The sequence below is a fragment of the Gossypium hirsutum genome, chromosome A05 (assembly GCF_007990345.1).
Source record: "Gossypium hirsutum isolate 1008001.06 chromosome A05, Gossypium_hirsutum_v2.1, whole genome shotgun sequence".
NCBI lineage: Eukaryota > Viridiplantae > Streptophyta > Magnoliopsida > Malvales > Malvaceae > Gossypium > Gossypium hirsutum.
The window spans coordinates 99,436,712-99,502,570 of record NC_053428.1 but is presented as its reverse complement, the minus strand read 5'-3'; the positions used below and the strand labels follow the sequence as shown (position 1 = coordinate 99,502,570).

At 31.9% G+C, this 65,859-nt stretch overlaps 3 protein-coding genes across 11 annotated transcripts; 1 reads left to right on the top strand and 2 right to left on the bottom strand.

Annotated features, from left to right (window-relative positions):
• Window positions 1-28,703: 28,703 nt before the first annotated feature.
• LOC107961466 (transcription factor WER-like) lies at window positions 28,704-29,578 on the top strand. Its single transcript, NM_001327711.1, is given in 2 exon segments — window positions 28,704-28,833; window positions 28,912-29,578. Coding segments are annotated over 2 exon segments (660 nt in total). The 3' UTR covers window positions 29,442-29,578.
• A 492-nt stretch (window positions 29,579-30,070) lies between these two features.
• On the bottom strand, window positions 30,071-33,042 carry LOC107959851 (carbonic anhydrase, chloroplastic). Of its 3 annotated transcripts, none has more exons than XM_016896015.2 (8): window positions 32,720-33,042; window positions 31,830-31,891; window positions 31,555-31,686; window positions 31,413-31,461; window positions 31,216-31,332; window positions 30,984-31,123; window positions 30,774-30,879; window positions 30,071-30,583 (listed from the first exon to the last, which is right to left on the bottom strand). In XM_016896015.2, exons 1-8 carry the CDS (start codon window positions 32,915-32,917, stop codon window positions 30,419-30,421), a joined length of 969 nt encoding a protein of 322 aa, XP_016751504.2. In that variant the 5' UTR covers window positions 32,918-33,042; the 3' UTR covers window positions 30,071-30,418. The 3 variants fall into 3 exon arrangements, with proteins under 3 accessions (XP_016751504.2, XP_016751502.1, XP_016751503.1); XM_016896013.2 differs by lacking the exon at window positions 32,720-33,042 and adding an exon at window positions 32,180-32,325; XM_016896014.2 differs by lacking the exon at window positions 32,720-33,042 and adding an exon at window positions 31,992-32,125.
• A 1,908-nt stretch (window positions 33,043-34,950) lies between these two features.
• Window positions 34,951-42,314, bottom strand: LOC107959850 (probable phospholipid-transporting ATPase 8). Of its 7 annotated transcripts, none has more exons than XM_041114247.1 (13): window positions 42,180-42,286; window positions 41,543-41,796; window positions 41,311-41,432; window positions 38,877-40,210; window positions 38,619-38,729; window positions 38,231-38,507; window positions 37,902-37,990; window positions 37,717-37,825; window positions 37,395-37,641; window positions 37,201-37,337; window positions 36,450-36,548; window positions 35,988-36,179; window positions 34,951-35,864 (listed from the first exon to the last, which is right to left on the bottom strand). In XM_041114247.1, the coding sequence occupies exons 2-13, from the start codon at window positions 41,619-41,621 to the stop codon at window positions 35,229-35,231; spliced, it is 3,432 nt and encodes a 1,143-aa protein (XP_040970181.1). In that variant the 5' UTR covers window positions 41,622-41,796; window positions 42,180-42,286; the 3' UTR covers window positions 34,951-35,228. The 7 variants fall into 7 exon arrangements, with proteins under 7 accessions (XP_040970181.1, XP_040970183.1, XP_040970179.1 ...); XM_041114249.1 differs by having other exon boundaries at window positions 37,201-37,326; window positions 37,438-37,641; XM_041114245.1 differs by having other exon boundaries at window positions 41,311-41,796; window positions 42,180-42,314.
• Between the last annotated feature and the right edge of the window lie 23,545 nt (window positions 42,315-65,859).

Sequence of the window (65,859 nt, the reverse complement as noted above, 5' to 3'; positions counted from 1 at the left end):
AATTACCAAATGACTAAAATGCCCTTAAGGTGGTCTTTCTTTCAAAATTTTCCTATGCATGCCTATTTTTGTCCAAAATTTTAAAAATTGGTCAAATTGCTAATTAGAACTTTTTATTTATAATCTAAAGCAATTTCATGCTAAAATCTTCTAGAACACAAGTTTTTCATCTTATTCAATTTGGTCCCTAAAGTTCAATTGGGTATTTTATGCATAGAATTTCTTCATGAAACTTTCACACAAGCATGCATACATATCATGGACCTCATAGTAATCATAAAAATCATTATTTCTATCTCGTATTTGTGGTCTCAAAACCACTGTTTCGACTAGGCCCTAATCCAAGATGTTACAGTAACAACTTTGTTGGATTAAAAGGTTGTTATTTTTCGAGCAGTTCGATTTAGCATCAATTGAAGCGACTAATTCAAATGGTTTTTGGTCAATTGTAAGTGTTGTGTGTTTCGAGAGTGTTTTTACATCGAATCAATATAAGGTGTGTACCCGAAACACAAAAAAATAAAATTTGGTGAAAGTCAAAAAAATGCATTGTCGATGCCACACAGGCATATGGTCACCCGTGTGGTAGGCTGTGTACGAGGATATGGTCGTGTGGTCAATGAAGGTATGGCCGTGTGTAAGACACAGTTGTGTGGTGGCTTGAGTGTGGCCGTGTGGGCCACACGGGCTATGCCAAGTTGGGCGTGTGGGCCCACACAGGTGTTTCATATGGGCATGTGGATTGTTGGTCCAGGCCATGTGGACTACACGGGCAAGGCTAATCTGGGCTTGTGGGCCCACACGAATGAACCACACAGGCATGTGGGCCCATTTTACTGTAATTTTTTGTAGGGTCACACAAGTCATCCTAATCAATTGTGGGCCTACTGTAGGGTCGGTAAAGGCTTACTAAACCCTAAAACTATGTGATCTATTAGACTGAAGTACTGTTCTGGGTATGTTTATGCCATGTATATCTGTTATCTGTTTATAGAAGCATGTTAAGCATGTTCTACCTGTTAATTCTATATGTATGCACTGTATCTAATTTGGGGTAGAACTTGTATATGAGGAGGAAGTATTTTGATTGGCGTTAAACGCCTTTACACTAGCAGCTTGATTGCATATATTATCTGATATGTGTCCTAATGACACAACGTGGTGTGTAGGGATGGGTAGGTGTTTTTAACCCCACATAGTGTGATGGGATGGTCGGAGATGGTGTGTAGAGGATGGGGGTAGGATTTTGCATATCTATATTTGCATCTGATTCTGTTACTATATCTGAAAAGGACATAAGTCCGTATCTGTATCTGTTTCTATTTCTGGTTATGTATATAATGATTGTATGCTTACATGCTTAATTCTGTTGGGTTACACACCGAGTTTTCGTAAACTCACATCTGTTTGTTTTTCTGTCAAGTAATCCTCAGTCTTAGGTAGATCAGTGTAGTAGAGACTCAGTGGTGACCACTTTTATGTTCAATTGCTTTAAATTATGACATGGTTTATTTTTATTTTGGTTACCATTTGAAAGTTGTAATTTTAAGTACTCTCTGGACTTTATGATTTTTAACTGTGGTTTTTGGGTTGTTTATAACTAGCATGCCATGATAAACTGTTTTAGGAAAATAAATTTTTTTACTGTAACAAGGTTTTTTTCTTAAAAAAATTAGATTTCAAAAACGTATCAATTTGTTAAGCTTCTGCTGGAAAATAGGTTTTGCAAATAAACCAACTATTTAATGTTTTCCAAAAAATAGAGATAAAGTATAAAATAACTTTGCTTAAATAAACCCATTCCTTATGACATCACTAGATTTGGCCATAATGTCTAGGCCGGGTTTGGGGTGTTATAACATGTTAGTTGTTAACCAAGTTGGCAACCACTGGTAGGGTATGTTAGTTGCTAACCAGTTGGCGTGAGTGCTAGGATTGGTAGAGAATGTTAGTTGCTAACCAGCCAAACGATATGGGTGTTGCCTTCAGTAGGACATGTTAGTTGTTAACCATCGCAAGAAGTCCTGAACTCACAAGAGCACACATATGTTCGAAATGATAAGAAATGTGATTTTTTTCTAATATGTGATTAAGGGGTCCAAGGTTTAACCCAAGGAATGATTTGAAATGAGTAAGTTAATATGACTCTGTATGTGATATATGTTATGTATTCAAAGAGAAAATTAATATGACTTTGTATGTGTTAAATGTTTTGTATAATAGCTAATAGAAAGGAAAAATTAATTGTTAAGTGGTAAGTTCTATTCCCTGTTTGTTGTGTTGCAAATGTAGTGTATTTGTTAAGTATTGGAATTTAGGGTATAAAATCCACCATAATAAAGAAGTGTATGATTTAGTTTGATTAGATGTCTGAAATGCAAATATTTGTGTTAGAAATGATTGTATTAGGTTGCGAAGTTTCAGCTCTGTTAAGGTTAAAGTTCGCTTTGGTGTAAGGATGAAAGTATTCGCCTGATGTTAAGGAAGAAAGTATATGCCCAATATTAGAGTTCATCTAATGTTAGAGTGCACTTGGAAATGCTAGCTGCCATGGTTAAGTATTCGCCAATGATATGGGAGTGTCCGCTCGAATGTCTCAGCGTATAGAGTTAGTGTATTAGTCTATATGGATGAGTTTACAGTTTTAATATTATTCATGCTTATGTATTTTCATCCAAAAGATTGAGTCTTTTCTCTTTTTTTCTAGCTCACTAAGTTCTTTTGAACTTACCCCTTTTTCCTTCCCCTCTTTTTAGGTGATACTTTGTCATAAGCTCATAGAAGGGGCTCAGCTAGAAAGAGCGACCTCTATAGTGAGCTTTGCCTATGTTTCTTTTGTAAAATGCATATGTTCTCTAGGGGTGGCATGTAACTCTCATTTGAATTTGAATTTGTAACAAAGTACTTTTATTTAACTACAGTTGTATTTGAATGTTACCCTTGAAGGATTTGATACTTTTTATGAATTATGAACTATATTGTGTGAAGTGTTTTCTTCTCGTTGACCTCCTCTGGACATATCAACGTCTAGAGTAGAAATCCTACAAAAAATATGTTAAATAGGTGGTGTCTGCAAGTATACAAGTTAGATTGTAATATATTACGAATAAACCTAACTAAAGATTTTTTAGAGGGTTTATAATAACAAAGACAATAACATAAATAAAGAAACATTGGGAAATCAATAAGCAAATAGTATTAAATTTGAGTATGAGTGATTAGCTCGCTTCGATAATCATAACTAACTATCCTTTCAGGTTTCTTGTTCAATCAACTAGTCATTACCTTTCAGTAATCATGAGTTGTTACACCTTTTAATGATCTCCTATACACTCACAAAGTATATTAGCTCACCCTTAGGCCTCATTCGGCCCCTAAGGTCAATAAAAAACTCAAATTTCACTTTTTATTGAATGTAAACGAAACTAAGAAAACTTAATTAAAATATAATAAAAATGCTTGTAGTCAAGCTCTTCAAATGTGAAAACTAGTTTAATCTACTACATCGAATTACAGCAGATCAAACTCCCCCACACTTAAGTCATTACTTGTCCTTAAGGAAAGCAAACCAAACCAGTAATTAAAAGATGATTCTTGAGCTAATATGGCATAAATGTTAATTTTGGAACACATGACTGGGCATTTCATATTTACACACAATCTTGGTATGATATATAGCTGACTTACTACTTTTGATATCAAACACTTATGTTTAGTATATTACAAAGCATACAACATTAAGGGTTTCAAATGTAGGGAGCTATCAATAAGTTAGACAGGTAATTTGATTGTCCTAGCATAATACAAACAATCATAAATGCAATTATTTAGTATGATGTCAATTTGTAAATAAGTCTACCTAGATCACATAAGGCTTTTCAGCTTGTAAAGTTCTAAGGCTTAGGAAAGGTATAAAATTCAAGAAAAATAAGCGTCAAATAGTTTCAAGCACAAAAATAGTTTGGCACATTTTATTATTCCCTATTCTTCCCCTTTAGCGACCCTTATCCTCTCACCGTCTTATTTCTCTTTCTCTCACTTTCCTTATTTATCCATAGGAAATCACAGTATAATACAACAACTATGACTAGCTCACGAGTTTGTGTGCACTAATGAATAAGTTTATCTATTTTTGGTGACTTTTTCACTTTTTTTTCTTCTTTTTCAATACATTCTCATTCACAAATGCTTTTTATTCACTCACAAGCTTGTAGAAATACACACTAGCAAGCTCGTTTCCCTGTATTTCCAATATCACATGGTACATTCAATTGCTCAATGTCTATTTACAGTGTAATATAGAACATAGTAGTCTAATAATCAACAATTTAAATTGATCTACTATCATACCACATTTATATAAATACAATCAACTTATATACATGTTCCTAACCAATCATTTGTATTTCTACAAGCTCAAGCACACAATTGACAATAAAAAATTAAAGGAAAACATAAAAATTGAAACAAATTTTCTATGTTACCCCCAAATTTTAGAAAACACATTGTCCTCAATGTGTAGCCCTAAAAAGATAAGGAAGAAATAACCCGATTGATAGTGATGGTTCTGTGAGCTTTTGGTGGGTGCTTCCACTTTTGATCGTCAAAGCTTGAAATTATTGTGCTTCTTCATATGAGGTTCCTACATAGAAAATTTTAAAACAACAAAGGAAAGCAAAAAAAAATCTACTGTTAATCCTATTCCTAAAAACAAAAATTAAAGATTATTTTAAATTAATACAATCCTAGAAAATGAAATTGAAAAAATTAGTTTAATCATCGTCCATATCATCAAAATGAGGCGAGTGCTCCTTTTCCATTGATTCTTTTCCTTTTCTCGAGCCATATCTTGATAGGAGCTCACCCGTCGAAGGTGCATGTCGGGTTGGGCTTCGTATAATAAGCCCCTTTGGTGTGGAATTTTGTGGCTAAAATGTTGTCTCGTAATCATCCTCATCCCTTTGAAAATATTGCATGGGAGCCTCGTCCTATTCTTCTCCTCCTCCCTCACTCCTTGTCTCCTCGAATCCATTGTTAAATGATCCGAATATATCCAAATTTGGTGGGTAGTTTGGTTCTCTGATATTGTTTTGCCGCGCAAATTCCTAAATTACTGATCTTATTTCCTTCATCCAGGGGATCATCCAACCCATTTTCGCGGTCTCGTTGTTTCTTTCCGAGCTCTAGTTGTTGCTTTCTTTAATTATGTTGGAACATCCATTTTATGCTTTGTCCTTTGGTTCCAATCTGTAATTTTTTTTCTCTGAAGCTCAACATATTGAGTGTACAAGGAATCTCCAATCAAATTCTTTGCCGGCTTCATGAATTTCTTATGGTCTTCCAATAGAATTTCAGCCTTTCTGCATAGAGTTGTCACAAGATGAGGAAAGAAGACCCCATGTAACCCCCCTAACCAGTATCCGTTGCCAGAACAGGGTTATAGAGTATCGCCAAGGATAACTAAGTATGTATAATCAATTCGAGTCAAATTTACCATTCAAAAATGAAAACATTCAAACCGTCCCTTAAATGGACCCTTGAGGCCCAATATGAAGATTAGAATCGAGTAGGGACTTATTTGGAGTCTCAGAGAAATTTTCACGAAACTACTAAATTTTTCAAACATGCTTAGCTCACACGCCCGTGTGGCTTAGGGACACGCCCGTGTGGGTAGGCCATGTGGTTGCCCATGTCCTGACCCCATGTAATTCTCTGACTTATATCCTATGAACAAATTGAAGTCACACGCTCGTGTGCTATGCCGTGTGGTTATTTTAAACTTTACAATTTAAGTGCAGGTTTCACACGGCCAAATCACATGGCTGTGTCTATGACCATGTTACCCACACGGCTGAGACGTAAGCCCGTGTCTCTGCCTGTGTTCTTAATTCAGAGCATTCTGCTTCTAAATTTTAAGGTGCAAGGGACACACGGCTACAACACATGCCCGTGGGGCAAACCGTGTCTCACACACGGCCTAGACACACTCTCGTGTATCTACCGGTGTGGATGAAAATAGGCCATTTTAAGACCACATTTCTCACCCTTTTTATAATCTACCTGCACACAACCTTTAAATACACAAATATGTCCAAACCAATCAACCAAATCAACCAAAACAAAAGTTCTTCATCTAACAAAATACCATAATACTACTTTATCCTAATTTTTGTCAAAATAGTTTCATTCATTACCTTACCAAAATAACTTCAAAACATAGATAGTCAAACATACAAATTTCAATATTTCAAAACTAAATCTTTCAACCATTTCCTATACATGCCATATAAATCAAAATTTGTATTCAAAATCTACTGGTATAACTCTGGATAGTACTTCCCAATGTGTTGATCTGACCCACCAATATCACGCAAATCTACAAGAACCATTAACACACAAAGTAAGCTTTGGAGCTTAGTAAGTTCATAGGTTCACAATAACAATCTTACGAAGCATTCATAACCAATTAAATAAATAATATTAAACATTCAATTCCTGCCAGATACAATTTCAAATGATGAGATCACTTAATTGAGCTTAATACCCAAATATCAATTCATAGTTCAACACTTATCCTCAACTATCACTTACCCACACATGTCAAATTAAGGGACGACTTACGGATTTGAGTGTGTCGTTTGTGCAGTGCCACAATTCACAACTCAGTATGGTTAATACCATACCTACGTTTCACAACTCGGAATGGGAAATACCATACCTACGTATTATAGATCAGTATGGATAATACCATACCTACGTATCATAACTCAGTATGGATAATACCATACTTACGTGTCATAACTCAGTACGGATAATACCATACCTACATGTCATAATTTTTTCATGGATTAACCATGGTCTTATTCGTCAATTCATCACTTGAACACAACACGAACGTACTCAATCCTACGTTTTCCTCAATTTGAACTTTCAATTTGATCTTTATAATGTTTCACATTATAAAAATACAATAGCAACATGTAGATGACATCACATCATTTCTAATTTAAAAAATAATTACACAATTCAACCATATGAACTTACCTAGGCCAATTTCTAAAAGTTGTACTATTTTAGGGACTATTTGGCAACTTTTCCTTTTCCTCGATTATCTTCCGATTCTTGATTTGATGTAAAAATCATGAAAAACCAGCTTAGAAAACCCTCCTATGGCATTTTTGGCTGATGAGAATGAAGAAAATAAAGAGAAATCTAGATATTTCCACTTTAGTCCTACTTTATTTAATTAATTTTGCAATTTTGCCTTTTTTTTCCTTAATTGTCTTATTTTTCTCTGCTTGTGCCGCCCAAAATATCTCCCTTGGGCTTATTTAAAATTTAGGTCCTTTCTTATTTGACAACTGAGCTATTTAATCTTTCTAGCAACATTTATACCTTTTTCAATTTAGTCCTTTTTATTTAATTGACCACCCAAACGTTAAATTTTTCTAATGAAATTTTAATACCAAATTACTAACACTCCATAAATATTTATAAAAATATTTTTGACTCATTTTTACAAAATTGAGGTCTCAATACCCCGTTTTTGACACAATTTATTTAATAATTTCTCCTTAAATTTTAATTTCACCTATTTAAAAATATTTCTAATATCTCACTTACTTCTAAATATTATTTTTATTTAATTTTCTAATCTTATTTGTCAAATTTAGTGATCTCGAATCACTGTTCCGACACCACTGAAATTTTAGGCTGTTACACCCCAACTTTTTGGTTACAAATACATCACTTAATATCTCGATGGATCCATCTTCCGACACATATATTATTTTTTACTAAATATCATACAACAAAATAGCTCAACAGCATTTACATTAGAGATATTTAATGTAGGAGTTATTCTAGTACAAATTAGTTGTATCCACATCTTAACTATTGGGAACATAATTGCCTGATTAAAGTTAGTCGATAACTAAGTATACGGTCTACGGTTCCATACACCTCTTCCTTGAGTTAAATATTTTACAATTTCATCTATTTCTATGTTCCTAAACATATTCAAATCAGTGTTATCTAAAAAATCTTTTACATAGTATAAGGTATTGTAAAATTCACTTATTTCTCGAAGAGTAACTCGTACTTCCTTACCTTCTACCGTAACGGTTCCCCATATTTTATCATAAAGTCTCCTTGCCTCTTAATCTCTAAAAGAGGCATAGAATTCTTGAACTATCGAAATGACTTCATTTTCTTTAGAAGTGACACAAAATTGCTCCCAATGATGGTACCGAACCAATGTCCAAATTTCATTACACAAAGCCATTGATGGTTCAAATCTTTGTTTTTGAATAAAAGTTTTCCCTTGTAGTTCGAGAAAGTTTTTCTTGACATTTGGATTTTAAAATTTCTGAGGATCTAAAACCATCAAAGTTTCTTGCACGTTGGTTTTTCTAGTTTTCCTAGGAGGGTTTTGCTATAATCTTTACTAGCAATACTAAAAATAGCAAACAATATTCCAAAAGCAATAGAACAGTAAATTTTGAAGTTTTGGACCTTTCAATCTTGGCTTTAGAGTCTTATTGTTCCCTTCCCCAATATTGTGAAGACTTCCCTTGTTAATGATTATAGTCACACCTGCACTAAGTAAAATGAGAAAAGATTGAAAAAAAATAAAAGAGAAAGGGAAAAGAAGTAGTTAGGCTTTGAAGATTTTTTAGATGATTTGAACGAGTTTAGAAATTAAAAGAGCTTTAGGGTTTGGTTAAAAGAGTGTTTAAAATTTAAAAGGGGGTTTTGAAGGTTAAAATCTGGGTAAAATGAAGTTAAAAGCTGACGGGCTGCACAATTGGGCCGAGTCAACCTTGCAGAAAATTGTAGTGATGTCACCACATAGCAGTTCTGTGTCGCGACATCTCTCGCAGGTTATTGTTGTCGCGGCACACTTTGAAATTTTTAAAACCTGGGTTAGTTGTCTTCTATGTTATGATACAAGGATTCTGTGTCACAACATCACAATGATTTTTTTGATTATTTGATACTGGACGTGGTGTCGTGACACTAGGGTTCCGTGTTGCGACACCGGCTTTATTTGAGCCAAATTTTTGCTCCCAAAGTGTCTTGATTCTTATAAAGAACAATGTTGATAAAAATTAAAGTCTAAGCTAAGCAATTAGTTAAATATACAATAATATAAATAAAATTGAAAAAAATATCAAGTTTTGCTATCGAATTCATCCATTAGCTCAAGCAATGTGCATGAGGGCATTTCTCTTATTCCATTTTTGTCCATGTTGACCTAGTATCCATCATGTCATTCTATCTTTCTTCGTTTATCCCACTCTTTAATTCTATTCTTTCATCCAGTGTTTACCACGGAAAATACCTTCGTCAAATCGAAATGCTTATCCAGAGGTATGAGAATTTTGTAACTTAGCGATTGCACAAACCACTTGTATTCTTGTTTCTACAGGTTATCCTCATGGTATATTTTACCTTTACTCTTAATTTTTCTCCCCTCAATAGTCTTTGGATGACCCAAAAAGTCTTCTACTACCAAGGGATTTCTAAAGTTTACTTTAAATTTTATATTTTCAATTGACACCTTATACCTAGGCTGATGGGTCAATCTTTCTCCTTACATTTCTTTTAATTGTCTAATGCTTTCATTGTAGGGTTCATGTAATAAGTCCCTTCCAGTTTCCTAAACTCTGACTCCCTCCTTGACGTAGTTGTTTGATTAAAGATGATTTTTTATTTGCTCAGAGATTTATCAATTTTTACGATCCCTAAATTAGTGAATACCTTAAAAGTCTGGAGATTTTTAAAGTCCTAAAGTACTGAAATAAGGATTATTATTTGGCAAAAAGAATGAATATTAATTAGAGTCTCCATTTTGAAATTCTCACATTCTTTTAAAACTTTCCTTATTCATTTCACATGAGTTATCGAATTACAAGATAATTGAGATCGGTTAACGCTACTTACCTTGTCAATTATGTATTGATACAGATGATATTAGTATCGAGATGAACCTGATATTGGCAAAAGAGAGAATTCAAAACTTAACTTTTCGCATCCTACTGTCAATTCTTTTTTGGCTCTATCTCAGTTTGGATACTCTCTTGTAACATTATTCCTCCCCTGTATCCATTCAACCTTTATTTATCATTTCCCAAATTTAAAGTTTCTGGGCTACTCAAGTTTTTCCATTAGGTCCATCATTGTTAAATTCTCCATTTCATTTTTGTCTTAAATATGACTGAACCTGCTACAAACTTCCTCTATATCGATGCTCCTGTTGTTGTCTTATGGAACTCTTGAGACTTCACCTTTGAGCTGGCTCAATTCTATCATTAGCAATATTTTTATCTTCCTAAATTTCCCATTCCTCGCAGACTCTTGATCTACTGTAATTCGGTGTAGCAAATTAAACTAGTTTTCACATTTAAGGAACTTAAATACAAGCATTTTTGTTGTGTTTTAATCCAGTTTCTTTAGTTTTGTTTACATTTAATAAAATGTGCATATTGAGTCTTTTATTAACTTAAGGGTCAAATGAGGCCTAAGGGAGAGCTAACATACATTCTCAGTGTGCAAGAGACCATTAGAGGACATTTTGGGTCAATACTGGACGCTACGTCGCACCAATGGGAGTTTATGTCGCAACATAGAGAGTAATTGAGAAACTGAGAAATTACCTTCAACGTTGCGACACAGGCTGAGGGTGTCATGACATACCCCTAAATATGGCTACAAAGGGAATGCTAGTTGCTACATCGCAACACAAGACTTGGTGTGTCGGGACATCGACTTTGTGAGAAGAATAAAACACGAAGTAGGAGCGTTTTAGTCTGCAAATTAAACTTTAAAGCTCGAGAATGTCAGCTACCCTAGGGCTAAGGATGGCGACTACTTGAAGGTTATAAATAACCTCTCTGGCGCACATTAGAAACACCATTCCATTAGCTTAGCTTTCTCTTGAGATTTAATTTCATTTTTTTAGGTTTTTAGAGTTTTGTTTCTTTTGTTCTTTATTTTCTTTCAAGTGATCTGAGTTATAAATGAGATCGACTCTTGTAGGTTCGCATTCATTATCAATATTGATTAGGTTTTTCTTAAACTCTTTACTATTCATTCATTAAGATTAATTGTTATATCTACTCCATATTGTTTATGAAAGCTATGAGGAACTAATCCTTCTGTAGGGGATTAGCGAATGGAAGCATGATCTTTTAAATGTTTTGTAGGGTAGTTCAACGGATCAGCTATTTGGGAAAGGGAGAATGTGAAACAAACTCTAGGCCTAACAACTCGGGAAAGTCATCAATGTGGGAATTAATCCAAAATTAGTATTGCCCATCCGTGAGCACTTTGACTATGAGGTCGAAGGATAAATAGTTCTTGATGACATGTTATGTTAGAGGAAGATCAAAAGATCCTGCTAGGGTAGTAACTAGTTAATCGAAGAAGAACCCAAGACGACAGTTGATTGAGATTGCTGAAGCGAGCTAATCACCCATCCTCAGAGTTGATTCACTTTATCTATCTCTATCTCTTGCAATTTTAATTCTTTATTTTTTATTTCATTTTATTATTTTACAAATTCTAAACATAGGTCTTATTTTACTTTTGTACTATAACTAACTTAAAGTATTAATTAGATCATTAATTATTTAGGTGATTAGCTCACTTCAGCAATCTCAATCAACTGTCGTCTAGGGTTTTTCGTCAATAAACTAGTCGCTACCCTAGCAAGATCTTTTGATCTTCTACTAACATAAAGAGTTAGCAAGAACTACTTATCTTTCGACCTCACAGTCTAGACTGGTTTGGGGTCAAGGTGTTCACGGATAGGCAATACCAATTTTGGGTTAATTCCCATCTTGATGACTTCTTGGGGTTTTCAGCCCTAGGGTTTGTTTCATGTTCCCCCTTTCCCAAACAGCTGATCTGTTGAATTACCCATCAAAACAGTTAAAAGATCATGCTTACACTCGCTAATCCTCCATAGAAGGATTAGTTCCTCATAGTTTTCATAAATAACATGGAGAAGATATAATAATTAATCATAATGAATGAATAGTAAAAAGTTTAGGAAAAGCCTAATTAATATTGATAATGAATGTGAATCCACAAGGGTCGGTCTCCTTTTACAACTCAGATCTCTTGAAAGAAAATAAAGAACAAAAGAAACAAAACTCTAAAAACATAAGAAAACAGATTTAAATCTCAAGAGAAAGTCTAAGCTAATGGAATGTTGTCTCTAATGTGTGTCAGATAGTTCTATTTATAGCCTTCAGATAGCCATCGTCCTTAGCCCTAGGGTAGCTGACGTTCCCGAGCTTTAAAGTTTGATTGAGCAAACTAAAATACCTCTGCCTCATGTTTTATTCTCGCCACAGAGTTGATGTTGCGACACACCATGACCTATGTTGCAAAGTAGCAACCAACATGTCCCTCTATAGCCATCATCAAGGGTATGTTGCGACACAGGCTCACTTTCTTTATTATGCTCTCTATGTTACGAGATAGCATTCTTTATTAACCCAAAATGCCCTCTAATAGTCTCCTGCACACTTACAAGGTACATTAGCTCTCCCTGAAGCCTTATTCGACCCTTAAGGTTAATAAAAGACTCGATTTGCACATTTTATTGAATTTGAGTGAAACTAAAGAAACTGAATTAGAATATAACGAAAATTCTTGTATTCAAGCTCCTTAAATGTGAAAACTAGTTTAATCAAAATATAACTAAAATTCTTGTATTCAAGCTCCTTAAATGTGAAAACTAATTTAATCTGCTACACCAAATTATGGCAGATCAAACTCCCCCACACTTAAGTAATTGCTTGTCCTCAAGCAACATAAACAAAGATTATAAAATGAAAAATGATGACCCTTAAGCAGGTATGGTACAAGTATTGATTTTGAAGCATATGACTTAGGCATTTCACATTTACTAACAATTTCAACATGATGAATACTTGACTTGCCACTTTTCATCACAAGCATCTAAGTTCAGTATGTTACAAAATATACAAGTATTAAGGTTCTCACATATAGGAATCCATTAACAAATCATACAAGTACTTTGATTATCTGAGTAGAATACAAATAGTCATTTAAGTGAATATTTAATATGATGTCCATTCATGTATGAAGATATTTAGGTCACATAGGGCTTTTCGGCTTGTAACATTCTGAGGCTTAGGGCAGGTATGGAATTCAAAATAGTAAGTATCAAAGGGTTATAAACACAAAAATAGTTTGGCATATCATATTAATCCCTATTCTCCCCCTTAATGACTCTTTCCTACCCACCGCCTTATTTCTCGTTCTCTCACCTTCCTTGTCTCTCTGTATATAGGAAGTCATAGCATGACATAGTAACTATGGTTAGCCTTAAGAGTTTTTGTGCACTAATGAACGAGTTTTTATTTTTATTTTTTGAATTTGTGACTTTTCTTTTTTTAATACATCTTACTCATGAATGCTTTTTCATTAGTTTAAGACTTTTTCTACTCGTACCAATTCTCCCTTTGGATTTTTATTTTGTTTTACACATTCGGGCTAACTAATAGTTCCTATATCACACCAATCTTTCCTATTTCACTCTAGTTTTACAAACTCCGTCATGATGTATCTATTTAACCCTCAATATGTAAGGTCAAACGTCTTTAATCGTGCGGTAGAGGACCAAAAAGAAGGGCATATACAAATTAATATTTCCAGGCTTGAGGTTTGTATTGTTGTTTATCAAGAAGTGTCAAAAGGCTAAAAATTGGTACTAAAGGTGAATTATAAATAGGATAGATTTTTGGATCTTAGATGTGCTCCAAACAAGGCCTTAGGTCATCCTTAAATATCTCATTATGCATAAATTTAATCAACCAAACAAAAACAAATTCAATCATTTATCATTCATACTAGCATGTTCGTTTCCTTATATTTTCTATATCACCCAGTACAAATGATAGCTTAATACTTATTTACAATATAACATATAGAACTTTAGTAGTCTAATAATCAAAATTTTAAAATCACCTATCATTATGCCAAATTTATTCATAAACATAAACAACTTATGCACATGCTCCTAACCAATCACTTGTATTTCTACAAAAGAAAAAAAATCAAAGAAAATGTAAAAATATGAAGCAAATTTTCTATTTTACCCCCCACACTTTAGTTCACACATTGTCCTCAATGTGTAGCCCATCAAAAGATAAGGAAAGAAGTTACTCGATTGATCCTAATTGCTTTAACTCCTATTATTTTTTTTAAGTTGTTAAACAAATTATAATAAATACAAGAAAAATTATAAATTTCTAATTCTAAAAATTGGTTTGTAATATTCCTAATATAATTGTTACAAGCCCTAAAATTTAAAACCTTCAATTTTTCCTAATTTCATCTATTCCTAAAACTAAGATCCTACTAGATTTATTCTTGAATATTAGTCTTCATCTTCCTAAAATCCTCTTTTTCTTCTTTCCTCTTTCTATTTTGTTTGTAGAATAACAAATTGTTTGAATAAATCATTGCCGAGTAACTTCCTTAGTGGACTTATAGTTTTGTCCATTCGCTTGATGGGTACTCCTGCCTTTCTACACAATTCCATAATTAGATGAGGGAAAAATATACCATTTCCTAAATTCCTCACACAGTCAACCATGTTCTTATATATCCATGTTCCGACACATATGTGCTTCTTTTGGAGGATCTCATACGTTATGATAGCTTGAATTAGGCTAATCTCAAACATCACTGTTATAGGCCATATTCTTGAACAAACAAATTTCATCCACATCTTGACTCTTGGCGCCATTAGTTCCTGGTTGAATGTTTCTGGTATTTTCGTTCTCGTTCGATATGTCCTCATTTCTTTCCCTTATGTTAGGAATCTCAATATTTCATCTATATCAATATTTCTAAATTCCTTTAGATTTTTTATAGAGATAATTGAGATAAAAATATGGCGCATCATAAATTTGAAAAATACCAATCTCAATTACTGGGACATTAACTCCTCTGACTTTCACAAAAGAGTGTAAAACGGTCTTGCTGATTCCCTTTGTTTTAATGCTAAATAGAACTCTTACTTTACAGGAATTATCAAGGGTTCTTCGGGTGGCAAACAAAATTTTTTCCATTCTATTTCAGTTGCATTCTCTCATATTACTTTGCAATTCCTCGTCAGTGGATCAAATCTATGCTCTTTAATAAAGGTATATGGCTGTAATTGTTGCAAGTATTTGTCTATATCGCCTTCTTGAATTCAATGGCTGGGCTTGAAGCACTTGCACTAAACTTGCCATAGGATAATCAATTTTTATTGCTCTACACTTAAATCTTTGTTAATAGCAAAAGAGAGCACGCTGCAATTTAATCTTTGATTCTAAAATAGAGTGTCTATATACCTTATTTATAGTTTAGAAAGAAAGGATAATTTTATTCAAGAGTTATAATCTAGATATACTAAATAAACAGTTAAAGAACTAGAATCCTAATATAATTAGACTAAAAAAAGCCCAATAGTTAGGTTTATTCAAAAAATGAAGTTTACGCAGTGTTGTCATGACATCCCTAGGTAATGCCTAGATGTCGAAGACAGGATAGAGAGGAGGAGTTAACGTCTTGTTTGCTTTCTTTATCATTGCTCTCCTCGATTATTAACTTCCCCTAAATTTCTAATAAGTTCCATAGTGCATTACAATGTAAAGTTTGCTCATCGATGACCAAATTGGTTGTCCCTCCAAAATAGTGTTTCACTCTATTTCCATTAACAAGAAAATGTTGCCCCTCTTTTTCAATCAGCTCTACTGTTTCATAAGGAGTTACCTGATGTATTGTATATGGAATTGTCCATCTTGATTTCAATTTCCCAGGAAATAATTTCAATTAAGAGTTAGAACAGTAAGACTTTCTACCCAGGTACAAATTCTCACTTTTTAATCTTTGTATTATGTCAAAGTTTACTCCTTTACATATTTTAGCATTTTTGTAAGCCATGAAATGAAATTGTTCTAATTATTGGAGTTGAAATAATATTTCTTCTTTAGCTAATTCTAGGTCTAAATTTAACTCATTAAATGCCTAGTATGATTTCCTTTCTAATTCAATTGGTAAATGGAAATTCTTACCATAGACTAGCTTGTATGAAGACATTCTTAACGGAGTTTTATATGTTATTCTATAGGCTCATAAGGCATCGTCTAGTTTAGCCACCCAATCCATTCAGTTTGAATTTACCGTTTTCTCCAGAATATGTTTTATTTCACGGTTGGATACCTCTGCTTGTCCATTTTCCTGTGGATGATATGATATGGTCATTCGGTACCTTATGCTGTATTTTGCCAAAGCTACTTCAAACTGTTAGCTACAAAAGTGAGATTGAAGGCATTTTAGACACCCTCAGCCTGTGTCGCAACATTGAAGGTAGTTTTTCACTTTCTTTATTTTGCTATCTATGTTGTGACATAGCATCCAATATTGACCCGAAATGCCCTCTAATGGTTTCCTGCACACTCACAAGGTACATTAGCTCTCCCTTAGGCCTCATTCGACTTGTAAGGTTAATAAAAGACTCAATATGCACATTTTATAGAATGTAAACAAAACTAAAAAAACTAATATAAGCGATAAGAAGATTAGTTCCCCATGGATCTCATAACCATAATAAACTTGATATGAATGATAAGCATGAATAATAAATCAAGAGAAAAGGTTAAAGAAGATCCTGAATTGTATTTGAATAAAGTGCGGAATCCACAAAGACTTGATCGAGTCTACAAATCAAACCTCCCACCAAAGTAAGGGAAAAGCTAAAAACAACCTAAAGCCTAAGAAAAGGGAAAAATTAAAAAACTAAAACTATGAAGACAATTATACAATATTAAAAGTTACCCATAACAAGTGTTAAATGAACCTATTTATAGAGTTAGGGTTTCCGTCATCCTCAACCCTAGGTCAATTGACGCTCTCGTGTTTAATATTTGATTATGCAGACCAAAACGCCCTTGGCTCGTAAGTATTTTTCATATAGGACCAGTGTCACAACACCCTACTGCCCGTGTCGCGACATCGAAGGTAATATGCTCGTACTTAGAATAGCTTCAAAGGTATGTCATGAAATCCCATGGTGGTGTCGCGACACTAAAGGTAGTCTTGGACTTCTTGCTCTCTACTCTCTATATTGCATCATCAAACTCCTCATGTTACAATACAGTGACCAATATTGAGTTGATACACCTTCTAATGATCTCTTGGACACTCACAAAGTATATTAGTTTACCCTTTGGCCTCATTCGGCCCCTAAGATCAATAAAAGACTCAAATTACACATTTTATGGAATGTAAATGAAACTAAAAAAACTTAATTAAAATAAAATAAAAATGATTGTATTCAAGCACTTTAAGTGCAAAAACTAGTTTACTCCACTACAATGAATTACGACAAATCACACGTATACGCCAAACTATTTTATATGTTATGATCACTACCAGTAATATTTTATTTTTCAACGGAAATATTTCAACTAAAAGTTTTAAACTCATTTGTGTATACATGATAAAGTATACTAATTATTAGCTTGTACTTTAGAGAATTTTTTGGAATTAATGCCAGTTCATTTGTTATACCTTGAAACCTTGTATAAGTCTTTTTTTTGTGTAACACCACAGATGACAGTTGGGGATTGATGTGTTACAATTTGGTATCAGAGGCTAGGTTGAGTCGGTTTTGGGAAAATCGAGAAGAGGGGAATGTTATCGATGTTGTAGTAGGTATTTTTCTATTATTCTCTACACCTGTATATACCTTTATTTACCTTGGTTCCTCTCATCGTATGTTAATACTGATCTGGTCGAATCTAGGAAAATGAAATCTGATATGCCTAAAGTAGCTATGACTATATCAAGTTCGTTGGGTCAAACAGTGTTACTTAATCAAGTTTGTAAACAATGTCCACTCAAAATTCAAATTTTAACCTTTTTAATGGATTTTTTAATCATGCCTTTTGGTGATTTTGATGTAATTCTGGGTATGAATTGGTTAACCAAGCACGGGGTAGTTCTCGACTGCTGAAAGAAAATGCTTTCAGTCCAAGATTCAGACAATGATATTATAGAAGTTACTGCCATTAAAATGGGTGGTTCTACTCAAATTATTTCATCGATTCAAGCTGATAAGTTATTGGAGCAAGGTTGCGAAGCTTTTCTAGCTTATGCTATCAATTCAAAGATCAGGGATAGTGAAATCAGTAATATTCGAACAGTTTTTTAATTCTCCAATGTGTTTCCTAAGGAATAGTTGGGATTACCACCTGATCGAGTGACTGAGTTTGCAATTGAAGTATTCCCTGGTACAACTCCAGTGTCCATATCTTGTTACCGTATAACGCTAACAGAGTTAAAAGAATTGAAAGTTCTATTGCAAGATTTGCTAAAACGTGGCTTTAAACGTCCTAGTATATTGCCCTAGGAAGCTCCAATTCTATTTATTAAAAAGAAAGATGGTTCAATGTGACTTTTTATTGACTATCGACAATTAAATAAGTTGAAAATTAAGAATCGATACCCTCTTCCTCGTATCGATACTTGTTTGATCAACTGAAGGGAGCTTCAGTCTTTTCTAAAATTGATTTAAGATTGGGCTACTATCAATTGAAGTGAAAAATATTTATATACCGAAAATTGCCTTCGTATGTGTTATGGCCACTACGAATTTTTAGTGACGCCCTTCAAATTGATGAATGCTCTTATGGCATTTATAAATCTCATGAATCATATTTTCCAACCCTATCTTGATCAGTTTGTGGTCTTTTTTTATAGATCATATTTTAATTTATTCAAAATCAGAAGCTAATCATGAACAACATTTACATATTGTTTTACAAGTTTTGCGAGAAAAGCATTTGTACGGAAAATTCAGTAAATGTCAATTTTGGTTAACTAAAGTAGTATTTTTAGGGCATTTGATATCAACTGACGGAATTCAAATGGATGTAAAAAATATTAAGGCAACTATTCAGAGGAAAGCATCAAAGAATATGTCAGAAATCCGTAGATTCCTTGGTTTAGTTGGTTACTGCTAAAGATTCATTAGTAGATTTTCAAATATCGGCAAAGCTGTTGCAAAAGAATGTACAATTGCTTTAGAGCGAGCCGTGCCAAGAAAGTTTTGAGAAACTGAAATAGATGTTGACTAAAGCACTAGTTTTAACTTTATTAGAATCGGGAAAAGATTTTATGGTTTATAGCCACACCTCATTGAATGGGTTAGGCTATGCTCTAATGCAAAAAGGTAAGGTAATTACATATGCGTCCTGGCAGTTAAAAATACATGAACGTAATTACCCAATGCACGATTTAGAGCTAGTTGTTGTAGTTTTAGCTCTAAAGATTTGGAGACACTACTTGTATGGTGAAAAGTGACATATCTTCACTGATCACAAAAGTCTTAATTACCTCCTAACTCAAAAGGAGTTGAATTTAAAACAACATCATTGGTTCGAGCTTTTGAAAGATTATGATTGTGTTATAGATTATCACCCTGGTAAAGCTAATGTCGTAGCGGATGCGTTGAGTAGAAAAGCTATAGTCGAGTGACAAGCAATGTTCACTCAACTCAATATTAACAGTAACAATAGTTTACTGGCCAAGTTGAAAGTTAAACTAGTGTTATTTGATCAAATTAAAGATGCACAATTAGTGGACATAAAGTTGGCAGGGAAGAGAAAAATGGTTCAAGATAGCTCAATTGAAAATTTCAGCATTGATGATTGTAATTTTTTGAGATTTTGTAATTGAATCTATCGTTCCATATGTTTCTAAGTTAAAAGAATTGATACTTCGTGAATTACACGACAACCTTTTTTACTTTACACGCTGATAGAATGAAAATATATCGCGACCTTCAAAGTTGTATTGGTGGCCTAGCATGAAAAGGGAAATAGTTGAATTTGTGGCTAGATGTCTAACCTGTCAACGGGTCAAGGCAGAACATTAAGTTCCCACCGGATTGTTTCAACCTATTTCCATTCCTGAATGGAAATGGGAACGTATGATGATGGACTTCATAATTGGATTATGACTATCTCCGAACAATAGAAATGTTGTTTGGGTGATAGTCTATCGTTTTACAAAGTCAGCTCATTTTATTGCAGTTAGAACAGAGTGGTCACTACAAAAGTTAGTTGAAGTCTACATTCGGGAAATCGTCAAATTATACGATGTAACTATGTCAATTATCTCTGATCAAAATCCCCAATTCACTTCGAGGTTTTGGAAACAATTGCATGAGTTACTTAGTACAATAAATTTTACCACGGCTTTTCACACCGAAACGGACTGGCAATCTGAACGCGTTATTCAAATTTTGAAAGATATGCTTCAAGCCTGTGTGATTGATTTTGAATCGGGTTGGGAATCTTATTTACTTTTGGCCGAATTCGTGTACAATAATAATTTCTAATCGAGCATTCAAATGGCTCGATACGAAGCTTTATATGGTCAGAAATGTAGAAACCATGTCTGCTAGTCTGAATTGAGTGAGAAGAAAGTGGTTGGGGTAGAATTGATTCAAGAAACGGAAAATATGGTCAAGGTGATTCGAGACAGATTGAAAGCAGCCTCTGGTAGATAGAAATCATACACAGACTTAAAACAATGAGATATTGAATTTTTCATAAATGATAAGGTATTTTTGAAGGTTTCGCCTTGGAAGAAAATTCTTCAATTCAGGCAAAAAGAAAAGTTGAGTCATCGTTTTATAGGACTATATGAAGTTATTGAAAGTGTTGGACATGTCACTTACAGGTTGGCATTGCCTATGGAACTATAGAAAATGCATGATGTGTTTTACGTGTCAATGCTTAGGAGATATCGTTTGAATCCATCTCACGTTATTTTAGTAGAAGATGTGGAAATTCAGCCTGATCTGTCATACCAAGAAGAGCCAGTTAAAATTTTAGCTCGTAAGGTGAAGGAATTGCGTAACAAACGTGTTCCACTCGTGAAAGTTCTTTTGCGTAGCCATAACATCGAGGAAGCAATTTGGGAATTTGAGGAAACGATGAAATCCTAGTATCCTCACCTCTTTTCAGGTAAATTTCGGGAATAAAATTTCTTAAAGGGGAGAGACTTGTAATGACCCGTTGTCAGTGGCGTCAGAAACGATAGTTATAGGATCCCCATTCCTACAAACGAGTTAATATTTTATTAATTAATTAATATTTACAAATTTTGGTGAAGGTCGTATTAAAATTTGGTTAAGAAATTTTAACGTTTAGTTACTTAATTTAATAAAAAAGATTAAATCAATAAGGTAATAAAAGTAGTGATTAATACAAAATTACATGGTGAGACTAGGGTAAGGGACTTATTAAACAAATAGACCATTAACTATATAAGTAGTGATAGTGGATGATTATTATTGATATTTTTTTAGTATATGTTATTTATATTATAACTAATAAGCAACAAATTATGTTAACATAAAAGTAAAAATGAAATGATAAAATATAAGAAACAAATAAGATAGTGGATGAGGGAAACAAAAAAATTGAGAACTTCGTCTCTTTGCATGCTGAATTTGGGGAGGGTGGCATTTTCGGCCATTGTTCTCTAATCTTCCAAGCCTAAATTGGTTGGTATTCTTTTGTCATTTTTGCATAAATTTTATGTTTTTAGAACCCTTAAATCATAAGTTAGATTACCCATATTGGAATTTTTAGAATTGTTAATATTATAGAAGATGTCATCTTAGAGAAATTTAAGTTTTTGGTGTTTTGATAGGTTTTGGAGTTGGAAGTTAAGTGAGACTACCTTGTAGAGTGAATATAGGAAATTTCGCATTAAGGACTAATTTATAAAAAAAATTTGCTAATGGAAGGACTAAATGGATAAATTATGATAAATATAGGGACTGTTTTGAGACTATTTATTTTGCTAGAAATTATTGTTTGGGTTATTAAATTGTATGGTATGAGGAAATATTACTTTAAGTAGTGATTTAGTTAATATTAGCTCTAAAGGAGTTAAGTGTTATAAATTAAAATGTCATGGTGTTAAATTATAAATTTCAAGAATTTAAGGACTTTTAGTGAATTATATGTATATTTGGCTAGCTATAAAAATTAAATGAGGATGAGATGAAGTTAATTTTTATGTTAAGGACTGAGTTGTGTAATGGCCAATTATTAATGGTTAAATGTTGAAATGCAATTTTATAATTGATTGTTTAAATTGAATAATTGTGGTTTTGAGTTAGTCAATTGAATTAGATTATTGTATTTAAATCAAGAAACAAGTAAAGTGGTCGTTAACTGAGGGAAGGAGAAAGTTTCGATTAATCAACTTCGATCACCGGAAACTATCATAAATTCTATAAGTTCGCAGACCTTGAACACAAACTTTATAAATTATTTTAATTAATTTAGTTACTACTTGATATCTAATTTTATTGTAATGTAACTTTTTTAATCCAATTGAATGGAGAATTATAGATGTATATATGAATGAATACGAAATTGATCAAAGATATATTTATAGTTGTGGTTGTGATTGATTGCATTATGAAACGAGATATTGAGAATTTTAAAATTTTGTATCAAATCTTTGTCGGTTTATCCGACTAGCGTTGGGCGTAATCTTCGTCAGTTTATCTGACTAGTGTTGGGCACACCATTATACTCGTCGATTTATCCGACTAGCGTTGGGCGCAATCTATTGACATTAGTGCTGGACACACCATTATACTAGTCAATTTACCCGTCTTTCACTGGGCACAAATCTTCGTTATGGTTTAACCGTTAGGCACCGAGTGCCATTCATTGAATGACTCATATCAACAAGGTATAATAAATACATTGGAGAAATTTGGAATGTGAAAGATATCATGAAAAATGTATAATATGAATTATCGAGTAGAATGGTAAATTCCATAGAGATAAACATTATATGATATTGATTATGAAATTATGGTGGTTAGGTGTAAATGTAATTCTTTGAATTAGGGAAATTATTCAATATCTGATTGTTCCTTTGTGTGCAAGTTAGGTACTAATTTTTGATTGACGACACAACATCCCACAACAATCCCGAACTCAATGTTGATGATGTATTTCTTTTTAGTGTGTCTTGGCATGTACCTATGGTGATGATATTTTGAGTAATAGTCTTTTGTCTGTACTTGAACCTAGTATAAGTTAGTTATACTGAATGTCATATAAACTTTTGAGTTATGTTTTGTTTTGAAACAAATGCTTGTACATAGTTATGAATGAAATAAGCATGTTGGATAAGCTTGATTCTTTTAGATGTTGATGTGAATTCGTAAATGTTTTGTGAAATGGCAATTTGGTGAGATTGGCTATTTTGGTGGATGTTTGATTGAGTAAGAAAAGTGGTTAATGTCATATGCTCTTTAACTTGGTTTTGGAATGTTTAATCTTTGTTTGTGGTGACTTTGAATAGCATATTGATTAGGTAAAGGATGGATGAAATGTGACTTGTGTTTGATGATTTAAATGTGGTGTCAATGAGGGCACATTGGTTAGGCACATAAATTGTAGGAATTTGACTTATTTTGCTTGGTTTGGAAGTGTTTTTTATGGTAATTATAAGGATGTTTTATGCTTGGTTTGTTACCTAAGATAGGTGTGAATTATGCCTTGTTTTGGAAGCAAATTTTGGTTCACACGGCCATGTGACGTACACAGCCTATCCACACAGCCATGTGTCTTAATGTTTTTAGGTGCAAGGTTCACATGGTCTGGCACATAGCTTGTGACAAGGCTATGTGTTCCAAAACAGTTTCAAACATGATCTGGTACACGACCCGCAACTAGGCTATATGACCTTAATTAAAATATACACATGGGCTGGGACACGACCGTGTGTCTGGATTTCGAATGTCCACTCAGTTTGGGCTGTGACACACGACCATGTGTCCCCTATTTTTCAAACTTTTTTCAACTTTTTCCTAACTTTTTCGTTTTGTTTCAAATTGACCCTAGATTATTTTCAATCTATTTTTAAGGCCTCGTAAACTCATTTTAAGGCCCATAAGTGTATGTATATTTATGTATGGAATGTGATTGACTGATTATAAATATGGTGAATATTTATTTGTATATACTGTTAAATGTTTAAAATGTTATCCTAATACTCTATGACCCCAATCCAGCGACAAAGATAGGTTAGGGGTGTTTCACCATTTGATTTTTGGTGTAAGATTGCCCACACGATCTCAGAGAGTTACACGACTGGCGACACGGTCGTATGACCCTGAGTTACACGTGCTCAAATTATTACACGATTTGGCCACATAGTTTGGGCTGAGCCACACAACCGTGTGACCCCTATTTTCAATTTTTATCATTTTTTATTTGTTTCAAATTATTCCGTACTTGTTTCTAAATTGATTTTAAGGTTTCGTAGGCTCAATTTAAGCCTCGTTTTCCAATGTATTTTATGAATGACGATTGTTTATTAATTTATGATGTTTAAATAAATCTTTGAATTATGTCATTGTATTATTGGTCTTGTTAAATGTAGTAATATCTCGTAACCTTAATCCAAAAATAGAGATAAGTCAGGGGTGTTATAGTTAAGCGGTAAGTTTTGTTCCCTGTTTGTTGGGTTAGAAACCTAGTGTATTTGTAAGTATTGGTATTTGGCGTATAGAATTCGTCATAATGAAGGTGTGTATGATTTAACCTGATGAGATGTTTGGAATGCAAAGATTTGTACTAGAAAAGATTGTATTTGGTTGGGAAGTGTCAGCTCTGTTAAGCTTAAAGTTCTTTTTAGTGTAAGGATGAAATTATCCTTTAGATGTTAAGGAAGAAAGTATATGCCCAATATTAAAGTTCGCCTGATGTTAAAGTGTACCTAGAAATACTATCTGCCAAGGTTAAGTATTCACCAATGATATGAGAGTGTCCGCTCGAATATTTCAGTGTGTAGAGTTGGTGTTTTAGTCTATATGCATGAGTTTACAATTGTAATAACATTTTTGCTTGTGTATTTTTATCTAAAGGATTGAGTCTTTTCTTTTCTGGAGCTCTTTAAGTTCTTTTGAACTTACCCATTTTTCCTTCCCCTCTTTCCAGGTGATACTTCGTCATAAGCTTGTAGAAAGGACTCAACCAGAAAAAGTGACCTCTGTAGTGAGCTTCGCCCGTGTTTGTTTTGTAACATGCATACTTTCTCTAAGGATGATGTGTAACTCTGATTTGAATCTGAATCTGTAATAAAGTACTGTTTATTTAACTATAGTTATATTAGAATGTTACCCTTAAATGATTTGATAATTTTTATGAATTATGAATTATGTTTTATGAAGGTTTTTCTTCTCATATATGTCAATCTATTTTATATATTATGACCACTGCCAATAATATTGTATTTTTCAAAGGAAAGATTTCAATTAGAAGTTTTAAACTCATTTGCGTATACATTATGGCGTATACCAGTTATTGACTTGTGCTTTAGAAACTTTTTCTGAGTTAACGGCAGTTCATTTGTTATACCTTGAAACTTTGTATAAGTCTACTTTTTATGTAACACCTCAGTCGACTGTTGGGGATTGGGGTGTTACATTTGGATAACTGCGAAGGGTCTTTCCCTTTCAACCATGAATGAGCACTGGATGAAAGGTGAATCATTTCACCCATAACACCTTTAACTCTTTCATAGTGGTTGATCTTGTAGCTTTCCAAAGTAGATACTTGGGGGCTTTTCCTTTGTGAAGGGACTTGAAGTTTGTGTAAAGATGCCTTATACAAGTCCTATGTTCAACATTTGGGAAAACTTCTCCCGATGCTTCTTTCAACCCCTAACATCATAATTAAAATACGCAAAATAAAACGCAAAATAAAGAACAAATGAATTATTTTACCCACCTTCTACCTATCTAACATGAAAGAAATGTGGTAAGAGTTGGTGATGTCGAAGTTAGCTTGTACCAACTGTAGGAACCAACCCCATGAATCCCTATACTCACTTTCTACAATAGCAAATGCAATGGGATAGATACAATGATTACATTTATCCCAACAGCTAACAACAAGTGCTCACCATAATAGCCTTTGAGAAATAACCATCTAGGCTAATTATATATAGGTCTACAACCAGCCTTGAACCCAACTATGATAGCTTTTATATAGATGCAACACCTTTGGAACAACCTATCATCTAGGAAACATATAGTTGTTGACCCAGGATTGGTCTTCAAAAGCTCACTGACCGCTTTTGCCACCAGTGTGTGAACATCGAGGCGGAGAATCAACACTAAAACAATCAATCTATGTGTGGTGTACTGCAAGTGTGACAAGTCAATTGTAATATTTTTAGTGTTACAACGAAACACCTAAATATTCCAAGGATCGAACCCAAAAAAGTTTCATGCTCAAGTCATTTTAATCTATAACGTGCAATTTGGGATCTAGCTAACTACTCACTAGGTGTAATATTACGACAAATCATAATTGAAGGTGAATTAAGCTAATTAATTATCTAAAAATAGAACATGACTAAATTGTGAATCACACAAACTTTAAAAATTTCTGAAATTATTTACTAAGTATTTCAACAGTGTAAAATCATGAATTCAAATATTAGATGGAATACAAAAACTTAGAAACTTGGTTCGTCAAAATCAGTATTGAAAACTTAAGTTTCGAAAGCCAAAAATCATCACAATTTACTTAGCATTTTCTGGGCACAGGAGTCATATGACGAAGATAGGAATACCAAACGAAAATAGAAACTTCATACTACGAAAAAATATCTAAATTTTGAAACAAACGAACAACTAAAGATGAATTTCTAGTGTATCAAAGATGACTATTTGAGACTGCCGAAACCTATACAACAAAAAAAATTAAAATCATTCTCTTAATTTACCCATTTGAAATGGATGCCATGCATACCATTTGAAATATCTTAAAGAGAACTTTCATTTGACACATCAATGTCGCCGGAACCTCACCAGAATTTGGTAACTATTGAACTAACCTAAATAAAATACATGAATTTCACGAAAAATAGATTAATACACAATAAATCTAAACCAAAATTAACCTTAAATTCTAAAATCCACTATTGACCTTCCTTTTTTCTTTCTTCCTCTTCTCTATGGTTAGCTTCTACCAAATTGTCAAAATCATCATCTAACATAAAAATATACCGTAAATGATTCTTTTTTTTTTCTAGTCTATTCTTTTTATTAAAAAAAAACTATAACCTACATAATAAAGTTGAGCTTGAAAAGAAAATTGGCTAATGGACCACATTTTAATTACGTATTTAAAATAATACCCATTTAAAAATCATGAATATTACAAATATAATAACACCTGTTAGAGTAAAGGAGGTCACAAACAAAAGTGATTTGTACAGAGTTTTTGATCAATGTATAGTTGGCGATATGATATAGCATTGAATAAAACCAATAACCATTTCTTTCTCTCTATATATATAGACACGTCTTTAGATCTTTTATGGTGTATAAATTTTTCATAATTTTAATTTTTATGGTGTTACAAGAGGAGAAGATCCCTATAATACTCAAGCCAAAGCCAGATGAGTCATGAAATGATATTTAGTATGCTGCATAATCTTAAATACCTAGTAAATATACAAGGAAATGTTATTATTTGTTTACTATTTTACTGGAAAAATATTCCTGTTGTATCTATGCGGCTATGCCATCAACTTATTATCATCTTTCATACAATGTTTTCACAATGTGAAGCACAAGGCTATCAACCTTTGTAAAAAATTGCATCTATCTTGCTCTTTCTTCTTAACTGATTGGGGTATAAGTGCAAATTCTATGTTACATGGACTCATCTATGAGTATTGAATATGGGTAACACGAAATAAGCAAACCCTAGTAACTAAGGGACATCCTAATGGTGTGTCGTAAGCTTAGGTGGAAGTGTAGAAAAGAGGAAAGGGGAATTGATTGTCCCAAAAAGTAAGTGATGGATTTCCGAATTTAGATAAATGTGCATTTGCTAAGGCATTACGGCCCCAACATGCACGGATGTGATATGGCAGTTAGTTGTTGGCATAAATATCTTTGCATTTTCTGTTTTGATTTCAACTATTAGGGTTTGGATGGGTGATTGGATGCCGTGCGTTTAATTTAATTTTTGTTTTACAATATCGTTATAATATTTAATCTTATCGCCACTATTATTTTTACACTAACCGTAAGTTAACATATTATCCATGCAAACTAAGCCTTAGACTTTTAAAACTCGCATCTAATTCATTTAATTTTAAAAAAATAATAACATTTAATAGATTATTATATTTGAATTACAACATTTGTAATGTATTCTCTTAATCCTGAAGGAATGAACTCTTTTGTTTATATATAGAAAAAAAAAACACCATAATTTAGGTTATGGATTTTTTTTTAACTTTAACATTTACCATTTATTTTAATCCAAAATATGTGGAATTAATTTAGCATGAATCTAATTAAGAGAGCTCACAAAATATGTCAAGATGTGTGCAAAAGCTATTAAGAGTAATTTATCCAAATCTGCCATCCATCATCATCTCATCATTACCTCCATATATACAACCAGAATTCTAAACTTACAGCTAAGAAAAAGGAAAATATATATATATTTAAAACACATTTGTGTTTCAAAAAAAACTAATCCATATACTGCAAAATCCTTGTGCATCTTCTTCAAAGCAAACAGCAACAACTCCAACAAATGTCCATGAAAAAAGAAGGTGAAATTCTATACAAAAAGGGATTATGGGCAATGGAGGAAGACAAGTTACTCATTGATTATGTCAATGTCCATGGAAAAGGACAATGGAACAAAATAGCCAACAGAACAGGTTCTTAACAACACAGTCACACTTCATTTTTTCTGTCTTTTCTTCTTTAAGATGTTATGTTTTTTGTTCCTTGTACAGGTTTGAAGAGAAGTGGGAAAAGTTGTCGGCTAAGGTGGATGAATTACCTGAGTCCTAACGTTAAAAAGGGTGATTTTTCTGAAGAAGAAGAAGACCTCGTCATTAGACTTCATAAGCTTCTTGGAAACAGGTGGTCTTTGATTGCGAAACGAGTTCCAGGTCGAACTGACAATCAAGTCAAGAATTACTGGAATAGTCATTTGAGGAAGAAACTAGGGATCATTGATCAAAACAAGACAAGGATCGATTTTTGTCAAAGTTCAAAGCAAGTCAAAGTGTGTCATGTTGATGAGGCAGCCACGGATCCAAGTCCTGGACATGGAACAACCACTGAAACCACGGGTATAACAGTGGATCAGAGTAACCAGCAGGAAGTCATTGATCATCGGGTCTTAAACAATACTACTCAAGAATCAATGACCAGTGAGAGTTATATCAACACTTTCTGGATTCCTGACCATGATTATGAGCTAAGTACACTTGCCATGATTGACCACTTCCATGAATGTTCTTCTTTTCATCTTAGCTAGAGACTATGTTATTAGATTCGGGTTTTATTTTTAGATATAAGTATGCATCTAACATGGCAATGTTAAATTTTTCAAAAGATTTTTCATGTATTTGAGCAGTTCATGTGTTTGAAGATTAAGATATTTCTGAAACAAATGCCACAATCAAAATAACCATTATCGAATTTAGTGAACTGTAAAACCATTTTTATTTCATGTGTTTGAAGATTAAGATATTAAACCGTTTAAAGCTATCATGGTGGAAAGGCTAATAAATTTTTACTCGATATATATTTTTCAGTTTGTGTAAGGTCAGGTTCAATTACTATAATTTTATGTAGATATGCAGTTCACATTTATAGAAAAGAGTATTGAATGAAAATTTATTTGTTCAGGTTTGGTGGTTTCGGCATAATACATACAGATCTCAAACAAGAATATTATAATATATACATCAATGGTATAAATTGATGAAATACAGGTCCACATGACTGTGATTAATGGCAATTAAAAATGCTTTAAGTTCTGGAATGAACAAACTGCTGAGAAACCAAGCCTTTATTGGATGATGTTTAATAATGGAAGAGTGAGATGTTTGAAAATATCAATCTCACATAGGGTAAAAAGTATATTGGTGGGACATTTAAAAGTTCAAAAAGCAAATTTATTATCCAACCCAGTAATATTATACATAATAAGTCTAACAGCCCCTCGAGATTAAAGGGAGAAAGAGGAGAGGAATTATGGCTAACCAATCCCAAGTCCCATCACAAATTTTCTCATAAGATGATACGCACTCGCTAACAGTTGAGAACGTTTACGATGGTAGATAAAATAAGAGGACTGAATGGCGGTCCTTGGGCAGCCATTAATATAGTCATTAGAAGCATATGTTTCTTTTATTCTTAAGTGCAGAAGGAGACAAGCATGCGTAGTACAATACTGTAGGAAAAAGAAATAATTAAGGAACAAAGATGGTGTCACTGCAGATGATGATTTCAGACGGAGAGAGGCGAAGAAAGCCGGAAATTGAGACTCCAAAGCTCGAAACTTCCTTTAACGAAATCGTAGTAACCACCCTTGAGTGCTAGAGTTTTCCTCACCAATCCATCTCTCACAAATGGATAACTTAGCAAGTTTCCAAGGGATACATTCACTGCTTCCTGAAATTATATATAATACACCCATCGTCGGTTAGAAACTTGTGAACCAGGACTTAACCCAGTTGGTTCATACAATCTATGCTAGTATGTTCAATCAAGGTGATATTCCCATAATCATGACTCCATGTGTGCTAGACAGGGATATATGTAACTCGTTTTCTATCCCGAGAAGCTGAGATTTAAGGTATACCTTCTCACAATGTGTACATTGAACTCCCAAAGGCTCGCCCCCGTGTTCTGCTTGAACCTTGGTCTTAGCAGGCATTCCAATCTTAACCCAATCTTCTATGAAATCACTGCAATTCTCAATCAGATTATAGTTAGTAAATGAATCAGTTATTTAATTAGTTAGTAAATGTAGAAAGCTTTTTTTCTTTTTGTAGAGCAATGAGGCCCATACGTAGAAGTTGTTCCATCATATGGGAAAGACATGAGTCCTTTGATTCCACCACAGGCACTGTGCCCAATCACCACAATTTCTTGAACCTTGAGATGTAAAACTGCATATTCAACTGCAGATCCAGTTCCAGCGTATTTAGTCTGTCATAACATACACAAATGAGTCATCAACCTGACAGAGCTTTAAAATGAACCCGGACCCAACAGTTCGATGCAATTCTTCTGTAAGTTACCTGATCGTAAGGTGGAACAATATTAGCAACATTACGAACCACGAAAGCTTCCCCTGGTTGCATGTCCAGAACATGAGATGGGCATACCCTGGAGTCGGAGCAGGCAACAATCATATACTGCAACAATTTTATACCCCACATTTAGCTCTACAAATTATTGCAGCAATACATGTTAGTGAATGTGTATATATATGTACCTTGGGGCTTTGGCCCTTGGCAAGCTCAGCATACAAAGCAGGATTCTTCCTGCAAGAAGACAAAAAGCAAGCAGTTAGTGAAAAACCATTGAAGAATATGAAGAAAATTAAAGGAAAAAAAATGAAAAGAGTGATGACTAACTCATATTTTTGTGACTTGAAGTAAACGAATCCTTGTTTCAACCTCTCCACAGAATCATCAGATGTTGTCTTTAACTCAGCTGTCACTTGATCTACCTTTGCGGCTGCTACAGCTTTCAATTCTCCTTTCTCACTACATGTATCAATTTATTCAAAGTTAATGCTGAGAAACTTTTAAACTCCAATTAATTTAAGTTAAAAGTCTACTCTTCTCATGTTCTGAGAGCACCAACAGTTGATAAAAGTTAAGATAGTTTATAATTTTATATATATTACCTAAGCAGTTTCTTGAGAGCTTCAATGGCTTCCTCGTATGACTTGTCTCCCATGTCTTCTCTCTGAAAAATTTCAAGCACCAGTAAAAGTCAGTGACTTTCTTATATGTTCTTACCATTACATGTACATGTATATATATTATTAGTTCGTTGGAGGGCATACAAAAATGAGAAATGTCTGACAATAAAGAAACAAACTAGTTCAATGAATCTTTCTCTGTTTTGAATAAATGTTAAATCTTAATTTAGCTCTCAGAACCAGCTATTTTATATTTGATGTTATTTAGCCAGAAAGAGAGATAATTAATTGGATTGGCTGATTTGGGTTAATCAGAGCCACACGCGTCTTACTAGACCAGGTAAGGGCATTAGCACCATTGATGGAAGGCCAACTCAGGAAACAAAACGTGATTTGGGAAGGTTTTCTTTGTAATTTAAATGTTATTTATTTAGCCAACCAAAGAAATAAATTTGATTGGTGGGTTTAGGGTAACCACAGCCTCACACGTATTATTAGCAAGGCTGTAAGCTGCTCATGTGGCTACTGCCACCATTGATGAAATGCCACGTGGTTGACAAATCATGAGATAAAACGTGGTTTGGATATAATTACTTTTGATGTGGCAATTTACGTCTTTAGCCACTCCTAGAGTTTCACGTGCTAAACTCTCACGGATTGCCACATTAATATTTAATATTTTCATGACAATGGAAATATATATATTATTTGATACTCAAAATGTCACTTTATTAAAAGTTTTTAGAAATAAATATAAAAATATTTTAATAATAACTGCGTAATATATTATATATTTATATTTTAATAATGCGAGATTTAAGAAGTAAAAAAAAAAAGGTAATGTAATAAAAGAGAATAATCCATATGTATACCCAATTAGAAGGGGTGAGCAAAGGAACAGGAGCAGCGAAAACAGGCTGGTTGCGGATGAGTGTTGGAGGAGAAGGGGAAGAGTTGAGGGTGGCAACAATGGAGGAGGATCGTAATGTGGGTCGCCAGAGAGGGAAAGAAGTGGCGGTGGCAGTGGAGGACGAAGTGAGGCACCAGCCGTTAATGGAAGCGGTCGACATTGCCACAAGGTGTCATACAATTTACAATATTTATACCATATTTTTGTGAAGGATAGCTTCTACCTCTGTAGATTATGTTTGGACGTTGGATGGACATCCATTTTTCTCTTTCTAACGCATTATCATGAATAAATTTAGGATTAATCTCACGCACTTTTAATTAATAATAAAATAACACATAATTGCTAGTGTAGAATAAAAAATATATTAAAGTACTTACGATTAAATTTATTTAATATAATTAAATATTAAATATAATTATTTTTTTTGAATAAATATAACTATTTTATTTCTCTTTCAAGTGTTGGTTTTACATTTCCGCTTTTAAATTTTAAAATTTAAACTTTGGATTTGATATTTTTATATTTATTTATATTTAATAATTATAATTAATATATTTTTAAAAATAATTTTTTATTTTTAAATTCTTTAATTTTTTTATTTTATATTAATGACAATCTTCTATCTTATTTTTTAGTGATTTAGTGATAGTGCATAAAATTTATGCTGCACCCAAACATCAAATATTTTTCATAAAAATTTATTACATTTTTTTTCATTACATCTTTATATATTATTAATGTAGTCTTTTTCCCTCTTGAGACATGCATGCAATGATTTTAAAGGTATAATGATAAATTTAATCCACAATGTTTATATTTTTTTTAATTTGATTTTTATTCTTTTTATTTTGTTTAATTTGACTTTTAGTCTTTTAAAAAAATTTAAATTAATTTTTTAAAGAGAAAATAGTGACTAAAACATTAATTTTTAACGTTGTTGACATGATAACTTACATGACAATTCATATGCACATCATACTAACATAACAACATTCATTTTATATGTCACGTCAATAAATAATTTATAAATTATAAAAATAAAATAAATCAAAGTTAAAATTGAAAAAATATATAAAAAGTTCATGAAATTTAAAAATATATAGTACAGGACATAACTACACATAGATTGCATGCAGACTGTCATATTTAAAATTTTAATATTTTAGTTAGTATTCTCATCAAAAAAACATCATTTCGACACTTTTAAAAGGTTGATAGTTAATTTTAACTCTTTTTAAAAAAATGATATCAAATTTAGCTAAAAAAAACAATGGCTAAATTGAAGATATAAACGTAAAGGGTTAAATTTGACATTATTCCTATTTTAAAAAAATTTTCCAGGAAGATGATAAATATATGTTTGAAACAAAACTTACAAAAAAAAAAGTGGGGGATAATATTGAGAAATATAAAGCAAAAGTTGTTGGGTTTTGGGGGGGAGGGGGGGAGCAATGGTGCAGCAGGAGAGATGAAGATGAATGAATGAATGGGTGAAAATATTAAAGCAATGGATAGATGAAGATAAAACCCTATCCCTAAAACATGGCTCCAATGATATGTGGGGTTGTGTTAGATAGTCAACCTCAGCTGTTCTTTTCGATGTTTATTTGTTTTTGGATATGTCCACACATTCCTGGCAATACCGCCTGCTTTCTCGCTCCTTTCACAATGGAAGAAATTTGAGAAACTAGCCATGTTTTCCCCCTATAATTTGAGTGGGAGAGAAAGGATTTTTTTTGTAATTATTTTTTATAAGAAAATTTGTTAAAATAATTTTATAACTATTTTACTTTTTTTTTAAATATTAGTGGCTGACATTTAAATATAAACTCGTAGCAACATTTAGTAAAAAACTTCAGAGACTGTCGGATTAGTTCATCTGCAAGAATTGCATAGCGTGGAGGGGCGGCTGGCTTTGCTTAACTCGATCCCCTCCGTCTGAAATGAATATATTTGCAAATTCTGAACTGAGAAAAGTGATGATGGTATTACTATTGGAAACTTAAAAGTGTTCTTATATGTATCACTTGTTTCTTGTAATAATGTTGAATGTAAACATATTTAACAACGAAACAAAGATTATGTCGACATACATGTACATCCGATATGAATATTGTATATAAATATATATCCGAAGAGTTGGAGATGAGAAACCTTACCCAATAATGTTATCATGTTATTGCCATTCCCTTAGCAAAAGGATAAAATGCTCTTACCTTCCATTGCAAATTCACAAGTTAGACAAGCTTAAGAAAAAAAAAACCAATTACATATCAGTGAGGTCAGTGTGTTTGAAGCATAGCTATGCATTAACAAGACTTTCATAAATCAGATTTACACCCCTAATCTACACACCAAGTCCAGCAGAAGCAATTCCGATGTTTGCGCTTTTCTTGAGGCACCTGTGCTTAAACTGCCGAGAAAAAAAGACAACCTGATTCGTATATCAAGGCACCATTCCAATTTCATCAGTTCTTTCGCTTCGAACTTGCCTTAAGATTATCTATTCTGATTCTAACCTCTGAAGGCAACTCACTAGAAGTCCGGGCCTCCGAACTTTCTGAAAGTCTTCTTTGAGTTGCATCATATTCCGTGCTTTCTGGCCTTCGTCTTTGTATTTGTATTCTATCATGTTCCATAGGTTGAAATCGAATCTGAAAAGCCCTATAGGAAAGTAGAGGTAGTAACGCGGCAATAACAACAAGAAGGGTGGTGAGCCAGTACAGGATGCTCGGAGCACAAGCTTCGACAAGAACCTTGTATGCTGTGGTAGATAATGTCGGAGGAATCGAACCATAAACCACCAAGAATATATACCAAAAGGCAATGCTTCCCCATATGAACAGATGCTGGATCCATGTGAAGTAATTGATCGACAACGCCATTTGGCAATTTACAGTCCAAACTACACATGTATACATTGTCACCCCAAGAACCGAATAATCAGCAACTTGACCATCTTTGCGGAATGCTGGACCAGTTATTGAGTTGGTCGTTAAGAAGTATATGATTATGGAACTAAGAAGTCCATTAAACATCCAACCAAGAATACGGGGCCAATTGAAGAGGATATTCCGCACACCCTCTTGATATAATAAAGGATGCTGCAAAAGAAAAGACAGACATTCTAAGCTCATATGCACAGGAGGTAGCAGTTCGGAACACGCAAAAACAAGTTTCTTCAGAGTGAAACTGCATCTATGACATTAACATACAGAATTGTTTACCTTGAGGCAAAGTCTGGCTGAAACATCCTGATCAAAAACACCAAGAGCGATTACAGGAAGCGAAGTGAAGAAGACATTGTAGCATGACATGTACCAATCATTATAAGCAGGCTGACCGGAGAAATAAGTGTAGGCCTCAAACCAAAACAAGGTAAATCCAAAAGTGATGTTCTTGTAGAAAAAGTAGCAGATCTGCAATAACCGAAAACATAATTATGATTTCAGCACGAATATTCATTTTTTGTTAAATGTTTGCCTAATCTATTCCCGGAAATCGAAGAAATCACCAAAAAAATTGTTAAAGGTCCATTCTCCAAAAGTATAACACCAATTCGAAGACAAGAGTCTTATGCAAAATGAAATAATCCACAACAAAGACTATCGTTCTCAAGATATCAAAATAATAAGATTATCTGAGTTTAACTTTGCAGCGATGTGGAAAACCGATGAGAACATTCTTACCATCATCGATATTCGCCTGTAACACCAATGGCCATGCACCAGTAATAAACGTTCCAAAAAACGAAATTGAGCTATCGCAAAATCACTTGCCATAACAGCCTGCAGTTCATGATAGTTATTAGAAGTAAGTTAGAAACCAGACAAACAGTTAAATATCTCAAAGACAGGACATGGTCTAAACCAAAATATGAGGTCTCGCAGTAAGAAGAAATTCATAAGTTTGAGTTCATTCTTCCTTCGAAGAGGAAAATTCATAGAAAGCCATATATTCTATCAAATCAAATATCCCTATAAAATGGATGAACTATCAAGCATAAGCCACAAAAAGGTGCAGAAAGCCAGGTTACCAAAACGGAAGGAGGCAAGAGCCAAGAGCCAAGGCAATGCTATAAAAGGATCATCGGAAGAAATCACTTCATGCCTAGGAAAAACAGATAAAATAGCAGAACCACATCTCGATAAAGAACACCATTGCATGATTTGACTCCTCTAATCCCCAGAAACAAAAAGAAATGTACGAATTATAAGAGAAGACCTAGTTGCTCATCTCGAGTGTGAGGGACAGATATGGGGCTGTATCCAACACGTGCATGTTTTTTCTCATATAAATACTTAAGTTCTTGGAGGATCATATCCCATTCTCATTTCCAAATATGTGTTGGATACTAATGTTGGACACAGATACTTCCAAAACAAAAAAGGAATCAGAGCAATATAGGAGAATCCTACGAGAACAAAGACATAATTTTACCTGCATCCCTTCGACTCCACTTATGCCTACCCCAATATCAGCCTCTTGAAGCATACCAACATCGTTTGCTCCATCACCAATAGCTAGTGTTGTTCTACCCGTAACGGATTTCACCAGTCTTGTAATCTGCATATATACTAGAATTTTATCAAATTATTTTCACGTCAATTGCTTCAAAGTCTGATAATCCTTACAAAAATCCCATCGCTTGCTTGGCTCCACAAACATGATACTTACAACAGCCTTTTGTTTCGGTGAAGATCGACAGCATATAACAGTAGCACAACGCATTGCAAGATCCATAAAGCTGTTTACCAGATTCTTGTCCATAGCATAAGTCAAGGACTTGCCATCAATTATCAGGCCAAACTCAGTTGAACTTTCTTCAGTCACTTGAGATTTTGCCTTGAGTATTTGCAGCTTTATACTATTAAGAGAAGCCTAAAAACATAATAGATTCAGATGTTTCCCAATATGGATTGCATTAATATCACTTCAGAATAATGTAGTCTGTACCTCAGCAATGGCCTCCTTATCCCCTTCTTTTTCCTGGGCTAAAATTTCCGGCAACTCTAGCGTGATCACAATCTGTTTCATTCCATGTCTTAGTAGACTGCATGCATACCTGTGGAAATGCAGTATTTATAGCATTTACATTCATTAAACTATAGACAATAAGTTCGGTTCAACTTGTACCATACCCGATATTAATAGCAGTTCCCCTTTTGTCGCCTGTCAAGACCCATATTCCAATTCCAGCACGTGCAAGCTTGTCAATACAGCCTGGGACCTGCATAATGAAGAAACATAGTTGTTTATAAAAACCATAAATAATTAGATTAGACAACAAAACCAATTTTATATACACAATTTGGCACTTATTTCTTTGTTAAGATATTACAGATGTTTCAATATAAAACAATAGGATGATATATTAAAGCACATATTGAGATAGGTCAGTGATTTCAGAAGTTTCATTAGAAATTATAGTAATAACAGTTGCAACAAATCCCAAACTAATTTAACTGACCCCCTTTTGTAATTTGTCTTCAACAGCTGTGGCACCGAGAAGAATTAAGTCCCTTTCAATTTGACAAGCCAATTCATCCATCAAAACATCTCTATCAGCAGATACAGAAGTTTTGGCCTTCAGAAATTCTTGTTCCCAAGTTTTATACTCATCATTATCAAGCTCACGATATGCAACTGCCATGGTTCGTAATCCTGCCTCGGAATATTTTTCAATATGCTCCTTGGTCCGTTCCTCATACGCCCTACCTTCTTTCGAAAGCCTTTCAAATATAACACTGCACATATTGTGAAAAATGAAGATATTACATCAACGCAACTGTTCTACAACTTCATAAAATTCTACCACAATATATCTGCATGAGGAAGCATGGGTTACAAGTTATAACCTGTCTGCACCCTTGGCAAGGAGCAACAACTGGTTCTCTGGGTTCTTTACAATTACGGACATCCTTTTCCGAGCACTACTGAACTCCAAAACATGAAGAAGCTCGTATACCCTGCAAAGTAGACACTAATTCATTCACAGCTGCCTTGTGAAGCTGCTCATTTTATGTAGCTAGACAACTGTTTTTTTTTGGGGGGAGATAAGATTAATAATGTGCATAACAAGATTGAGATGATGTGAAAGGTTACAAAAAAGTTACCTGTCAACTCTTATGCCACTCGTGGGATCTAATTCACGCAATTTTATGCTTGTTTGATTCCTTGCAAAAAATTCAAAACCAACCTCTCGAGCAGCAATGACAAATGCTGCTTCATCAGGTGACTCAGCTTCATACATAATCTCATCAGGACCCATTACTTCAGGAACTGCTGTATGGCAAGTTGCTAAGACCCGAAAGAACTTTTGTATGACATCCCTTTGAGGTTCAGACACCCATTTCCCATCCATAATATGTTCATCTCTGAAGTTGAAACCCTTGAAGGATTTTTTTGATTCAGAAGCATCAATAGGCGCCTGTTCAGTCAATTGCTCACCTCTTTTCCTCGCCAGAGCAATTTCAACCTCTGTCATGCCACGACCATAGAGAGTGCCAGCTATTGAACATTTCACAAACTCCATCGAGTTGCATGTCAAAGTGCCAGTTTTGTCGGAGAGTATAGTATGGACCTGACCAAGTTCCTCATTCAAATTAGATGTCCGTGCATGCGCTGGCCTATCCATTACCTCGTCATACATAGCCTGATCTTGATTAATGAAAATGCTTTGTAAAACCTTGCAAATCTCAATTGAGACATACAATGATATAGGTATCAAATATCCATACAACATAAGACCGGTCAAGCAATGCAAAAATGCAGCCACTGCTGGTCTTCTGGGGTCAAAGAATACAGTTGTTTTATCTGGTCGGAGATACCACCTTGTATAATTTCCACCGCTAAGATCGTTATTAGTTTCAATTCCAAAAAACAGAGATCCTATGAATGATACCAAAATCAGAGTACTGAAAAGGACATATATTATCCTATCCATCCTCCTCTCAATCTTAGTCCTCTTGGAAGGAGGATCTGTTGCATTCTGCATTACTTTTGTGTCATGTCCAGTAAAAATAACCACACCGAAGATATATTCAGTATTCTTCAGTTTAGAATCTCGCAAAAGGATCTGCTGTGGGGAAAGTGAGTATTGTTGACAATCAAAGTACAATGTTCCGATGAAAGAATAAAGATGCTCATTTGGATCCTCACACTTGATCACAGCTCTAAATTCCTTGAGGCTCTCTGCACTAGAATAGAAGGATGTTACATTGAGAGCATGCTTTAACTTTAAATTAGTCTCTCCATCAAGGTTCATTGTCTCAACATAGCAAACAACATCTTCGTAGCTTGAAGAAAGTAGGAGTAAATCAGCAGGAAAATATTCGTCCTTGCACACCTTAACAAGATCACCAACACGGAGATCCTTCCATTTGGTTTGTCTGAAAGAACATGAACTTTTATCGTAAACTTCAACCTTTCGATTGTTTGCCTCTATATCCTGAAAACCATGGAGACTGCTACTTTAGATGTCTTATACACATTCAAAGAAAACTTACTGGAACGAAGAGTGCCCACGGAAGCAAGAAGACTAACACATATCACAACAAAATGACAAACAAAGGGCCGAATACAACACCGATGCATGCATTTCAATGTATCAGCAATCAGAAAATGAAAATTGCATCGAGATTAAATTTCAACAAATGTAGCCAAACAAGGTTCAGTTACAAGCCAAATATAATATTGGAAAACTGAAGCTGCATCAACCCTATATAAAAGGAGTTTTTAGCTTACCTTATTAAAAATGAACGGAAAAAAACAGAAATGATAACTTTTATTCTCACAATGACACTCTTCATTATACTTACTGAGAAAATAATTTGCAGGCACAAGAAAGACCCTCCAAATACATGGAAATAGGTGGAAATAATTGAAAATGCTTATGTCAGACACATATCAACATCTAACACTCACACTCGAGTCCAAGAATGCTTTATTGTTATAATCATGACAAAGCATAGAAACCTCTTAAGATAGGACAGGAGAATTTAATTACCATATCCAAGTTTGTGAGCTTGGACCATCTGATGTGAAACTTTTGTCCTCAAGTACCTTTGAACTTGCTTTTAATGTGTCTAAATTTAATATTTACAGATCAAGTCATTGCAGTCTTAATAAAAGCAGTTAATTCAATTACGGTGCATCTATTTTGAAATCGGGTTAATAACAAAGAACAAGACAAGAATCATACTCCCACTATCATATATGGACAAGCAAATTAAAATTACCATGAAAAAAAATAGCATGTTCGTTAATAGTAGCCGTTGTTATTTATGGGAACAACATAAATACCAGTACATTAATCAAAAACCTTGATGGTATATCATGCGATGCAACAGATTTACTGACAACAATGTGAAATTCTGTGACCTATTTTACGGTACAATTTGTCCTATTTGTTAAACACATTTGGTGTAGTTTGAACTTGTTTATTTTTTTTATTTTACAGAATACAATTTGAACCGAAAGCATTCAATAGGAAGCAAACAAACAGTTATAGCAAAGCACCAAAAGGAGAGTAAGAAATTCAAGCATCACCTGGAGGTTTCGCCTCCAATCTTCGACACCCTCTTTGGCCATTGTAGCTCCAATCACCACAACGAGAGGCAGAATAATGCTTGGTGCTGAATATGGAGCCAGCGGACTAAAAGAAACACAAGCTACAACAAGAAAATAGATATTTGCAACCCTTCTAAACTGCTCAAACAAAGACTTTGGGAGGAAATTAACTGCTGTATACTTGGTAGTGGAGACATAATTCCCCCGATACCTGAGCCGAATTTGCTCTTGACTATCAGGTTCGTTGCAATACACCACTCTTGAGTACCCTTTTTGCCCGATTTGGGCATGTTCGTCTTGAGAACTCGACCGACAACATGCAAATGAGCAAAGCTTGCTTAACTGTATGCTTCTTTTCCTTATTCTAGCCATTGCCAAAGCTTAAATCCAGACAGGGTTGTCTCTCTTTTAGCAATAGATCACTAAAGAACTCAGATTTCCCTCACAATCATCAATCACATTAACCTTCCAAATCAACCACATACAAATGTAATAATCTTCCAATTCCCCTTTATAACACTATGAACAGTAACCCCCTTCCCAATCCAATCAAATTCACCAAAACATAAACAAAAATAAACCCAATGAGTAAAAATTCTTATCTTTGCACCCACATGAGCTTTGAATGCCTTTGATTTCTGAGCTAAAATCCCAACACAGAAAGTGCATGAACAAGCATTTAAAAAAAAAAAGCTCAACTCTTTATTTTAAAAATACAAGAAAAACCTCATATTTGTAACCTTAACTGCACCAATTTAAGACAACCCAACAAATGAAAAAAGTCTTTAAAAAAAACAGTAAATCCTTATTACAACCAACAAGTTTTCTATCAAAAGAAAATTCCTTACTTTCAGTTGAAGTTGCAGAGATCTCTTCCTTGTTGCCTGAAAGTTCCAAACTTTTAAAGAAGTGTGAGAAAGGCAATATAAAATAAAAATAAAAAGTGAGGTGCTTTGCATTAGTCTTAGAGTAGTTAGCTTTGCCGCTGTTATAAGCAAGAACTAACCATGAAAACTTAACATAGATTGTATAGCACTGGATGATTGCCTTAAACACAAAATGGGACAAAACAAAACCAGGGTAAATTACATTTAAGCCATCTGTAGTTCAACATTTTGCAATAAGATCCCAATTTCTTTTACCCAAGATTCAAGTTTTGAATAAATATAAAAAAGATACAAAAAAATTTATCAGAGGTTTTCATGTATAATGTTCTAAATGAAAGGGCTAATTTACTCATATATGCTGAAAAAATTGATATTTGACCATCTATGCTTTTTATTTTTTTAAATTTACCAATATATGTTCTATACTGTACGTCTTTACTAAAAACATGTCTTACATGGTGCACTTTCAACCAGGTCAGCTAGAAATGTGCAATGTAGATTGCATTTTCACTAAAATTAATAGCTTAGCTCTTTTGCTCAAATGGTTAAATGATTCTTTCAAGCTTTTTTTTAATTTATGTTTATAATTAATAAATATATTATTTTTCAAGTTTCTTAATTTTAATATATTTTTAATTAATAACTCTTTTATTTATAAAATCAAATAATTATTGCAAATATCATTTTTTAGTAAATATAAAGAAAAATATACGAAAAGAATTAGTTGATGTTTTTTAAAAAATAATTACATATTTGATATTTGATTTTATAGATAAAAGAGTTGTTAATTAAAAAAAATTTGAAAACAATATGTTTATTAATTATAATCATTAATTAAAAAAAGCTTTAAACAAATGAAATAAAAAAATGCAAATGTGAAAGAGAGGAATCGAACTTCAGACTCAAGGATAAAAACACTAATATTTAACAATCTAAGCAAAGGAGCTAAGTTATCAATTTTAGACGTGTTTTTTCTTAAATTGACAGTGAAAATATGCTCTGTAAAACATATTTTTCTTTCTTCCTCTAAAAATAACATATATCAATAAATTTTAAATAAATCAGCATACATAATCAAATATAATTTTTTTAGCATAAATCAAGCAAATTAAAAGGTAACTTTTGTTTATTTCATTTTTAGTTATGACTTAATGTTGTTAACTTGGTAGATTTAAAAAAAAACATGGGATGCTAATATGAAAATATAAAGTGTATTTCTGAAAAAAAAAAGAGGGGAATAATTGCAAACTTCCATGACGAAGTTAAGGAGACTGAGATTATATTTTATGAGAGGATATGGCAGAATCATGTCCTTACACGTGGATGATTGCTTCAGGACATGAACAGTCTCAAAAAACGGGTGATGAAATTGTTGAACAAACGACCTTTTTTACCCTCCGTGGACTCAGTTTTCAATTTTCTTTTTTTTTTCCTTTTTGGAATTGAAAAATTAATGTTGGCATAGAATGGTAAAAGACGAGATTATTGTCCGTACAAATACCGGAATAAATTATAGGAGTTAAATTAATTTTTATATGTTAAATTTAAAAGTAAATTAGTTATTTTTTAAAATTTTATTCATTTTTATTATTAAAGGTTTATTACTATGCATCAGTAATATACATGTCATATCACATATTATTTTATGGGTATTCTGTCGATGACATCAATTTTTAATAATATAAATAGATAAAAATTTTAACAAAAAGTATCAAAGGTCTTTTATTTAATGTACAAAAATTAATTTATCATTTTTTAGTAAAAGGGGCAGCCAATTGACATCTAGTGTAAGGGGTTTCATAATATTTTTATTGACTAGTCTTTTTTTAGAGGAAATTTTTTATAGTATAATTTTAAATAGGTATAAGAGTGTAAAAAGTTCTAAAACTTTAATAAAATAAAATTAAGTCCTTCCGTAATTGTGACACGTGAGAAAATAATAATAATAAATTAAATATTTTTTAGAAAGAAGATACAATTAAGAACATCTATTTATGTAATTTGCTTAAAAATAAACATTTTTTAAAGATAAAAATAAACCTTTTTTCATTTATAACTTCTTTAGGAGAAAAACTACTTTGTATATATATATAAGATCTATAGTCTCTAATGGAGTTTCATATTATAAGCCAATTTTAGTAATAAAAAAATTTTAAATTTTAAATGATAATCATAATAGTAAAATAAAACAAAAGATATTTAAATCTTGGCTAAACTATATAAATAGTCATTTAAGTATTAGGATGTTTCTATTTTGATTACCCAAGTTTAAAAGTTTCTATTTTAGTCAAAAACATTAGCAAAATTTAATATTTTGATCACACCTCTATTAGATAACTAACGGAATATTGATGTGGTCTTTTTTATTAACGTAATAACAAAATTAGCTCTCTAATGTTTACATTAGAAGAACTAATGATGACTTTAAAGAGAAAAAAAAAGTGAAAAGAAGACATGATCTAGCTTATTAAAGTCGTAGCAAGACTTCTAATAATACTAGAAATCTTATCACACACATATACATGTGAAAACCGCAAACATAGAATACAAATGTGTGTTTAAAAATAAGATATAATAAATAATGACATGTATGACTGGAAACTAATTAATAATAACATGTAAATATGTGCCATATCAAAATAAAAAAGTTAGATTAAATTGTTTATGAGTCTATGTTGAGTTAACTTGTGACACCAACTCAAATAAATACATTAGTAATACTATAAATTCTATTGCACACGTATGCATATGGAAACCATGTATTTAGAATACAAAGAAGTTTTTAAAAATAACATACAATAAATAACGAAACATATGGGTTGCAACTAATTATTATTACATACAACTTATGAAGGTACTAAATAGTACATATTAAAATAAAAACATGTGAAAAACATCAAAACGAAGCATTAGTTGAGTGGTAAATTTAAGATTTTACTAATCTAATTGGTGTAGGTTCAAATATCACTATATGCATATTTTGAGTTAGTGTCTGGTTAACTAATGAGACCAACTCAATTATAGACTTAAATAATAGTATAAATATAGAGAAATAAAAAAAATAAGGCTGACAAAATAATATTTCTTTGAGCTCACTTGATCAAAAAGCCTTCCATTCTTACAAGAGAATAGAAGAAATCATACTTTCACACAATATCTATCTTAATTGAATTCTATGTAATGATCAATAAATTCAATTTAATTCTCTATCCACATGTGCAAAAAATCGTAGAAAGAATTTAATCTATTCCATAGCTATTTGGAACGAGAATTGACGAATAAGGAATACTTATATTAGTGTTTAGTAGTTTCAACTAAAAATTTAAAAATTTAAATGGGCCGTGGCCAAGTGGTAAGGCAACGAGTTTTGGATCTACTATTTTGAGGTTCAAATCCTTCTATCCTAGAACATGTTCTATTTATTTATCGAGTAACCGTATTCGAATCTAAATTGCTTTTTTTTTAATAGTCTTTTTTTCTGAGAGTTAAATATTAGAGAAAATGTGATTATTGCTTTTGATTTTTAATGAGTTCTTAAAATTGGCACTCAAACAATTATGAGATTGTTGAACCTATCCTATCAAATTATAAAAGGATTAGTTTATTTGTGTTATTTATAATATTCATTATATTATTAATATTTTCATAATATTATTATTAATGATAGAGAGAATAAAAAAAACGGTGTATCTCTTTATTGAAATATCAACTAATGATTTAAAATTTAAAATTAGGAAACAAAAGATACATAATAACATCACTTAGAGTTAGTAGTAGATTGAACTCTATGTGATAACTTGATGGTTAAGGGTGTTTACCGTCCCAAATGTGGCCTAGGTTTGAATCATGCTAGTCATGTTAATTGTTCAGACTTTACCCTATTATTGTAATTCACCAAAAATAAAGTTAATAATAGATTTTTTACAAAAACATCCATTTAAATGTGACTTAATAATAATGATTTTTAAGAGCAGTAACCTTTAAATGTGTCATTATGCCTAAAAGAAATGTCTAGTAGTAACATTTTTGTGATTTTAAAAAATGGCCAAATTTTATTTTTAGCCAATGAGAGATTCTCTTAATAATAAAGTTGAGGATCTAGACATAATTCAAAATTTTTAACTTTAATTTTAATCTCTTTTAGGTGAAATTTTAATTTTGATTTTTATATTAGATTTAAATTTAAGATTTAATCTTTATTTTTTAATTTTTAATTTATTTTGGCACCTTAAATTTATATCGTTTATTAGTTTAAATATATTATTATGATTTAAATGTTTATGTGGATATTAATAATTGCCAACACTGTTAAATTTCTCTATCAAATTCAAGTCTATTATGATATCGTTTATTGTTATAGTACTCTCAAGTGAGCTTCATGACATTTGTGCATTATATTTCTCTTCACTTTAAATAAAAAAATTATAATATGATAGTTAATTTTCAATTCTAATCCCTTTACAATTTATGAGATTATATTTTAATGGTCAATTTTTAATATTGGTCTTTATACTACTTTTAAATTTGAAATTTAATTTTTGACATAATTCATAACCTTAACTTTTCTAATATTATTAATTAGTCTAAATATTTTATTTCGATTCAAATGCTTTTGTGATTTTAACTTTTTTTTGTTTTTTTTAAATTCAAGTCCATTACAATTTCATTTTTTTTATGACTCCCAAGTGAGTTTTTGTTTTTATTTTTATTTTTTTCAAAATATCATACTAACAAATTTAATAGAAGAATTTTAACAATGCTAATAATTAGACCTGAATTTTTAAATTCAAAAAATAAAGGGACTAAATTTGTAAAATTCTAAATATAAAAAAAATACAAAAATATAAAACATTTTATATCCTTTAAATTTTTCCTCTAACCTAAAAATTAATTGACACAACATGGAGGGATGAAATCATACTAGTTTGTACTAATTTGTGAGCCTTTAATAAAAACCAATGGATAACTTTCATTCATTCAGCCCAGATCAGTTGGAAAATTCATATAATTATTTAAAAATGTTAATATTAATATTTATATAGTGTAAAATAAAATAAATAAATTTTATTTATTTAATAAATAGCAATTCAAATTAGAGGAATTCGAAGTAAAATTTTTATTGTCCATATTATATGCTTGGGTTGGACCACATGAATATCCCAACCTTTTAGGTTAGGTGAGGAAGCTTTCCTTGGCTTCCTGTATAAGAGATATCATTCCAGTATCCAGTATTTATCATAGTTCTGTCGGTTAGGAATATTGCAAAGATATGTTATTTATCTTTTAAAACTTTTCTGCACGCAAGGGATCATGATTTTTAGTATTAAAAACATTTCATGTAATTATTGTTTGCCTTTCACTTTCCATATTAATAAACTAGCATATTACAATCACTACAATTATTGTAATTTTTAAATAAAAAGATAAATATATTTTTATTCGCTTGAATTCATATTTTTTTGCAGTAATAATAGTTTTGATGTCAATCAATCAAGTTAAGACTTTATGTATCAGGTTTATATTAATTATAGACTAAAATTTTTAAAATTAAAATATGTTCCAAGTACATATACACTTCGTAGATTTAAAAGATCAGGTCCAGTTTGTTACTACCATTAAAATAATTCTATTAAATTTTTTGGTTTAACATTTTAAAATTAAAAAAAAAATTATTTGGTAATCATGTTGAAAATAATGTTGAAAATACTAATTAAGATTTTTTTTCCTTAAAAACACTTACTCAAACTCGTCATGATAAAATAACTTTTTTTTGGAATAATGTTCTTAAAAAAAATTAATGTCAACAATTTGACTGAAATAATTAACAATATTAACTATTTAGACTTACTAATGACATTATAAAAGTAAAGGGACCAAATTATATACAAAATTTAAATCTCAAGTTTAACATAGTTTAGGGGTAAAAATTGAAATTTGACCATTTTCTTTTATATATATATATAAACAATGCAAACCTTAAAAAAAAGAAAAGGTAAGTCACATGTGATTCTCTAATATTTTCATGGCATTCAAATTATATACAACTGCATAATATTTTAAGCAATAAGTTATTAACTATTTGGAGTAATTAATAAAATTATAAAAAAAATTATAAGACTAAGTTATGTTAGAAATTAAAATATAAAGATTAAATATCAAATTTAGGCATAATAGAGGGAGCAAAACTAAAACCATTTTTCTAAAATGTAATAGAAGAGAGATGTGAGCATCCACGGTGGACCACCTGTCAATAAAGGTATATAGATTTATAGTTGAAAGTGTTGTTTATTATCGGTGTTTTTAGAGTGTTATAATGTTGTGAATGATATTTTGAATTAGATATGTAGAACATCAAGAACAAAATTAGAGCATCATACCTATTAGGATTTGTCAAATAAGAACATCAACATGAAAAGTATGCGTCATGGTTTGTCAAATTAAGAATACTAAAAACAAAATTTAAATGCAAAAGCGTACTTGAATACATCGATATGTTGAAACCATTGATTGTTATGGTTTTGGTATTTCAAATTAGCACATAGGATTTAAATAATGTGACTCTTTCTTTTTTAAAGATAGGATGTAAGGAAAGTTGTGTTATGTATGATTTGGAAACCATAACCCTAATATGTAACTTTTGCACTTTAACATTAATTTATATTTAGTTGATCGTTAATTAAAAATTAGTTACTTGAGTCTCTACACATATATGTGATGTTGGTATTATCCAACAATCTCCCACTTAGACCACGAAATATATGTAACTTTTGCACTTTAACATTAATTTATATTTAGTTGATCGTTAATTAAAAATTAGTTACTTGAGTCTCTACACATATATGTGATGTTGGTATTATCCAACAATCTCCCACTTAGACCACGAAATATATACTTATCACCTTATAATTACATGTCACAATAAGACCTTGTGAACTTAAATTTTCACTATCATAATCAAAAAGTATTCCGAACAATCTTGTCCATTAAGTATGTTAACATAGAACCAAGACAATTTTTGGTAGACATATTATAGCTAAATCCATCCTTAATCATGTATATTTACACAACCAAATGAAATAGATCAAGTATGGATGTATGGTATGGAAATTACAAACAATGTAACACCAACATGTCTGTTTCCAACTGATTCTCCTTAAACTTTAATGAGATCAAACATTATCAAAAGCATAGTGTGAATAAATTAAAATAAATTTTATTATGCAGAAAATAACCTTAAAATATCCGTAAAATGAAAATCTCCAAAAATATTTTTGTAATAGAATAATATTTAAAATTAAAAATTCTCACTAAAAGTGAATATCCTCAAGTGACATAACAACCACATGAGCAATATGCTTATGAAAAACATGCTAGTCTAATAATAAATGGATCCAGAATTATGGAATTTGTTCTAATACACTATATAGACATTTGAACACTTTAAACCTTTTCTTTTACCGCCACCAATTTTATATCTATTTGCTATCATGTTGTTATTGAAATAAAAACTACAAATTTATTTTCACAAAATAACTTTAAAGGTCTTTTTATCCTATCCACAATTCGCAGCCCAGTGGCAAGATTCTGCATTCATATTCCAACAAAATTAGTCTATATACTTGACAATCTCTAAGTTATCAGACCTCCAATATGTGAGAATGTAATATTTTATTTCCTAAAGATACCATTTAACTCATTTGGATGCTTTCCAGTGATCCATATCCCGATTGCCCAAATATTTGTCCAACATCCTAACAATATACACAATATTCAAATGCATACAAACCTAAATATACATCAGGCTCCCCACTATTAAAGCATAATAAATCTTTAGCATGTTTGTAATCTCAAATTTTTCTTCGGCCATTAGTGAAGATCAAACGATTCTCCTTCAGCAACAAGTGTATCACCCAATTTATACTCTTACATACCAAATTCATTTTTCAATATAGGTCATTTATGATAATTGAAAATTACATTGAGAACGATCTCAATACATCTGAAATCCCTAATACAAAAGTTGCATTACCAAGATCTTTCATCTCAAAATTCCTTGATAGAAATCTCTTTCATGGAAAAAACCTATATCATTACTATCAGGCAATTTGTCATCAACATATAAAATCCAAAAAATATGGTTACTCCCACGAAACTTGTTGTATATACAATTATCAACAAAAATTTCATCTCAAAATTGAATGATAGAATCACTTGATAAATTTTTTAATACCATTACCGAGACACTTGCTTAAGCCAATAGATGGATTTCTTTAGTTTGCAAATCATTGACTTTGCATCACCGAGCACAAAATTTTCTAGTTGCATCATATAAATTACTAATATCATTCTCCGACAACGGTCCCAAAATTTGTTAGGTTGTCGAGACCTACAAAAATATACCTACTTGAAAATATAAATTAGTAGAAGCAACAAGCAAGCTCGTATTCACATAGATCGATAATAATTTTATTTCAAGCAAAAACAATAAAAGTAAATTGGAAGGGGGTTTTATGAAATCGAAAGCTAAAATTAAACTAAAACCAAATTTAAATTGAAGGCTTAGATCGAAGAAAGCAATAATTAAAAATTTTAGAAAAATTGATGAGAAAAAGCTCCAGCCAAATATTAATCTCTGTTTGATTTATGAATTCGATCATCGACATAAATATTGTTCGAAAATATGTAATTTTTGGAAACTTTGAGGTATATTCTCGATTGGTAAAGGTGGAGAGTTGAATAATAAAATTATGGTTTTATATTCTACTCCATGAGACCTTTACAATGGTATATCATATGCTCAAAATGGTTGAGTGATGAATGAGAAATTGATGCTCAAAGTAAGCTACTTGTGAATTATGTTGAGAAAATTGATAAGCTTATATCTCACATTGGTTAAATACCAAGTGTGAGATGTATATATATATGAGAACCCACTTAAAATGTTATTGAATGACTAAGCTTAAAATCCTACCTCGCGTACAGGGGGTGTAGGTCCAAACCTGTTGGGGTTGGGGATGCATCCGCACAACATGGGCAATGCAAAATATTTGGTTTGGTTGGGCCAAAAAGGGACTGTGGATATTTTAGCCCAATGCATATTTTATTTTTCTCCACAGATATTATACAGAATTTGTATTAAAAGGAAAAATATCTCGATTTGATTTTATTCCAATCAGATTGATTTTCAAATTGATTTGATTTTATTCAATTTGATTTAAAGGCTCCTTTAATGGAAATATTTGTATCTTTGTTCATGAAAATTTCCAAAATTCCCCTATATTAAATGCCTATAGAAGTCTGCAGAATTCTTTATGCACACACAGAGAAATAACAAATTTTCACTCTAAAAAATTCTTTTCTTTCCTCTCCAAATTTTCAAATGTTTCAATGATAGAAGAAGGCAATGTTTGTTCGTTGATCACTGAAAAGGTACTACTGCTGCGATCATTTTGTTGTTGTATCCTGGGAGACAGTCAACCAACGTTTCTCTAAGTACCATAGGAGCGATCGAATTTGTCTTAAGGAAACTGTGAAAACATGCCTCAATATCTAGTAAAATTCGATTCCCTTTATTCGATTTTTGGTTTTCCAAAATCTTGTTTATTTAATTATTTTCAAATATGATGTTTTAAATAAATACAAATATTTATTTAATTTTTTATATTTAAATATGGTGTTTTACATAAATATAAATATTTGCTTATATTAAGTTGTTTTATTTGTTTATATAATTATTTATATTTATATTTGTCTGCTAATGTGTTTTGTCCAACAAATATAACCTCTGTTCATTTAATAAATTAGTTCTAGTCATTGACTCAACACTAGACAACCAATCTCTCCTTACCTGTTCGATAACCAAGAGACAGTTTGTTTGAAATTACTTCTTTAGCTGATAAATAACCTTGCAACTCAGCGCTCAAGATTTAACTTACCAAAAGCTTTAAGAATGAAAGAGACCTAATTCTAACCAACAAACTCACCTTAGCAGGGTTCATTTAAGATGGATCACGCATCCACACTACATAAACGTAAACTACGACATAAATGAGTTACGTAGTTCGTCACTAGTATTAGAATGAATTAAACAATTATAGATTTAATTATTTTAATTAACACGACAACCATTCTAAGTTATCGAATATTGGATAGATATTCAATAAGCCTGAGAAATTGTAATTAAAACAGAATATGCATGAATACTTAATAACAAAGAAGAATTAAAATACAAATAAGTCTCACGAATTTATTAATTTAATAAGCTTAAGTCGCTCCGCTTCTTTTAAGTTGACTAGTTGTCGGAGCCATTTTAAATTTACCAGATTTTGAGATTTATTTGGCATTAGAATACCCCCGATTAACCTCAGTATGAATGCTTGCACGTATTGTTGTCTTTCAACGACACTAACGGAGTTGTCAGTATATGAGAAGTTGTCTTCTAACCATTTCATCTCTATTCGAATTTATACCACTAAACTTGTCTGACACCTTGTCTAATAGTTGGTCGCAAATTGCGCTCCAATCGCCAACATCCACTACCCCGTAACGATTGCCTATCAACCAATAAACTAAGTTATAATGTCATATCCTCGTGTATAATTGTACACTCACCACACAGAAGATGGAATGTGTGTGTCTTAGGTCTTCATCTTTCCACCAAAGCGCTGATAAATGCGGACTCCAATTTAGTCCCACCGAGCATATGGACACGTGCAAGATGCCCGCCTCTTGCAAGTGTTGTTCAATAACACGTGGTGCACTCACACTTAAATTGTGTATATACGTCTCAATAATCAAATATTCGTTTTGCTTCTATAAACATAAAAACTTATAAAATTAATTAATGTTAACAACTTAATAATTATATTAATTAAAATATAAAAAATTTATTTCCATTAGTAATTGGACGTCGAAATTGTGTGTCATCTAAACGAATAAGAGACATTGAAATTTCTAAAATTATAAAAATAAAATAAAATCAAAGAAATTTCAAAATATAAAATTAAGACAAGAAGAATTTGAGAAAAATTAAATGAAAAATTAAGAATAAAATAGTTGAGAGAATAGATGAATAGGATTAAGAGAATTGAGAGAATATGATTTGAATGCAAAAAAAGAAAAGAAAAAAGAAAATGAGTTGTATATATATAGCAAATAAATTAGCCGTTAGAAATTTTTTCTTAAAAATAGTTAGAAATTAGCTATTGAAAATTTTTTATCATTACAAAAAGTAAAAATGCATCTTGCTAAATGCGTTTTCTATTTCTCTTTCCAAAATTAAATTATTTCCTTCAATTAAAAAAAACCTAATTTACTAATTAAATTTTAAAAGTGATATTCTTTTACTAATTAACCTCTCAAACCACCACTAATTAAAATAGAGTATATTACACATTTAAGTATCTTCAAACCCACCATTTTAAAATTATTACAACACCAACAATATCGATAAGATGGCTTTCATTTTCTCTAATAATTCAATCATATTATTATTCTAATTAAACATATAAAAACAAGATTTTTAAAGTTTCGTATTTAAAAAGGTATCACATAAAATTCACTACTTAATATTAATTTTTTTTATAAAAATCCTAGAAACTTTTCAATTTTTTAAAGTTATCAGTCAATTTGAAGTGACGTTTGTGGGCAAAAACGCGTGTGGAAAGAAAATGAAAAGGTTAAATTTGGCCTATTAGTCCTCAGACTATGCATAATTTAATTTTAAATTTTCAATCTTGTCAAAATAGTAATTATTAAATTCATTAAGTAAAATTCTATCATTTTCGAAATTCGATGTGACATATATATTATCACATGTATAATATTATGTTAACTTATTATTTTTATATAATACACACAAATTAAACTAATTGGTTTAACAGATATTATTTGTGTCAATATTAAAATTTTAGAATTCAAAAATGATAGGAACTAAGAATGAATCAAATATACAACTTTATACAAATTAGATGACTAATAGAGGAATTTATAGAAATGGGTTTAACTTCTACCATTTAAATCAAGACTATAATTGACCTTTAAAAAATAAAAATACTAAAATTAACTGGACTAAATTTATAACCAAAATGAAAATGGGTTTATACCTCACTCCGCAAAGTCTTCAATACCTTACCAATTAAGAAAAGTTACATTAATTGATTTCAAGCATCCATTTATACACAACTTATATACCTTCAAGCTATCCAAGATAACTTCAAAAGTTTAAAAGTTCATAAATCTAAAAGTTGTTTGAAAAGAAGCTTTTGAAGATTAGAAGTTTTTTTCGACATCTCAAGAAATATGTGAAGAAATTAAACAACTCAAAAACAAAACAAAAAAAAAAATTGAAGAACATAATTCAATTCTCAAGAAAACTGCTTATCGATCTTATTTAACTAATATAGAACAGGCTCAATCCATTTTCAAGATCAAATCTAGAATGTCCTTGAAGTCAAAATTATCTATACAAAATTAAGTCTCGAGGACCTTTAGATCAAACATCTCCCTAATTTGTGCATCAACGCAAGAAAGATAAAACTCATTATTTAAGATCAAGTCTAAAAGTCCTTTAAAGTAGAATTATCATCCAATATTAAGTCTCGAAGACGCTTGGATTCAAACTTATTTTCTCAAGTCTCACGACTCTTGAAGTGGGCTTCATTAATTCAATATCAAATTTCAAAGACAAATACACCAAATCAAATTAAATTCTCAAGCAAACGTCTCACTAAATCTATTTTCAAGATCAAGTTTCAATAATCCTTAAAATAGACTAAATCTATCCAAAATTAAGTCTAAACAACCTTTAGATCAAAACTCCACTAAAGAAAAAAAAATTCTTTATACTGATTCTAAAAATTGCAACTAATTTTCATAAATAAAGTTACTTTTATTTGCTTATTTTTTATATCTTATTTTTAACTTGAAATTTGTATATAATAATACTAAAAACTAAATAAAAAATATACTTTCAAAATATAAAAAAAAATACATATGAAAGGCTTAAATAAGCATAAGTTCAGGGATGTAGTTAGGGACCATACGGTCTTCTTAAAATGAAAAATTTTTTATTTAAATTATTTAAAATTTTTAAAATTTTAAATTAGTAAAAGTAAAATTACTCTTTATCATTTAAAAATAATAAAAAATTAATTAAAGTCTTTTAAAAATTATAAATATACGAACTATTAAAATAATAAAATTACATTTTTATTATTATAAAAATTATAATTTAATTTAGTCCCTAAAAAGTATTTTAACTTCGTCCCTACTTAAGTTATTAATTTATAAATATATGTAAAACTGATCCTGATTTTTGCTATTAAAGTGTTAAATAAGGCTAAATTTGTTGACCCAGTGATGTCGTAATCTTATCAAAGACATATTGAAATTATTAAGAGTTAGGTCATCCATAACTTTTGCGAAAAATATTGCTTCATTTCCACTATAAAGAAAAAAAAATAGCTTTCATGTGCATTGTCTATTTCCATTCTTTCCCCATGATGGTCAACGGAAGATGGAAATTATTAACTCTCTCGACCCCACCAATACAGTGATCACTACACAAAAACTAGAAAATTCGACTGTCTACATGAAGATTTTCAATGCACTAATCATGTTGATATATGTATGTTTACATGCATGAATGTCCATGCATGAGTATATTTCTTTCGGTACTGTCGACATTGAAGGGGACTTGTTTGATGATGTACATCATGCATATGCATGTCTTCAATCTTGTCCGTACATATTGCTTATCTTAGTTTTCATGCATGAAGTATCAGATTTAAATTAATAAATATATAATAAATGTATTTTAACAATTTTATTATAAGTTTTGATTATATATACTCTTTTTAACACAATAATTAGAATTACTCATAACATTTTCCCAACTTATAAATAAAAGTATTATGCGCTTTAACGCATTCGAACTTAAATTCTCTTATATTGACAACAAATATATATAATATTTTTTTAAAAAGAATTAAGGGTAGAGATTCTCTTCAAATCAAATCTAATATTCAAGCTAATTGAAAAATTAAACACAAAGTCTTTATCATTTTATTTATAATCTAGTTCACATAATATTAATTAAATTCAATTTAATTTAAGTATGGTAAAACCTGAACTATTTAATATTCAATTTGATCTAAGTATGGTAAAACCTGAACTATTTAATGGATTATGAATTATTTCAGTTTGAATGAAATGAGTTTTCATATTTTTAAAAGTAAATATGAAGTAAGATAAATGATTTTTTTTAGAGAATAAGTATTGAAAAGTTATAATAATTGCCTACCCATCCCCTTATATAAAATTAGCACAAAATTAGCACTTAACTTTCTATATAAAACTATTAAAATAATAAATTATAGAAAAATCATGGATTCTTTTCCCTTTCACTCCTTAACCGTATTGAATATATTAAAAATAATTAGAAAAAAAAATGAATCGAACATTCATAAAAATAATAATGTTGAATCACCCACAATAAAACAAGACATACCAACTATAAAAATAGCAATAAATTTGACAAAATCCGTCCCGCTATGCTTCATCCACGTTTCTAGTCATGGAATTTGGACTTGGACAAAACAAGAAGTTCCCAACTTAGGCCAGGCCCGTCGATTTAGGCCAGCCTAGCTACAACAACGATGTGAAAAGACATAAATGATAAGGCGGCAACTTTATAATAAATCGGAGATTTGGGATCTGTATGCAGATGCATGACTCAAAGTACCATTCTTACTGACATCAAAGCATTGCCTTTATTACAAAACATAATAATAATGTAGGGCAGGTTTAATACCTAGAGGGGGGCAACACTTGTCTTGAACGTGTTTAGTGTCCAAGTTCCACTCTCCCTTTCCCCTCAAACCTCTAGGTAGCTCTTAACTAAGCCCTTGACACCAACCAATGTATATTAATTCAACTTTTTAATTTTTTTAGAATTATGATAAATTTTAAATAATATATATGTTGAAGATTTTTCAAAAATTATAATTAAATTAATATAATATGTAAAATTTGAGGGCTTAATTTATTATACAAAATTTTAAATTATCACCTTACCTTTTTGTTAAATATTTAATGACACTTAATGGAAATAAAGAAAAAAAAACCTGACATTTTAAAATTTGGGTGATGAAAAAAGGGTTAAGATATACAAAGGCACTTGAATTTGACAACTTATATCTAATTGGTACCTAGACTATTTTTGGACCTACTTGACATGGTGTTGACAAATAATAGCATGGTGAAATATGGTAGTTTTACATTTTGACACGTGTTAATTATTTTAATAATTTTTTATTTTTTTGCCAAGTGTCAAAAAATATAAGGCGGTTACATTTCACTATGCTATTGGTCGTCAACACTATGTCAACATATTTTAATGGTATTAGTCATGTACCTAAAAGTACCAAGTTGAATTATTTCAAATTTAGGTACCAATTAAGTCAAAAAATTAAATATAAAATAAATACAAATTACCAAATTTAGATATCTCTCTATATATATTTTTAAAAAACCCTTAAGTAGGAACTACTGTACACAAATTTTGAGTCGAAAGTTGACTTGAAAATTCAGAGTCCAATTTTATTTATAACTTTGTGTTAGCTCAATTGGTCAAACCGAAATTGCCAAGAGGGGGTGAATTGACTTTTAAAAATTTAGGAAAGCTAGAAAGAAAAGATAGAATAAAGAACACAACAATTTAGAGTGGTTCGGCCCCAATTGCCTACTCCACTACCTTAGCTTTCCACAACTAAGGATTCTCCCAAATTTACTAATTTGTACAACCTTTGAAGACAAGGTTTAACCTTACAACTCTATTAAAATTTCTACCCAAATCTTAAGACATAAACCCTTTCAAAGATAAAAAAGCAAAAAAAAGAAATAATCCTTACAATATCAAAATGTTTGCCAAAGTTAATTTCTATAAGTAAAAAAAGACTAAATTGTAAAAGTTGCAAAAGTTAATTTCTATAAGTTAAATTATATTATATAGTTATAAAACCATGAATTAAGGGCTTAAAATGTAAAGCTACCAAATTGAAGTATAGTGGGAGGTTAGGTGATAGGTTTTGTGTGAAATTTGATTAAGTAACCAAGGTTAAAATGGTAATTTAATAAATAAACTAAAAAAAAGATAATAAAACATGTTGTCATCTTTATTTTTCATCACCACCAATTGTAAGAGGAGAAAAACACTATTGTTGAGTTCTTAAGTTTCAATCAAGCTCTAATTGGGTGCATGTAAGTGTTTTTCAACTCGTTTTTCATTATTTTTATGTTTTTAACATCGTTGTAGCTTAATCTAGCTAACTCGAAGACTAATTCGTAAAACTGTTCAATGTTTACAATAATGACATGGATAAATTTGTGATTTTTTGAAGTTTTTTTTATATCATTAAGCTTGATAGTTAAATAGGACTATTTTGTAAAGTGACTTTGATTAGTTTTAAGTTAAAGGATTGAATTGATAAAATATTAAATTCGACATGAAATTCTTGTGAAATTTTAATAAATATGGGTTGTAATGGTATAATGGAACATTTGGCTAGCATGAAGTTGGTGTAATTGTGATAGATTTGGAAGTTTTGGGTTTAGGGACTAAATTGAATAAAAGGTAAAAGTATAAGGTAAATGTGTAACATAAAGATTAAGGGACAAATATGTGAATTTAAATGTTTTATGTTATTAAATTGATTAATTGAATAAAATTATTATATTTAGATCAAGAAACGAGTCAATTGGTTGATAATCGTGGGAAAGGAAAAGTCGTCAAGTCGTCGAGTGTTGATAGCTATCATATTTTGGTAAGTTCGTATTACGTTTATTATGTTTATTAATATTTGAATTAATTATGTGTTTGTTTATATGAATTTGAATGATGCTATAATCTATTGAATGGTTATGAAATGGAAAGATTATGGTTTGAAAGGTAAAGTTTGAGCATGAAATAATCTCAGTAAAACATAGTAAGCCCGAGTGAACTTAGTGAATAGATAGGATACAAATGACATGTCATTAGGACATATCAGGCACTAGTTTCCAGTGATTACAGTATTAGGTACTTTATACCGGTGTTACAGTATCAAGCATTCTGTGTCGGTGTTATATTTATCAAGTACTATGTAACGGTGATGGATACCATACTGATGGCTTGAGATTCTGCATGTGTTGTGGATTCTTCGAAGCTTGTGTGAGCAGCAACATGTATCAGTTAATGTCCTTTTGTCAGCTTGTGTGAGCATTACCCTCCTGTGTATCTAAAGCCAATTTACTATTGTTCTCCGGGCAAAATAGTTAACTACTAAAATGGAAATGGAATGAGATGGTATAATGGATTGTATTTGTTTGATTTTATCTTGGTATGCGATTCTTAACATGATATGAAGTATTCAGGTTTACACTTCATATAGTTGGAATGATGAAACAAGGCAAATGAAAGTTTATTCTATTTTATGTATGATTTATAAATTAAATTGACAGTTATGTGATGTTTTATTTTATGAACTTACTAAGCTTTATATAAGCTTAGTCTATTTAGTTTCTCTTCTTTGTAGATTGTCAGACTTTTTTTGTCGATTGGAACATTGTTGGAGATCACACTATCCGACAACTCATTCAATAGTTATTTGTTTATTTTGGCTCGGTTATAAGTGGCATGTAAATAGGGTTTCAGTATGTTTATGTTATTAGGTAACTTGGTGATAACTTGTGTCATTTGAGATGTAATTTTGTATTTGGTATTTTGGCATCTTGAAATGGTAGCTTTTCACTTGATTCCTTTGTTGATGAGGTGTTGTTGAAATGGTCATTTTGGTTTTGGTAATTTATGAACTTATGATGTAGTATGTTTGCATTAGAAAGTTTAGTATAAATGAATGATTTTAGCATATGGTATTTGGGTCTTGGTTGATGATTGAATAAGGTGGATATGTTGATTATGTCTTAGTTTGGATAGTTATTGTTTACACTTGAATTGTGGTGCCATTGAGGACATATTAGTTAGGCACATAGGTTGAATGTGAATTAGCATATTTTGGTACATTTTGAATATGGTTATGTAATGGTAAATGCATAGCTTGGGTTTTAAGAAATTGTGGGTGATTTGGCTTGTGTTTGAAGGTATTTTGAGCACACACAATTTGTGACATGGTCTGCCACACGACTGTGTGTCCCACACGGTTGCATGACACGGTTATGTGACCTCTTTGATTTTTGGTGTAGGTTTATCCACACAGCCTAGCGACACGACCGTGTGATTTTGAGTTACATGGGCACAGCTGTTACACAGTTAGGCCACACAACCATGTTCTTGAGCCACACGGGCTGGGCTCTGTCACACAGTCGTGTGACCTCTATTTTCACTTTTTACTCAAACTTTTGTAAAAGTTTCATTTTAAACCAGAATTGTTCCTAGTTTGTTGTAAATGTTCCATGAGCTTGAATTAAGTCCTGTTTTGATTGAATAACATGGAAAAATGATTGCAAATAAATTATTTGGTTATTTTTTTATTAAATTGTGAATGATTTTAAAGTTTAAAGTTGTAATACCTTATAGCTCGGGTCGAGCGATTGGATCGAGTATAGGGTGTTACAAGGCCTATTTGTTTTTCTCTAAGGCTAGAGATTAATTTGCCAAGAGGTCAACCCTTTCGCTTTATTGCTAGATGGGCTAAACATCCTAATTTTTCTGAGTTTGTGAAGGAGAAGTAGAAATTCAATAGTTGTATGTTTGATTCCTTTGATCAGTTCTATGTTAGTATCAAAGATTGGAACAAATTGATCTATGGGCACATTAGCACTCGTAAAAAGAAATTGATTAGTACTTTATTTGGTATTTAAAGAAATATGGAGCACTAGGATTTTGACTATTTACTTCAGCAGAAGATAGAGGTAAGGGAGGAATTAGAGTCTATACTCCACCATGAAGAATTATCATGGAAACAAAAAGCTTGATGTGACTAGCTTAGTTTTGTGACCAGAATACTAAATTCTTCCAGAGTCATACGATTCAAAGGAGGAAATTCGAGTCGGAGCTAGCACTGAAAATGGATGACACTCTAGATCACTGGGAGATTATCTAGGCAGGGCCTAGATCGATAGACTAAAAAAGATGAAGAGAGATTTACATTTACTTACTCAGCTAGGCTGGAAATGGCTAAAGCTCACATGCCCCAAGTAACCTACTCCTCAAACCTCAGAAAATGGAAAGGGAGCTCGTCAGGTCAGAGGGTAGCACCCTACCTATTGGTTGGCTCGTATGTAACCCCATCCATTAAGGGGAAAAGGCAACTTCCAATGGCTCGAAAGGCTTTAGACTAAAAGGCAGAAAGCCTGGACCGCCATCGAAAGAGAAAGTCCAACTTCCACTCAAACTGCCGGAAAAGGGGATCCTATCAGAGAACTCAGACTCAGAAAGCAGTTATTACATCACAGGATTTTTCCTCTTCTCGATTCAAAGGAGGAAATTCAATCAATTTAATGCCCTTCGAAATCAAGCTGGAGAATGGATTTATGACCTAGAGGATATTCAGAATGAAACGATTAATTACTTCTATAAGTTATATAGAGAAGTGTCGACACCAATGAAAGGTTTACCTCCTAGCACATTCCTACAACTTGATTAGTGTGACAGAGATTTTTTAGGTAAATCAATTTTTGAATGAGGAAATACGACTTGCTCTATTCAGTATGGTTCCTTTGAAAGCTCCAGGTAGTGATGGTTTTCACGCCTTATTTTTCCAAAATTAGTGGGGAGTGGTTGGAAGTACTGTTTATAATTGGGTGAAGCGGGTGTTTGATAGTGAAGTTATTGATCCGGATTGAACAATATTCTCATTATCCTTATTCTTAAGGCCTCTAACCTAAAAACGTATTTCATAATTTTGCCCTATAAGTCTTTGTACTATTTTATACAAGTTGGTTATGAAGATTTTAAATAATCGTTTCAAAATGGTTTTTCCTAAAATTTTTGCACAAGAACAAGCTGGTTTTATAGCGAGAAGGAATATCTCAGATAACATCATAATTGCGCAGGGGGTTTTCACTCTATGAGAGGGAAACAAAATAAAAGATGATATATAACGGTCAAAATCAACTTAGAGAAAGCATATGACAGAGTCCGATGAGATTTTATTGATGTCTCCCTCAAATCATCTAGTGTATCGAATTATCTCAGGAAGGTAATCATATCGGTTATTTCTAATTCCATTATATAAATTTTGTGGAAGGGTGTGCCTACGCAAAGGTTTAAACCTGCTAGAGAGATCCGACATGGGTTTCATTTGTCTCCATACTTGTTTGTGCTTTGTATGGAATGGTTGGGTCATATTATTCATTTGACCATTTCTAGTGATAGATGGTGTCTCATTCGCCTATCTCGGTCTGGACCAAATTTATCTCATATTTTCTTTGTTGATGACCTTGTAATCTTCTTCAAAGCAGATTTGAAACAAGCTGGGGTTCTTAAGGAGACTTTAGATAACTTCTATGCTTTCTTAGGGCATCGGTTCAATGTTTGCAATACTAATATTTTATTTTCGAATGGTGTTGATGAAGAGCTAAAGGACAAAATTAGTTCTACACTTGGATTTCAAAAGGTACAAAATCTCAGTATGTTGAGGTTTGTGATTGATAAGGTGCACAATAAATTACTTGGCTGGGACACCAGATAATTCTCTCTTGCAGGTAGAATTACTTAGCACAATCTGTTCTTCTTTCTATACCTAATTATTTTATGCAATCCATGATGTTACCCAAAAGCATTTGTGTAAAAATCAAAAGTTTAGTTAGGAAATTTATTTGGAGAGCATTGAATGGGAGGAAGAAGATAGCTTTAGTCAACTGAGATTCTATGTGTCAACTTCATGCTTGTGGTGGTCTTGGATTTCGACACTTGGAGGATCAAAATGCCTCTTTTTTGATGAAGTTGGGTTTCGATTTAGTCTCAAAAGACAATGCTTTTATGGGTTCATGTTCTTCTTTTGAAGTATGGCATGAACGAGTTGATTCCAAACAGTATAGCGAGAGAGAGGTGTTCTTTCCTTTGGAGAGCTCTGTGTAAGGTTTGGCCTTTACTTTGTGAAAATTTAGTGTGGTCTATAAGATATGTTCACTCTATTTGGTGTTGAAAGGATTCTTGGATACCACATGTAAGGCCTTTGGTTAAACACATACCCTCTCATGGTAATCTTGGATCAGACTATTGGCTTAATGAAATGGTAATAGGAGAAGGTACATGGAATTTTGAGTTGTTCTGAGTATGGTTATCTGAGGAGTCTATTAAAAGAATTTTGAGCATGCCCCCTCCCCATATTTCGGCAGTTCTGGATCGAATCACTTGGATGAATACTCAAACAAGGTCTTTCTCGGTTAAAAGTGCCTATCAGACTATCCGGAAGAGTTTGTGGAACACTAGAGAGAGTAGGTGGAAAGTCCCTTGGATGTATTAAGGTCCATGTAAACTCGAAAGTATATAGGGTTTTTCTATATACTTTTACCACATTTTTACTTAATTATTGTGTATATACATTAATTTAGAAAGAATGTGAAATTATGTTTAATTACATGATTTTCATGCATATTTTATATTAATTCATGTTAATTTATTAATGTATGTATTTTTCACTATGTAGGAGGTCTATTAAAGACATGGTTTAAATAAATAAAAGATGCCATGTACAAATTATCCATGTGGACGACAAGCCCATGCAATTTTGGGCATGGGGTTGACTATTTGAACCAATAAAAAAAAGGTGATAAAAGATGGCCATGTTTGCTAAGTTATTGGAATGAAAAAATTGTCCAACAAAAGGAATTAAAATCCCAATTTCGGCACTTGATGTTAGCTACCCAAAATGTGTTTTGGGATATTTAATTGAAGGTCCTTGTAGATGGAAGATAATCAGAATTCAGCCCAACAACTTTCCTGTTGAAACTGTCCACTATATTGTTATTTTTAGCTTGAAATTCAAATTCAAATTGAGAAGACTTGGTTATCCCTTTTCCTTGAAGCATGGTCGGCCACATGGTAAAGGGAAGGAAGGAAATTTAAACCTGTTTTTAGTAAACTCAAACCCTTACCTTCACCTATAAATACCTTGCCATTCCTCACTTTTCCATAATCCCTCATCACTCAACATTCCTCTCTTACTCACTCTAGTTTTCTTTCAATTCCTTTTCCTCTTTTTCCCTGGCATAGTCGTCCATCCCTTCTCCCATCTTTAGCCTCAAAAGCTTTTTCAAAAGCACTCTCTATCAAGCTACCTTCTAAACCATTATCAAAAAAGCTTCAATTGAAACGAGGAGCGCTTCAGTCAGAATAGATCCGGAAGGCTACTGAACTGAGTCTACTATTTCGTCTTGATTATTTATTTTAACATTTTTAGTTTAATTTTTATGTTTTTGACATCAACTATGAAGTTCTAGTTCCTATCTCCTAGGATAATTATATTAAGTTAATGAGATTTATTTAATTCATGTTAACATGTTTTGTGCCTTAGTCAATTATGTTTTCAATGAATATCATGATGCATTTAATTCATATGTGATTGGGTGCACTCATATTAGTTGAGTAATCCTAACCAAACGACGACTAGTAGACGCATAATTGAACAATGCAATGCTTAATTTAGGTCATTAAAATCGACTAAGTTAAGGTTCATAATATCTTTAGTTAGCTCTATTATCTTGCATGGTTTTTAGGTTTATGTAATTAAACTGTTGCAAACGTAAATGTCCCTGTGACCTTGCATAAATGCGAAGAAACCCTTAGTCTAATACGATCAGTGACATGCATATTTAACTAAGTAAAAGAACTGAGAGGACTTAATTTGGTTTCCAAACCCATAAGAGATCGAGTTGCCATGGAAGTAATTCTGAACATGTTAGCATGATGAAAGTAAATTGAATTAATTAATATAATTATCCTAGCCCATTTAATGTTCATTGTTTTTGTTGCTAAATCCTTCATTCATACATTTAGTAAATTACATCTAGATTAGAATTGCATAGGGATCATTCTTTCCATCTAGTTAAATTTATTTAATTTAATCATCACTATCCAAATTATTAAATTTTTACATCAAATTGTGAAGTTATAATTTTACAAATATTTGATTAAGCTTATACAGTCCCTATGGAGACGATAACTCATTTTTACTTACTTATTACTGGAACGACTATGTACACTTGCGTAAACATGTTACAATTCATTACAATCCACAACGTGTCCTGGTATTCCTTTGGCTCTTTTTCAAACAACGAATCCTAACTAATGAGGAAAGAGTACGACAGGGAATTGAACAAGATCCCTCTTGCTTGGTTTGCCATATTGAGGTTGAAGATATTTTACACGTGCTTTGAGATTGCCCATTCGCGAAAGAGGATTGGAATTAGGTTGTGCCTAATAGAAAATAAGGTAACTTTTACTCCAAAAATTTACTTGAATGGATGGAAATTAATCACTCATGGATGCTCAATATGGGGGTTAGTAGGTCATGCTTATTTGGGTTGATAGTATGGCGTCTCTAGAAAAATAGAAACTTATTCAATTTTCAAGGAATTTCATGCGATTCTAGTGAGATGTGAAAAGTATCTATTAGATGGGCAAACCAATATGTATTAG

Bases quoted from the DNA above. Each gene is read 5' to 3' on its own strand.
- LOC107959851 (XM_016896015.2), bottom strand. From the start codon at position 32,917: ATGTCGACCGCTTCCATTAACGGCTGGTGCCTCACTTCGTCCTCCACT. The intron at 31,462-31,554 runs GTTAGTCATCAC...GTCTTCTTGCAG, and splicing joins TTCAAGTCACAAAAATATGA to GAAGAATCCTGCTTTGTATG. The intron at 30,584-30,773 runs GTATACCTTAAA...ATATAATTTCAG, and splicing joins AATGTACACATTGTGAGAAG to GAAGCAGTGAATGTATCCCT.
- LOC107959850 (XM_041114245.1), bottom strand. From the start codon at position 41,703: ATGGCTAGAATAAGGAAAAGAAGCATACAGTTAAGCAAGCTTTGCTCA. The intron at 37,991-38,230 runs GTCAGTTAAATT...TTCATTATGCAG, and splicing joins AAGACAAATTACAAAAGGGG to GTCCCAGGCTGTATTGACAA. The intron at 35,865-35,987 runs GTAAACAATTCT...TTTCTTTTGCAG, and splicing joins CAGCCAGACTTTGCCTCAAG to CATCCTTTATTATATCAAGA.